General features: G+C 31.6%; 5 protein-coding genes across 7 annotated transcripts; 2 read left to right on the top strand and 3 right to left on the bottom strand.

Annotated features, from left to right (window-relative positions):
* The first annotated feature begins 29,164 nt into the window (after positions 1–29,164).
* Positions 29,165–34,531, top strand: LOC127256795 (uncharacterized). Of its 3 annotated transcripts, none has more exons than XM_051282996.1 (15): positions 29,165–29,351; positions 29,690–29,739; positions 29,896–30,153; positions 30,367–30,409; positions 30,742–30,768; positions 30,847–30,939; positions 31,678–31,823; positions 32,178–32,343; positions 32,440–32,565; positions 32,767–32,886; positions 33,147–33,167; positions 33,310–33,368; positions 33,500–33,590; positions 33,772–33,857; positions 34,256–34,531. In XM_051282996.1, exons 3-14 carry the CDS (start codon positions 29,942–29,944, stop codon positions 33,814–33,816), a joined length of 1,149 nt encoding a protein of 382 aa, XP_051138953.1. In that variant the 5' UTR covers positions 29,165–29,351; positions 29,690–29,739; positions 29,896–29,941; the 3' UTR covers positions 33,817–33,857; positions 34,256–34,531. The 3 variants fall into 3 exon arrangements, with proteins under 3 accessions (XP_051138953.1, XP_051138952.1, XP_051138954.1); XM_051282995.1 differs by having other exon boundaries at positions 29,690–29,795; XM_051282997.1 differs by lacking the exon at positions 29,690–29,739.
* Positions 34,532–34,648: 117 nt separating this feature from the next.
* Positions 34,649–36,511, bottom strand: LOC127256797 (uncharacterized). Its single transcript, XM_051282998.1, has 3 exons — positions 36,078–36,511; positions 35,833–35,980; positions 34,649–34,953 (listed from the first exon to the last, which is right to left on the bottom strand). The coding sequence occupies exons 1-3, from the start codon at positions 36,465–36,467 to the stop codon at positions 34,724–34,726; spliced, it is 768 nt and encodes a 255-aa protein (XP_051138955.1). The 5' UTR covers positions 36,468–36,511; the 3' UTR covers positions 34,649–34,723.
* A 1,134-nt stretch (positions 36,512–37,645) lies between these two features.
* Positions 37,646–41,382, bottom strand: LOC127256810 (protein NDH-DEPENDENT CYCLIC ELECTRON FLOW 5). The gene is made up of 4 exons (XM_051283017.1): positions 41,073–41,382; positions 38,896–39,325; positions 38,363–38,797; positions 37,646–38,056 (listed from the first exon to the last, which is right to left on the bottom strand). Exons 1-4 carry the CDS (start codon positions 41,150–41,152, stop codon positions 37,862–37,864), a joined length of 1,140 nt encoding a protein of 379 aa, XP_051138974.1. The 5' UTR covers positions 41,153–41,382; the 3' UTR covers positions 37,646–37,861.
* Positions 41,383–50,538: 9,156 nt separating this feature from the next.
* Positions 50,539–54,938, top strand: LOC127256741 (rac-like GTP-binding protein ARAC11). Its single transcript, XM_051282890.1, has 7 exons — positions 50,539–51,062; positions 52,157–52,244; positions 52,372–52,481; positions 53,193–53,256; positions 54,426–54,490; positions 54,580–54,645; positions 54,746–54,938. Exons 1-7 carry the CDS (start codon positions 50,964–50,966, stop codon positions 54,845–54,847), a joined length of 594 nt encoding a protein of 197 aa, XP_051138847.1. The 5' UTR covers positions 50,539–50,963; the 3' UTR covers positions 54,848–54,938.
* Positions 54,939–61,599: 6,661 nt separating this feature from the next.
* Positions 61,600–61,941, bottom strand: LOC127256620 (miraculin-like). Its single transcript, XM_051282731.1, has one exon. It carries the CDS (start codon positions 61,939–61,941, stop codon positions 61,600–61,602), a length of 342 nt encoding a protein of 113 aa, XP_051138688.1.
* Positions 61,942–72,089: the final 10,148 nt, after the last annotated feature.

Raw genomic sequence — 72,089 nt, 5'->3', positions numbered from 1 at the left:
CTCTTATATCTTTTCATTCATCAGTCTTTTGCACAATTTTTCAAAGATATCAAATGTATCTCCTTTCTCCTTCATAAAATCAACCCATGTATATCTCGAGAAATCATCAATGCAAATAAGTATGTACATTTTACCTCCAAGACTGGGTGTATCCACTGGACCCATCAAATCCATATGCAGCAAATCAAGACAAGTGTTGCTGCTTTGATGTTCCAACTGCGGATGAGAGACACGTTTCTGTTTTTCTCGAGCACAATCACCACAAATGAATTTAGGTAACTTAAAAAACTTTGGAAGTCCTCTGATAATTCCTTGGTTGCTCAACTTCATCAAGCTCTGTTGGTTGACATGGCCAAGTTTTGTATGCCATAGAAGGGCTTCATCATCCTTTAAGATCAATGCAACATCCACTGGTTTGTCAAGTAAGTAGCAGTTGTTCATTGACTTTTTTCCAGTCATTACGCACTCTTTCTTGTTGTTGTAAACCTCACAAGCATCCTTAGTGAACTTCACTAATAGCTCATCATCACATAACTGACTGATACTAATGAGATTAGTACTCAAGCCTTCAACAAAATATACCTTCGTCAACTTCGGTATACCTTTGGCTTGGAGAGAACCATAGCCCACAATTTTTCCTTTGGCTCCATCTCCAAATATCATTTCTCCACAAGTGTCAGCTATATATTTTTTCAATAGATGCTTCTGATTCGTCATATGGCGTGAACATCCACTATCGAAAAACCATTGGGATGAATTTGTTGCTTCTTGACTAGATAGGATGACATTGCACATCATCTTAGATTGATTCTTCTTAGGTCTCCATTCCATTATGAAATTTACCCTTTGTTTCAGCTTATCTGAGGGCCAATTAACCTTCTTCCCAAACATCAAATCCCTAGCCATCTTGAAACAATGAGATTCAGCATGACCAAATCGAAAACAGTACTTGCAGTTACTCTTCTGTTGTAATGACGCGTTGACACGTCTGTTTCTTCTGCGATTTTGATTTTGTCTCTCCTTTATGTTTTCTTTGGGACCTTCAGTGTTCTTTCCTTTTGCAAGTTTCTTTGGAATCTTCACATCAGTAAGAAAACCTCATTTCACAAAGGTAGTTGGATTCACCTTCATTGATTCTTGATAACCAATCCTACGATGATCTCCAAATGGCTTTCCAATCGATAAAACTTCATCGAGTTTGTCTTTTCCTTTTCTGAGTCTATTTTTTTCTTCTCTCAGATCATCACACATCATTTTCAACTGCTTGACGTCCTTCTGAAATCCTTCATTGATTTCGAACATTTCTTAATTCACTTCCTCAGCTTTTTCAACTCGAGCTTCCAAACGGTAAACTGTGTTGATCAAATCCTTGTTTCTCTTTAACACAAATTTTCTGTTCAACTACAACTTCCTCATAAGCTTTCATTAGCTCATAGATATCCATCTCGATTGTGTCGTTGTTGTTACATTCTTCTTCTGGAACACTTTCTTTTCATTTGCTAGATTCTCCTTCTTTGGCAACAAAAGCAACAACGCTTTCATTATCACTTTCATCTTCAGATTATTGACTGCCTTCTCCATCACTCCAGGTAGCTTGAAATGCATGCTTTCCTTTCTTCTTGAATGTTGCACATTCCACTTTCACATGACCAACTCCACCACATGCAAAGCATTTCGGATCACTTGAGTTTTCTGGCCTAGAAGCAGTGTTGAACTTCTTCTTGTATCATAAGCTCATTTTTCTTTGTTGTAACCAACACTTTTGCGTTCGCGATACTTTCGTTGTTCACTAGTTGTTTTACCACCATAGTGACTTCTATTTCCAGAATTGTGGTACTTTCGAGCACGCATTTCACTTATCATTCGAGACAACTTCTTGGACAGCAGGGACATTTCTTCATTAGATTCGACAAGCTCCAGATCTTCGGCAGTAAGAGCAATCCCTTTTGAACTTTCTTATTCAATATGATTCATCTCCCAATTCATGAAAATACCATTCAAGGTTTCAAGATTCATGTTCTTGGTTTTCTTCTTATCCTCAAGAGTAGAGACTTTGATTTTGAACTTTTTGTTCGCACTTCTCAACATCTTTCGAACCAGCCTTTGTTCATCATATACCAAGCCAAGAGCATATGCTTGGTTCACCATATCTTTGAATCGAGTGTAGAACTCAGACATTGTTTCATCGTCAGTCTTTTTCAAGGCTTTGAACATACTTTCTACCCTTTGGAGTTTTGTTTCTTTAACTTCAGCAGTCTCTTCAAATGCATTTTTCAAGGTTCTCCATGCATCTTTTGCTTTCTTGTAGTTTGAGATGACATGAAACTGAACTTCATCGACAAAAGTAAATATGGCATCTACAGCTTTGGCATTTCCACCAGCAGCAATTTTTTCTTCAGTTGTCCATTTATTTTTCGACTTTAGAACGATAGTTGGGGGGTCGTTCTGAGTTTCTCCAGGCACAACTTTGGTTGGAGGAGTCCAGCCAAGCTCTACAGCTTCCCAAGTTTCATCACCAAGAGTTAACAGATAGGCCTCTATCCTCTTTTTCCAGTAGGTGTAGTTGTTCCCATCAAACACAGGTGGACGAATAGACGAGATTACTTCATGACTCATCTTGAACCACAGACAGATCTACTCGGGGTATTGAGGACGCTGCTCTGATACCAGATGTTGGAAGTCGCGGAGAGGGGCGCGTAAGAAGTCCAACGCCTCTAAGTACCTTGCATAGCGGAACTGTGAAACGTTCGATGTAATCATAGCTTTACAACGTAGTTGTCTCGCGGTTATAACAGAGGTGTGTGTTCATGCACAAATCGATGGCTGAATAAGTGTAGAAAGAAAAACAACATACCAAGTTTGTTTACCCAGTTCGGTTTTCCAGCCTACGTCTGGGGGATTCCAATCCAGGAGTCTTAACTAAACCAAATACTTGGTTTACACCATATAAGACACCAAACCGAAGTACCCAACCTATCTTCTTCCCAAGCTCCATTTAGTTTTACAAATTCTCATGGACTGGCTGTTACTCCACCGCAACAACTCCAGCAGGCTAGCGACCAACCTAAGAATAAGGTTGTTTATCGGATGAATATCTTCTTCAGCTTCGACTCTAAGAATCCTTCTTCTCGTCTTCAATCCTCCATGGATGATCTCTCTCAACACTCTAACAGGGGGAGAGAATACTTACTCTCTAAGTTCTGGTTGCTCTCCCACGAAAACAAATAAAAATCCGTACCAAATACAAATTCTGCACACTAGAGGACAAAGTTGACTGTTTGTCAACTTTTAGGACAGTGTATCAGGGCAATTAATGTCATGCAATATGAGAGGACAATACATGCAACCTCTCCTGCACAACCTCTGTCCAATGCATATTCTTTTGTCCTATTCCATCGAGTGTAGGACACGCAAGATGCATCCAAAACCTGTAACTCGGTCAACTCTGCAGTTGGCAGGTTTTCCGAAATGGTGTCAAACAAAAGCTGCAACAGCATGCGCATACTTGTTCATATGCCAAAAGTAGAAACAAAAAGGGTTTGGCAATTTTAAATATGCCAACAGAGATTATTGTCATATATATTATATACTATTTTTTTAATAAAAAATTAATATTCAATATTTAATACAAAATATTATTTTTTATATTAGTGATATAATTCTTTGTATTTGCATAAAAAATTATTTCAAACTAAAACACTAAACAAACACACTTCAAATATAATCCGTGAGACTTAATAATCTAAGTAGTAGTATAATTTAATTCAAACATTGTAACTCAAAAAAGTATATAAGAAATCAGATATAAAGAAAGAGCATCGCTTGCCAAGTCGGAGCGCCGTCGCTTGACTTTCAACACTTAACTTTTTCGGGTCAAAAACATTATTTAACAAGGCAAAAAACGTTAGTAATTTCAACAAACAGGCTCTAGATCATACAAAGCGGTGGAATCAATAAAGTATACCAAATCAAATATTGTGATGGTTTTTATATAAAATTTCAAGTAATACACATTTTGTCAAACGAAAAATATATTGTCATTTGGAGTTATCACTCTTACACTAAAAATACTCCTTGTTCTAAAGCAAAATTCTGCATTTATTTTCATAAACTAGATATCTTTTTGAGTGGGTGGTTAATAAGCCATTGAAAGACTTTGTTAAGCCATTTATTTGTTAAAATATTGTTTCTTCAAAGTCCAGTTCATGATATCTTTGACATGATAATCGCTTTGCCGTCTTCAAGAGCTTAACCCACTGATGTTGGGTAAATTGATTTTTTAGTTCGGTAATAAGACTCTTTTATCATTTTAGTCATGTAAGGAAAATTTTCTCAATTAAGTCTTCAATGTCTATGTGGCATTTGTGTGGCAGGATGGTGGATACGTGTCGGCCAGATCAGCGCTACGTGGCTGACACGTGTCCACCACGTGGATAATCTTTATTTATTTTTTTAAAATAAATAATAAAATTAAATATATAAAAATAAAAATTAAAAAATATAAAAATATAAAAATTAAAATTAAAAATAAAATAAAATTAAAAATTAAAAAAATTGCAAAAATTACCCATTATATCTCTCAAATTATCCTTTTTAAACACCTTTTTTTCGATTTCGGAAAGTAGGACACTAAGTCTTTCAAAGGCCTTGTTTTTGTCCTCCGACGCTGGAAAATATCACGTACCGGCCACGTACGTATACGTGGACTCACCGTTGCGGACATGTACATAGCCGGCGCTGACCTGTCTGACGATATGGCAAATTGGTGGCAAATGACGTGGCAATTATTTGAAAATTATTTTTAAAAAATCAAAAATTTTAAAAATTAATTTTTTTTTAATTCCAATTTGGTCAAATTGAACCAAATTGCTAATAAATAATTTAACTAAATTGCAAATAACTTATTTACAATTTGGTCCAATTTAGTCCAATTGGACCAAATTGATGAAAAACACACGATTAAACACGATTAAAAATAAAATTATATGTAAGAAAATTGAATTATTTAATAACAAAATAATCATTCTAACATTAAGAAAATTGAAAAATTTAATAACAAAATAATAATTCTAACATTAATTTTATTTATCTACAATAAATTACAAGATAAATATCGTTTATAGTGTTAAATAAATATAATAGATATGAATTTATTTTATTAATTAAAACCGGACTTTAAGGGTTTAATTAAATGATTAAATTAAAATTAATTTAATTTAATTTATATAATTTTTTTTAAAAAAATTACATTATATTATAAAATTTAAAAAGATTATAACTAACTATTAATTATAAAATAGGTATAATATCATTTATGTATAATTAAATATAGATAAACTAATTACATAATATTAGGGAAGTAATCGTAATTTTACAAATTAAAAATATAAACATATTTCCCTCCACCTCCAAATGAAATAAGATAAGTTCATTTTATATTTACTCCCCTCTTCATATCCTTCCCCTTTAAAAAAATTGAACCAAACAAAATAATTGTAATTTTTCTCACTCCCTCTCCCATTCTCCTCCAAATTCCTCAAACCAAACAAACCCTTAGATTTTTTAGGATAAAACTAAAATTGATTAAATTTGTTTATATTAAGACTAAAATTGATTGAAATTTTTATAATATGATCATAATTGATTAATTTTAATTTCAATGGACTAATTTTTATTTTTTTTCTAAATATAATAATAATATTATTATTATTATAAAATACATCTAATCTACCCAACCGGCGGTTTACGGTTTCGGATGGTGTCCCATTTCGGTTTGAACTGCGGTTCGAAACGGAATAGGCAACTCTAAGTCTACTTAGGATACATGAGAACCGTTGTTCGTTCTTTCTTTGTACAGAACAGTTCATTCTTGGAAATGGTTTGCTTTTGTATTCTGAATTTAGAGAATACATTCCATATTTCTTCGTGATCTAAGAATCTGGACTCGATTCAGAGTTTATACATTCTGCAATCTACATTCTTGAAAGAAGGCTTTGGTTGTGTTCTGCTGCGCATATACTTTGAGTTTAATTTCTCAAGATATGCTTCATAATAGTGTTTTTTTTTTTTTGTTGAATCAGAAGTGTTATTTGATGGTATTTTATATTTTCACTGTTGTTTCGTTCTTGCTGTAATATTGCAACGTTTCTTTTCAATGGAGAGAATGATTCTCTCAATATTTTACAACAATATGTTAATGGATTAAATTGATCCATAATTTTTTTTATCTATTGCAACGATCGTGGAGTTTGTATGAATTATAATATGGTCCGAAAGTTTTGATGTATTTTTAGTGAAATACAATTTATGTATGTATACCAGACGAATTCATACTGAAAACTGTACGGATAGGAACAAATGGGTAGAGATGTTGCTACCTTATGATATTTTTGAATAAAAAAAATCAGTTCGGATTTGATTTTCTTTGATATTAAACGTGTTTATTGCTGATTTTTCGTCCCACTTTCCAAATTTCTTTTGACTTATTTGTTTATTGTAGGTATTAGTGCCACAATCACGACATGTTTTTTTCGGGTGCGTAAGTTGTTAAAATTTTTTCAGTTGCTATAGTTAGATGTCACTGGATGCAACTATTGATTAATTGACTATATTGAAGGTGGCGTTTTGTTCATTGCTTTATTTGGTTGCTTTAAGGTAGTCCAATTAGTCAACTCTATTTTTTTTGTTCACATGTTTCTACTTTTATAAATTGTGGTTTTCGTTGCTATGGAATTATTGAAAGATGACTCAATGAGATATCCATCTGAAACACGTTGTTCCGAGTGGGCAATAAAATACTTAGGATTATGCATTTGCAACACAAGAAACGAGTTAGTATATGCTCTAGGATTTCTTAGTGTAATTTGTTGGAGTGTGGCGGAAATTTCCCAAATTATTACAAATTACAAAAAGAAGTCTGCCGAAATTATTACAAATTACAAATTTCTTAGTGTAATTTGTTTCTTCTGACATGGATAGTAGAGTAATAAGCATATCCAATCATGTTTTGCGATACCTGTTGATTTATTTTCGACATAAATTTATTTAGCATTTAAATTTTACTTCTATTAGATTATTAGATAGAAATATCTAGAATGTAGGTATTACAGTGATTACTTTTATGTATAAACATTTTTCTCTTGTAATTAATTGCATTTTACTGAATTGTTTCTTACTTAACGGTGAAAAAAATCTTATATTTTACAATATTTTTTTATATGAATGGATTAATATAGAAACAATTCAAGACATATTTATAAGCACTCAACTTATTTAAAATGAACTATGGAATTAAATGGTTATGATCAATACACTAGAAAATTTTTAGAAATTTTTTTAGAACTATTTAAAATGTATAAATAATCTCAATGAATTCTTATACTTTTCTAGAGAAATATATTAATATTTGATTATTGACTGATGTATTTGGTTTTATATTTTAATTTTGAATTAATTAAATTTAATATTTTATTAGAAGAAATCATATTATTTTTATAAAAAAATTTAATTGTTACATTGTAAAATAGTTTTAATATATGAAAATTTTATTTGGAAAATGTATATAAAATTTATGGTAACTTTTAATATATGATCATTTTATTTTAATTTTATTATTTTTATTCTTAAAATTTCCACATTTAGTATAAGAATAGCTTGTATCTATTTATATATAATAATTGTTAGTGTTTAATATTTTATACTCTTAAATTAAAGTATTTTTTTAATATTTTTTTATTTATGAAGAATCTACATACTAAAAAAACAATATTAAATAAATTAAAATTTAATATGATAGATAATATCAAAAGAATTTTTTATTTTTAATATGTTTTCATGCATAGCATGTATTATGCTAGAAAACAAAAATAACTAAAAATATTGAAAATTAAAAATTTAAATATACTTATGATAATTTTTTCTTAATTTTGATATATGATTAATTTATTTTGTTTTGTATTTTGGTATATACCATAATACTTATCTATACTGAATATTGATATATAACGGTATCATAATATATAGTGAACTTAGGTATTGTAACATTACATTATGATATTCAAATTTTTATATTATTATCCCACCGAAATCAACGATATACTATCGTAGCGTATCAAAACTTACAATATACTGAAAATATGATATTTTTTATGTACGATATAAACCATCTACCATATTTTCGGTATTTTTTCATCATATAATTTAGTATATAAAAGACTTGTGCATAGTACAGATTATCCGCTATTACCAAATTTTCAAAATATTCCAATTTCCACCAAACACACAAAAATTCGAACAAGTATCACATAATAATAAAAATATTCTTGTGTCTTAAATAATTTTAGTTTGATGTGCTTTTTATGTCAAATATGAAAAAATATATATATATTGACAATATAAAAAATAATATTGTTAAAAATTGTTGATCTTTTGTCTATATATTATAAATATGTTGTATTCATCTAACAAAAATTATGGACACAAATTATAAAAAATATAATATATACACATTTATGCAATATGTACTCCAGGGATGGAACTACACTAGGGTTTGGGGGTCAATTGACCCCCCAAGCCAAATTTTATATAATTTTTTTAGTATTAAAAATATTAATTTTTATGTATTTATATACAATTTGCCCCCCAAAACTATCTAAATTCATATATAATTCTTTCATTATTATTTATTTAATTTTATTAGAAAAATATTAAATAAATTATAACATTTCCCTGGCGGACACGTAGCCTCGGGCGAGCCACGCGGGCGTCTTCGGCGCCGGAGGACTAAAATAGCGAAAAATTTCCACTTATGGTACTAGTTTGCGACAAACTCCACTTACGAGACTAAAATGATAAGGGTCCAGTTACGGGACTGAAAAAACGGTTTACCCTTTATTTTTATTAAAAAAAGAGAATCATAAAAACATTGTTTCTTCAAAGTCCAGTTCATGATCAATATTAAAGGCAAAGAATTTGATGTTTTTGACATGATAATCACTTTGCCGTCTTCAGGAGCTTAACCCACTGATGCTTGGGGTAAACTGTTTTTTTTAGTTATGTAACTGGACATTTTTATCATTTTAGTTATGTAACTGAAAATTGTGTTAAAATAGCCCCGTAAATGAAAAAATTTCTCAATTTAGTCTCCAATGCCTATGTGACATCTGCGTGGCAGGACGGATACGCGTCGGCCGGATCAGCGCCACGTGGTTGACCATGTCCACTACGTGAATAATTTTTATTTTTTTAATTTTAATTTTTTTAAAAATAAATAAATAAATAATAAAATTAAATATATAAATATATAAATTAAAATTAAAAAATAAAATAAAAAATTAAGGGAAAATTGCAAAAATTACCCATTTTATGTCTCAAATTATCATTTTTAAACAATTTTTTTTTTTCGATTTTGTCCTCCGACGCCTGAAAATATCACGTGCCGATCACGTGCGTAAACGTGGACTCACCGTTGCGGACGTGGACATAACAAGCGCTGACTTGTCTGACTACGATGGCAAATGACATGACAATTATTTAAAAAATATTATAAAAATAAAAATTTTAGAAATTAATATATATATTTTTATTCTAATTTGATCAAATTGAACTAAATTGCAAATAAATAATTTAACTAAATTTCAAATAACTTATTTACAATTTGGTCCAATTGGACTAAATTGATGACAAACACACTATTAAACAACAATCTCCCATCCAGACCAATCTATTCTTTCCCAACCCCAAAATTCACCCATCTTCTCTAAGGAACCTTAAAATCTCGAATAGGAGTGGTGAATTTTGAATACCGAATCTGTTTCCGAGTATCTTGATACTAACCTAAAATCCCCAAAATTAATTTTTGAATTTTTTTATTTTTTTCTTAATAATTTTCAAATAATTGCCGTGTCATCTGCCGCCGGTTTCCAACATCATCGAACAGGTCAGTGCCGACTATGTACACGTCCACAACAGTGAGTCCACGTATACGCACGTGATCGGTACGTGACATTTTTTGGCGTCGGAGGACAAAAACAAAGCCTTTAAAAAATGTTTTAAAATGATAATTTGAGAGACATAATGGGTAATTTTTTTGCAATTTTTCCAAAAATAAAAATTATCTACATGTCAGTTAGGTTAGCGCCACGTAAATAATTTATATTCTTTTATATTAAATATAAAAAATATAAAAATATAATTAAAAAATATACTAATATATAAATTATTAAATGTCACGTGATGCTGAATTGACAGACATATAGATATTTTTAGTTTTATTTATTTTTAATTTTTATTTAATTTAATATTTATATTTTATATTTGTAAAATTTGTATATTTAAAAAAAAAAAAAAAGTCCACGTGGCGGACACGTGTTAGCCACGTGGCACTGACCTGGCCGACACATGTCCGTCAACATAGCACATAGGTGCCACATAGACACTGAGGACTAAATTGCGAAAAAAATTCACTTACGAAACTATTTTAAAACAACCTCCATATACAAGAATAAAATAACAAAAAAATCTAGTTATGGAACTAAAAAATCAGTTTACCCACTGATATTTGTTTTTGCTATTCTTGAAAATCTCTGAGTTACATGACATTACAGTAGATATTATGTTTTTCTCATCCAGTACTTTTAGATTAGAAAAAGTATTTTTCAATTTCACTGAATATTATTTTTTTTGCAGCGTCCTGGTTCATAGCACAAATTTTTTAATCATAAGACCAAATCTTTCATGGCTGGTGGATTCATGGGGATGTATAGTTCTTGATATTTTTGTATCCATATACAATATACCTGAAATAAACGGTTCATGACGAAGAAAATAGTTCTTATTATTACTACTAGTTTCTTTTTAATATATATCTCAACTACAAAGTATTATTGTTTTACTTGCAAAATTGTTTATTCTTCTAGTCTAATATGTTTCATTAACTAGATTCTCAGATAATCTTTCAGTTTTTCTATAGAAATTAACTTGAAACAGATCTTTGACTTCATGGCTAAAAGGAAGCTAGGTAACCTTCATACCTCTTGATCTTGCCAAGTGGCGCATACAAGTTTTTTTTTTCTAAAATTTATCGGCTCTTATCATATCTTCTACGTGTATAGTTCTAGAAATAAATAAATAAATGAATTTTTCATTACCCTTCACCCCACTCCTTTTCTCTAATGTTTAATTTCATTATTATAACAATACATTTAATTTTAGCTATGGAAACCTGCCCACTCAATAAATTTTAACTTTTGTTTCATTTTTATATTCAAGTTTAACTTATATATATAATCTGAGGATTATGTTTGTTTTACTGGTGTTGATGTAATTTTTCAACAAAAATAAAGTAAAATTCAAAGATATAGAAAATATCCTTAAACTTGATTAATTAGTGCCTGAGATTATGAATCTCTAAACACTGTATGGTACAGAAAATAAACTGGAAAATAAAAGACTGAAATTTAAAGTGGTGATCCCCAAATCTGACTTTGCTTTGTTGAAGTTGATTGAAGATCCCTTGCCAAATGATTATCCAAACCCTTAAATATTCCCTGGGAAACTGTACTGAAAACCGTCGCCCGAACGGTTACAACGTCTCCTTTCCAACCGTCTTCCAACCCTTCTCCTGCTGACACGTGTCCTCAGCGGACCAAAATTATCACTATATTTCACTCTTTGAGCCGACCATAGACCTTCCGCCCTTTTAGCCCGACTGTCAATCTACAACCGTGTTGGTCCGTCTGCCAATCCTCCCGACTTGCAAATCATCTGACTTGTTTGGTTCAGCTACAAATCTCCCGACTAACAGACCAGCCGACTTATTGGTCCAGCCGCAGAGTCCCGACCTGAGGACTTCCCGATCTGTCCGACCTGAGGACTTTCCGTCCTGAGGACTTTTCGACCTGCGGACTTTCCGACCTGAGGACCTCCCGACCTGCGGACTTTCCGTCCTGTTGACTTTCCGTCTTGAGGACCTCCCGACCTGAGGACCTCCCGACCTGAGGACTTTCCGTCCTGAGGACTTTTCGACCTGAGGACCTCCCGACCTGAGGACTTTCCGTCCTGATGACTTTTCGACCTGAGGCCCTCCCGACCTGAGGACTTTCCGTCCTGATGACTCTCCGTCTTGAGGACCTCCCGACCTGAGGATCTCCCGACCTGAGGACTTTCCGTCCTGAGGACTTTTCGACCTGAGGACCTCCCGACCTGAGGACTTTCCGTCCTGATGACTTTTCGACCTGAGGCCCTCCCGACCTGAGGACTTTCCGTCCTGATGACTCTCCGTCTTGAGGACCTCCCGACCTGAGGACCTCTCGACCTGAATTTTCCTTAGAAATAAACCTATTTTCCTTGAGTTCCCCACGGTGTCCTTCAACCAGTTCAATCAACTCTATTGCCAGGCCCATTTTTCTTTTACCTTGGGCTTTTTAACCTAATTCTAAATTTCATACGTAACAACTTGCCCGCCGCCAAGGGACTTTCAAACGCCATTTATCAATCGTTGTTTGGAAGTTCATAAATCACAACCCTCCTGAAAAATTCCCTTAGCAACTGCACCAGTTACTGCAACACTCCTGATTAACTTCCCTTAAAAGAACAATGTTTCTCACATATTAAGAAACACACCAAATTCCAAGGCATATTTTGAAAACCAAAACACTTGAAGTGTTAACAAACATGGCGAACGACCGACCTCATGTTCCATCAAGCAACTGGGAAGGTGTTCTTCAACCTTTCTTTGTAGGTAATCACCCTGTTGGAGGCCATGCAGAAGACTTGTTACATATACTCAAGCAACTAGACTTCAAATTCCGATTCTCCCAACGAGGTAGAAGAACCATTCATCGCGTCATCCGCCTAATGGAAAAAATCATTGAGGGGTATGACACTCTTCGTGACATCCTTAGCCGCATTCCTGACCTCCATCATTACATGGAATTGATTGAACATCACGCAGCAACCATACTTCCAGACCTTGGTTGGGATAATATATTTTCCAATCAACGAAAAGTCTTTTCCAGATTGCGTACCATTGTTAACCGTGAATATCAAGCAATAACAGACATGCAAGGACGTACCAATCAAGATTTAGACGAAATGCAAAGCCAATGGGAGAGGTACCGACCAGATTTGGAAGATCTTATTGAAGAAGAACCAGAACTAATATCCACTCATTGGGATGAAAATTCTGATCCAGAGGCAGAACATTTCTCACAAATACATGATGACTAACAGAAAATGAACCTTTAAATAGGTTCGAACCCCATAAATGGGTTCTGAATAATATTTTGTTTCATGCAGTTTTGTTATCTGAAAAGGCAGGATAATACCTCTTCAGATATTTCGCATTAATACAATCATGTACTCTCTTACCTTCATGATTTACAATAATGAAAGCGCCATTTCCAATATCTTTTTGAATAATGTATGATCCTTCCCAATTCGGTGACCACTTTCCCAATTGGTCAGTTTTCTTATATGTAGGAAGAATGGTCTTCCAGACTAGGTCTCCCTTTTGAAATGTCCTGTAAAAAACTTTCTTTCCGTAATTCCTTGCTCTGATTTCACTCTGTTTCACACTTTGACCTATTGCATGAAGTCGGTTAACATCCAAATCCTCCAACTGTTGCAACATAAGCTGTTGGTATTCTTTTGTAAGATCACCATCAGTAAATTCTGTTCGGCCAGACGATACTCGGATCTCGGCTGGTAAAACAGCATCTTGGCCAAAAGTGAGTTGGTATGGTGAGAACCCTGTGGCCGTATTTCTGGTATTCCTGTGTGCCCATAAAGCCCGAGACAATAACAAATGCCACTTTCTTGGGTTCCCTTCAACCATCTTCTTTATAATCCCAATAATGATCTTGTTTGCTGCTTCCGCTTGTCCATTGGCTTGGGGATAATAAGGTGACGAATGGTGTAACCGAACACCAAATTCTGCCAAGAAACTAGAGAACTTTTCCCCTGTGAAAACCAGGCCCTGGTCGGTTGTTATAGACTGAGGAATACCATATCTGTAAATAATTTGGTTCAAAACGAAGTCTATCACTTCTTTCTGATCTACATTTTTCAAAGCAACTGCTTCGACCCATTTGGTAAAGTAGTCAGTCGCGACCAATATGAAACAATGGTGTTTCGATGAAGCAGGATGTATCTTACCAATGATATCCATAGCCCATGATTTAAAAGGCCATGGTTTTACCAAAGATTGCAATTCGGTTACTGGCAAATGGTTTAAATTTCCATGTCTCTGACATTCCTGGCAGCTTTTGGCAAATTGTATGCAATCTTCAAAAATCTTTGGCCAGAAAAAACCCAAACGATGAATGGCCCATCTCATATTCAGACCTGCCCGATGAGCTCCACATATCCCACTATGTACTTCTGTCATTACCTCTAGAGCTTCTTTAGACCCCAAACATTTTAAAAGTAAACCTTCAAATGATCTCTTATACAAAATTCCATCTATCAATTGAAAACGTAAAGCCTTCAATCGTATCGCAATTGAAACATTCGCACCTGGATTTTGTAAATACATGATAAGTTCTGTTCTCCAATCGGTCGCTGTTTCACTGGTATCTTTGTGTCCGACTGTAACTACGCCGTCGGGCTCCTGTCCGACAGTAACTGCGCCGTCGGACCCCTGTCCGACAGTAACTGCGCCGTCGGGCCCCTGTCCGACAGTCTCTTGTCCGACCATTCGATCACATATTTGGTCTGTCTTTCCTTCTATGTCCGACTTGACCTCCGAACACATATCCTCCAGAATTCCTCTACAGGCCCTTTGAGCCAACTCATCAGCACGTTGGTTTTCTTTCCTTGGAATGAACGCAATTATTACTTCTGAGATTTTCGTCAGTAACCGACCCACAATGTCCCTGTATCTGCGAAGATGAGGGTAATTGCAAACATATTGATTGTTTACCTGGTTGATTACTAGTTGAGAATCCCCTCTTATGATTACAGACTGGACCTTCTTGGCTATTAAAGCCTCCAAACCCAAAATTAAAGCTTCATATTCTGCCGAATTATGGGTCATGGCTTCCAATCGTAGTTGTAAGTTGATCTTTTGACCGTCAGGTCCTTGCAAAAAGACCCCTGCTCCTGATTTGTTTCCAGAGGTGGAACCATCAAAGAACATCAACCATGTTCTGGTACTTATATAAGGCACACATCCGACCTGTAGATTATCCAGATATGATGAACAACTGAGTGGTCGGACACTATCACAAAAGGAATATCCGACTTGTGAGAATTCTGCTAAGAAGTCGGCTACTGCTTGTCCCTTGATTGCCTTCAAAGGGGAATGTTGGAGATCAAAAGGAGCCAATTTGATGGCCCACTTCATGAGTCTGCCCTTCATAGTAGGTCTCTGTAAAATCAATTTGATGAGATCCACCTTTGATATGACCTCAATTCTTCTGGGCAGCAAATAATGTTCGAGTTTAGTGCAAGCGAAGACCAATGAATAACACATTTTTTCTGGCATAGTGTAATTCAGTTCTGGTCCTGTAAGGGTTTTACTGAGATAGTAAATTGCCCTTTCCTTCCCGTCATCACCGTCCTGTGCCAATAAACAGCTAACCACTTCATGTGTATTTGCCAAATAAAGTTTGAGCGGCCGACCTTGTTTAGGAGGCATTAAGACTGGAGGGTGAACCAATGCCTGCTTGATAGCATCTAAAGCCGTCTGTTGATCTGGACCCCATTCAAAAGCATTTTTTCCAGCTTTTAACAATTTAGTAATTGGTCTGACCTTGCCAGCAGCATTAGAGATGAAACGCCTCAAATAATTCACCTTACCCAAAAGACTTTGGATTTCTTTGACCGTCTTGGGTGGCCGACTGTCAAGAATGGCTTTAGCCTTATTAGCATCGATTTCAATTCCTCTCTCATGAACTAAAAATCCTAAAAAGCTCCCAGCTGATATTCCAAAAGCACACTTGGTTGGATTCATCTTCAACTTGTACTTCTTCATTCTTCCGAATGCTTCTTCAAGATTTCTCAAATGCTCGTTAAAACTGGAAGATTTAACAATAACATCATCAATATAAACTTCCATAGATTTGCCAATTAAATCATGAAAGATTGAATTCATGGCTCTTTGGTAAGTTGCCCCTGCATTCTTTAACCCGAATGGCATGACTGTCCATTCATAAATACCTAAAGCCCCTGGGCACCTGAATGCTGTCTTAGGAATGTCTTCTTCTGCCAGAAATATTTGGTTATAACCTGCATAACCATCCATCAAACTAAGGACTTTATGCCCTGCTGCTGCATCAATCAACATGTCGGCCATAGGCATCACATATTCGTCCTTAGGGGTAGCTAGATTCAAATCCCTGAAATCGATGCATATCCTTATCTTACCATTTTTCTTGACCACTGGTACAATGTTAGCCAGCCACTCTGCATAACGGCAAGGCTGAATGAAACCCACTTTGAGAAGTTTTTGGATTTCTTCCTTAATTTGAGGCATCAGATCCGGGCTCATTCGCCTTGGGGGTTGTTTGTAAGGTTTGCACCCTTCCTTGATAGGCAATCGATGCTCTATTAGACTTCTTTTCAAACCAGGCATTTCTGAATAATCCCATGCTAAACAATCAATGTTGTTTCTAATAACCTCGAGCATCATTGTCTGTTGCTCTTTAGACAAATAACCACTTAGCCTGATCACTTTTGGAACCAATTCGGTTCCTAAATTAAACTCCAATAATGGGTCTTGTGATGAAGTTGTTGGTTCTGTTTTTTCTAATAAATCAGGCCAACGAAATTGTTCATCTTCTTGGAGGTGAACATCAAGAATCTCTTTACTATTTTCTGCTTTATGTAATAACTGCTTTAAATAGAACTTATTAATAAGAGAACTACATACTTCTAAACTTGTATCATCCATAACAAACAAATTATACGGGAATAGGTGTGGCTTTATCATGAGCCATACAATAAAGTTGTTCTTTTAATAGAACATCGAGTTCTGGCCAGTGACTTTATAACCCTTGTTTGGGTATTCCCTGGCCATATATAACTGAGACATCGGAGCCAAATGACTGGAATAAAAAACTGACTCTTCAACTTGTTCTGATACATCGAATGGGTTGTCATTTGCTTCCATTTTGAAGACCTGATTTCCTTCCCAGAACATTAATTGTTGGTGCAGTGTTGATGGCACACATTGAGAGGCATGAATCCAGTCTCTTCCCAGCAAGAGAGAGTATGTAGTATCTGCATCCACAATAAAGAAAACAGTGGAGATCTTTTTTGGTCCGACTTCAATTGTGGCAACCATCATACCTTCAGGCTTGGTCGGCTGCCCTGTAAAGCTTGTCATTTCGAATTCCACAGGAGACAGATCATGAATTCCTTTCCCTAGCTTCTTGAGAGTCTTTAATGGCATAACATTAAAGACTGCTCCATTATCCACAAAAACCTTTGTGATTGGTTTCCCGCAAATGTGAGCATTAACATACAGAGGTTTCAAATGGGAGATCGCACCCTCTGGAATAGGAGGAAACACTATCGAAGGTGTCTCCGACTGAGACTCGGGATCTGAAGCCTTTGCCCACTCTGTTTCCTCCAATTCGTCACCTGCCAAGAATGCCCATAAAGGTTCGTCCGTAGGATCATCTACCAGACTTGCCCACATTGGTTTATCTCTTATCTGATTAATCTCTGTCATTCGACAAGGGATTCGTGGCCCTAGACGAGATTTAACAGATCTCGAATTTTCCTCTGTAGTTACAACTTCTTCGTTTGTCTTATTCCGAGATTGAACCGTCAAAGATTCTATACGGAATTCTTCAGGAGATGGATTGATGTTGATCCGTTCACAATGTTGGCATCTAAAACCTCTAATTATTTCATCTGATATCCCTTTACCTTTCCCTTGTCCCGACGAACTTCCCTTGGTATACTCCGAAACACCTAATCCGTCGTTCGGTTGCTTTTTTGAACAGACCCGAATGGACCGATTTTTTGGAGATTGAATGGCTGCTCCCTGCTCGTTAGTTGTTTGTTCTGTTGAAAAGACTCTAATGGACTGATCTCCTGCCGAGTGGTCGGGTGCTTTTTATTCGTCGGTTGGTTGTTTTGCTGAAGGAACTCGTTTCCCATACTTCGCAGCATACCTGCGTTTGGCATTACGAATCTGTGTACGATTCATACCTGGGAAACGAGGATCTATGTCAACTGGTAAAGGCTTTTTATTTCGAGCCCAATTGTTTCCGAGTGACCCTGTTTTTCTGGTCGGGTGGTCACGCACCAAAACCTTTTCTTTCACCTCCACATTAAAAGAACCGTCTGGATGATCCCATTTTTCAGCGACTGGCTTTTCACAAACTTTGAGTCTTTCTTCCGGTCGGCCACTGTTTGGCTGACTTCCTCTTTTTGTTCCGGGGCTTGCCTGAGTTCGTTCCCCTGTTTGTCCACTATTGGCCGAATTTTTTCCTGTTTCCGAACTTGGTTGAATGTCAACCATTGCCGTTGTTACTTTCGGAAACGGTTGCTGGTCTACTCCTAAAGTGATGTACTTGAGCCGACCTGTCTTGATGGCTTTTTGAATTTCCTTCCTGAAATGAGTACACTGACTTGTATTGTGTGTGAAAGAATTATGCCACTTACAGTATGGTCTCCCTTTGATTTCTTCTTTAGTGGCCAGTCTTTGCCCCTTTGGAATACGGATCTGGCCATCAGTCAGCAGAATATCAAAGATTTCGTCAGCTTTCGAACTATCAAATGTCGGTTGATCCTTTCCTTCAGATCCTGGTACTGGCTTCAATTTGGGGCATACATAAGGTTTTCCAGAAAGGATTTCGGCTGCCATCTCTTCTGACTGATTAAAATCAAAGTCACATGTTTCTGTTCCCATACTCGCCATATGTTGGCCTCTATTACGCCTGTTATTCTGATCTTCCTCTCTGAACAAAGACTCTAAACGTCCAGCCTTAGATGCAAGACTTGCCAAATCCTCAACGTCCAGGGCAGTGAGTGCCTTTCTTAAGCGAGTATGCATATTCCGGACCACTAAATTGGTCATCTCTTTCTCACTGATTACCGTAGGACAACGCCCTTTCATCAATCGCACCCTTTCTATAAACTGTGAAGCAGATTCTTCTGGATACTGTCTCAATTCTAGTAAATCAGTTAAAGAAACAATTGGTAAAGGATTGAAGAATCTGGCATGAAATGCCATCTCCAGTCCTTCCCACGTCTGAATTTGTCCAGGAGGCAGACTTGCAAACCACGAAAACGCTGTTCTAGTAAGAGATAATCCAAACAGTTGCAACTTATAAAAAGGGTTATTACCAACTTCTCCCAATTGTGCTGTGAAACGACCAACATGTTCTATGGTGGAAGATCCGTCCTTCCCTGAGAATGCATGAAAATCGGGTGGTCGATAATTCCTTGGGAGGGGGTGTTCATTAATGATCCTTTCTGGGAAAGGTCTCTGATATGCAGGACGGTTAGCCATCTGAGGAGTTAGCCCAAACTGATCCCTTAATATATGTGCAATCTCATCAGGATCTACATGAAAGCGTTGATGATTAGGAACATGGAAAGCATCCTGCACAGAAATATGAATAGGATCATGTATATATCCTCCAGGCCTGTCCTCCCTTGTATTGTTCGGCTGCGGACTGGAAACCCTTGGTCCCAGCGGAACAGTGTTTGGAAAAGTCAGAGGAGATTTTCCCCTATCCGTTCGGTTGGGATTTGTGGCACTTGGAAATGCACTATCCACGAATGATGGCCCTGCGAAATTTGCCTGTAGTCTGGATGGTGATACTCCTGGTGGAGTTTGAGTGGGTTGAAGACTAACCCTTGACAGTGCTTGATCTAACATGCTCTGCATCAGACTCTGTTGCTCACGCAACATGTTCGTTTGTTGCTCACGCAACATATTTTGCATAACCAAAGTTTGCTGGTTGTTCATTTGTTGAACATAAGACCTCCAATCAGTTGGTGTTTGTGGGATTTCCCCGGAATTTGGCACAATAGGTGGTGGAACGGATTCTCCCGCCGGTGCCGAAGATGATTGAGGTTGTGAACTTGCCATATGGACCCTTCCGATGATACGGCCGGATCTAAGACGTATGAAATTATCGCCGGAATTGGAATGAGCAATTTTGTCTTGCTCCCACTGTGGTCGCCAATTTGTTGATGTAATTTTTCAACAAAAATAAAGTAAAATTCAAAGATATAGAAAATATCCTTAAACTTGATTAATTAGTGCCTGAGATTAGGAATCTCTAAACACTGTATGGTACAGAAAATAAACTGGAAAATAAAAGACTGAAATTTAAAGTGGTGATCCCCAAATCTGACTTTGCTTTGTTGAAGTTGATTGAAGATCCCTTGCCAAATGATTATCCAAACCCTTAAATATTCCCTGGGAAACTGTACTGAAAACCGTCGCCCGAACGGTTACAACGTCTCCTTTCCAACCGTCTTCCAACCCTTCTCCTGCTGACACGTGTCCTCAGCGGACCAAAATTATCACTATATTTCACTCTTTGAGCCGACCATAGACCTTCCGCCCTTTTAGCCCGACTGTCAATCTACAACCGTGTTGGTCCGTCTGCCAATCCTCCCGACTTGCAAATCATCTGACTTGTTTGGTTCAGCTACAAATCTCCCGACTAACAGACCAGCCGACTTATTGGTCCAGCCGCAGAGTCCCGACCTGAGGACTTCCCGATCTGTCCGACCTGAGGACTTTCCGTCCTGAGGACTTTTCGACCTGCGGACTTTCCGACCTGAGGACCTCCCGACCTGCGGACTTTCCGTCCTGTTGACTTTCCGTCTTGAGGACCTCCCGACCTGAGGACCTCCCGACCTGAGGACTTTCCGTCCTGAGGACTTTTCGACCTGAGGACCTCCCGACCTGAGGACTTTCCGTCCTGATGACTTTTCGACCTAAGGCCCTCCCGACCTGAGGACTTTCCGTCCTGATGACTCTCCGTCTTGAGGACCTCCCGACCTGAGGATCTCCCGACCTGAGGACTTTCCGTCCTGAGGACTTTTCGACCTGAGGACCTCCCGACCTGAGGACTTTCCGTCCTGATGACTTTTCGACCTGAGGCCCTCCCGACCTGAGGACTTTCCGTCCTGATGACTTTTCGACCTGAGGCCCTCCCGACCTGAGGACTTTCCGTCCTGATGACTCTCCGTCTTGAGGACCTCCCGACCTGAGGACCTCCCGACCTGAATTTTCCTTAGAAATAAACCTATTTTCCTTGAGTTCCCCACGGTGTCCTTCAACCAGTTCAATCAACTCTATTGCCAGGCCCATTTTTCTTTTACCTTGGGCTTTTTAACCTAATTCTAAATTTCATACGTAACAACTGGGCATAGGATACACGAGATGAGAGTTGCAAAGGCAGAAACTATTACCATTACATAAGATCAATTTGCTGCCTTGCAAAAAGCAATAAGACTTCTTTCTTCAAATTTAAAAATGAAAAAAAAAAAAAATCAATATATTAGGCCTCTCTGGTTTTTATGCAAAACTTCTTAATTCCTCAACATGTTTATCTCCATTATATATTTAATTTTGGACTGAATTTGATTGGTCATATATCTTATTTTGATGATAAAAATTAATAATTATATTTACAAAAGTATATGTTGAGGAAGAATGAAACTTGTATCATATCTTAACTAAGGGTATTCCAAGTCCAATATATGTTTGTTTAGAGCTTCAAGGACCATTATCTTTATGCTCAGTGATTGGGTACCGGTGCCTGTCCCCTCGTACTTGTTGGGATATAACATAATAGTACTTGGAAATATTTGATTTAATTTATAAATGAAAATAAGGGTAAACTGATTTTTTAGTCCGTAACTGGACTCTTTTATCATTTTAGTCTCATATCTGGAGCATGTCGCAAACTAATCACGTAAGTGGAAATTTTTCACAATTTTAGTCCTCCGGCGTTGAAGATGCCTACTTGGCACCCGTGTGGCTTGCCCGAGGACATGTGCCCGCAAGGTCAGCGACACTTGACGGACTCGTGAATTTGTACTTTTTTTAAAAAATAATAATAATTTTGAACTTTCAATTTTTTTTGAAAATGTTTAATTTTTACAAAAAAAAAAAAACAAAATAAAAATTAATTAATTTTTTTTAAAAAAAAATCATAAAAGTCCACTGACCTGGCGGACATATTTCCTCTGGTGAGCCATGCGAGTGCCAGGTAAGCATCTCCGGCGTCGGATGATTAAAATTGCGAAAATTTTTCACTTACATAACTAATTTGCGACATCAATTACGGTATTAAAATGATAAAGTGGTTAAATTACGGGACAAAAAATTACTTTACCCTTAAAATAACGTTTGATGAGATATTTTGTAAAAAAATATATTTTTTTAAAAAAAAATGCAAAATCTAAATAGTAAATCTTAGGAAATTTGCTTCAAAATAACACACACCATGTTTTTGTTTGTGGATTTTTTTGAATTATTAAATAGTAAAAGTTTGAATTCGAATAATTATTTAATGCGATATAAATAGATATTAATGTGATATTTTAAATGTGAAATTAATTTTTAATCTAATATAAAAATAAAAAAACAATAATTTGATTTGATATTTTAAAAAATAAAAAAATAAATTAATAGTAAATATTTTGTGAGAAATAAAAAAATAAAAAAAGAAACACAACCAACTATTTTTTTTTTAAGATTGTTATATTCTCTCAAGCTTTTGAATTTTAAATAGCATGGAAATTAGTTTTGATCTAATTAGAGTCTTCCTGTCGTATTCTTTTGTATTTTTGTTTTCACCATTTATCATCGTTACTATTAACTTGTTTTATAAAATTTTACATTTAATATTTGTTGTTCAATTCTCATAAAAAATAGCATCGATTAATTCACTATTATTACCTCATTAAAAAAATAATAATAAATTGTTGGGTAAACTGTTTTTTTAGTCCAGTAACTGACCCCTTTATCATTTTAGTTCTGTAAGTGGAGCCTGTCGCAAGCTAGTAGTGAAAACTTTTCACTGTTTTAGTCCTCCAACGCCGGAGACGCCCGTATGGCTCGCCGGAGGTGACGTGTCCGCCAAGTGTCCCGCTAGGTCAGCGACACCTGACGGACACATGGATTTATTTATCTTTTTTCATTTTTTTTTAATTTTTTTAATTGGACCAAATAAAAAAATACAAATAAAATTTAAAAATAAATTAAAAATAATTTTTAAAAAAAAATTAGAAAAATGAAAAAAAAATAAAATCCACGTGTCCGCTAGGTCAGCGACACCTGGCGGACACGTCACCTCCGGCGAGCCACGCGGGCATCTCCGGCGCCGGAGGACTAAAACAACGAAAATTTTTCACTTATAGGACTAGTTTGCGACAGGCTCCACTTACAGGACTAAAATGATAAAGGGGTTCAGTTATAGGATTAAAAAAAACCGTTTACCCTAAATTGTTTTGTGGATGAAGTCTATGTAAATTAGTAGATAGGGTGAACTGGTTTTTAGTCTCGTAAGTGGAGTTTGTCGCAAACTAGTCCCATAAGTGGAAAATTTTCGTTATTTTAGTCCTCCGATGCTGGAGACGCCCGCGTGGCTCGCCGGAAGCCAGGTGTCCCGCTAGGTCAGCGACATCTGACAGGCACGTGGATTTTATTTTATTTTTTAATTTTTTAATTTTTTTTTTAAATTGGACCAAATAAAAAAAATTAAAAAAGGCAAATAAAATTACAAAAATTTAAAAAAATTAAAAATAAAATAAAATAAATGTAAAAAAATAAATAAAATCCACGTGTCCGCCAAGTGTCACTGACCTGGCGGACACGCGGCCTCCGGCGAGCCACGCGGGCGTCTCCGCCACCGGAAGACTAAAACAACAAAAATTTTTCATTTATAGAACTAGTTTATGACATACAACACTTACGGAACTAAAATAATAAATGGTCTAGTTACGAGACTAAAAAAATAGTTTAGCCTAGTAGATATTGTACTGAGTTCTCATACTTACGTCTATGTTGCCTCTTCCTTTGTACAATTATCCATCTTAAATGCTTTGTTTGAAACATACATTTGAAGAATATATATATATATATATATATATTTATAATACAAATACTTTCAAATGCTAATAATTTTATTAATTTTTTCGTTGTTAATTTGCTTGGTAATTAATAAATTAGACATTCATTTCAGTTTTGTTTGTGTATTTTTTTACAATTTCTTTATAAAATAATTCTCACAATTTTGTATAAAAATATATAATTTTTTTTTTTTTTTTACAAAATATCAAATTAAATCACTATTTAAACTCAAGTTAAAATCAGAAACAATGCAAAAAAACAAGTTCTTTCAGGTTTAATTTAATTTTTTGTCTTGATTTCTTATTTGAATAGTGATTTAGATGTGCTATTTATCGGGATGAAATAATTTATTTTATCTAAAGTTACGGATGATTGCATGCTAAATAAATTTAAAACCAAACTAAAATAACACATAAGCTTTGTTTCTAACTAAATTGGCTCTATATTTTTTATTTTATATGTTTAAATAAATATATATATATATATTGAAGTGATGGGTAGTATTATTTTTTAATATTTTTTTGGTAAAAAGATCTTATAAAAAATATTAAAATGAACAAAGTGTAATATTTTGAATATATTTAATTAATTTATATCAAACCGTGTTATATCTTTTTAAAGAAATTCAATTAGTTAGCGTATAATTCACAAATATGTGATAAGACACTTTATAAGAGCTATTTGTCACTGAAAATATTTTCATAATTTACATTTTACCACTATCAATTCGTGATGTTATTCTACCATAAAATAAATATCGTATAGTAGATATATATGTATATAATATATATGGTTACGTCCAACGTGAAAGTTTTTTTCATTTCTTTTTAAAAAAAAAAATTGTGCGGGTCACATCGGATGTGTTCTTTTTGTCAAAAACGAACTAATACTATCTATGTCCGGCGCTAAGGGTCTTATTTGTTTTTTACTTGTTGATATATGAATATTAATTATTATATAAAAACGTAATACAAATTAAGAAAAAATTGCAAAAATATTTTTACTTAGTGTCTTATAATGCTAATGGAAAGATATTTGTAAAAAAATTATACAAATATAAAAGATATTTTGTGTCACATAGATATTGAGGACTAAATTGCGAAAAATTTTCACTTACGAAACTATTTCAAGACAACCTTCAATTACTAGTTATGAACTAAAAAATCAGTTTACCCATTGCTCTTCTTGAAAATTTGAGTTTGTTATTGTTTGCTTCTTGAAAATCTCTGAGTTACATAATATTACAAATATATATTATGTTTTTCTCATTCAGGACTTCAAGATTGAAAAAAGTATTTTTCAATTTCATTGAATGTCATTTTTTTTTTTGCAGCGTCCTGGTTCATAGCACATATTTTTTAAGCATAAGACTAAATCTTTCATGGCTGGTGGATTCATAGGGATGTATAGTTGTTGATATTTTTGTATCCATATACAATATACCTCAAATAAACTGTACATGACGAAGAAAATGGTTCTTATTATTACTATTAGTTTCTTTTTAATATATATTTCAACTACAAAGTATTATTGTTTTACTTGCAAAATTGTTTATTCTTCTAGTTGTATATGTTTCATTAACTAGATTATCAGATAATCTTTAAGTTCTTCTATTTTTACTATCGATCGAGGAATTAACTTGAGACATCATGGCTAAAAGAAAGCTAGGTAACCTTCATACCTCTTGATCTTGCCAAGTGGCGCATACAAGTCCCCGTTTTCTAAAATTTCTTAGCTCATATCATCTATTCTACATGTATAGTTCTAGAAATAAATAAATAAATAAATGAATTTTTTATTTCCCTCCACCCCACTCCTTATTTCTAATGTTTAATTTCATGATTATAACAATATATTTAATTTTAGCTATAGAAATCTGCCAACTCAATAAATTTTATTTTTTTTTTTTTCATTTGCATATTCAAGTTTAACTTATATATATATTATATATATATATATAATCTGAGGCTTATATTTGTTTCATTGGGCATAAGATACTCGAGATGAGAGTTGCAAAGGCAGAGACTACTATGACTATGTAAAATCAATTTGTTGTCCTGCAAAATAGCAACAAGACTTCTTTCTTCAAATTATTATTTTTTTTTAAAAAAAAAAAAGCAATTTATTAGGTCTCTTTGGTTTTTATGTAAAACTTCTATATTCTCCTACATGTTTATCTCCACTATATATTCAATTTTGGGCTGAATTTGATTCGTCATATATCTTATTTTGATGATATAAATTAATAATTATATTTACAGAAGTATATGTTGAGGAACAATGAAACTTATATCATATCTTAACTAAGGGCATTCCAAGTCCAATATATGTTTGTTTAGAAGCTTCAAGGACCATTATTTATATGCTCGGCAGTTCGGTAACGGTGCCTGTCTCCTCATACTTGTCGGGATATAACACAATAGTTCTTGGAAAGATTTGATTAAATTTTTATATGAAAATAAGGGTAAACTGATGTTTCATTTTCGTAACTGGACTATTTTATCATTTTAGTTATTTGAAGCATGTCGCAAACTAGTCACGTAAGTGGAAAATTTTCGCAATTTTAGTTATCTGGTGCCGGAGATGCCTACTTGGCACCCGTATGGCTCGCCGGAGGACATGTGCTTGCAAGATCAGCGAGACTTGGCGGACACGAGTTTTTTTTTAAAAAAAAAATTAATTCTAACTTTCAATTTTTTTTTGAAAATGTTTATTTTTTAAAAAAAAAATTGAAAAAAAAAAAAAAAATTAATTTTTTTAAAGTCATCCACGTCAGTGAAATCTGGCATACATGCGTCATCTGGCAAGCCACGCGAGTGTCACGTAGGCATCTCCGACGTCAGAGGACTAAAATTGCGAAAAAATTTCACTTACAGAACTAATTTGCAATATCAATTATAAATAAGTTCAATTACAGGATAAAAAACATCAAATTTACGTTTAATGAGATATTTTGTCAAAAAAAAAATATTTTTTTCAAAAAATACAAAATCTAAATAGGCTCACCCTACCATTAAAATAATAATAAAATAAAAAATAAAATAAAATAAAATAGGAGGAGAGTAAAGATTTTAAGCTGTTATTGTTTATTATATAGTATATTTTTTAAGTTATTCATCTTTAATTTTACAAATATAATTTTTTATTATATAAAAAATTTATTTATATTTATTTTAAATTATAATATTATATTACTATAATAAATAATAAATATATTTTTTATTATTTTTATATAATATATGTACTAATGGGTAAACAGGTGACTGTTAAATAATATTCTATCCTTTTTATCAAATTTACGTTATTATTTTTTAAAATTTTTTTATTAAATTTATATATTTATAATAAATAATTTTATTTATTTATAATTTTATTATATTTACTTAGCGAATAATAATTAATTATTTTTTATTTTTTATATTTATTTCATTAGTTTTTTATCAATTATTTAATCGATTTGTCACTATTATTTTTTATTTATCTCATCGTCATTTTATCCATCACAATAAATGTTAATACAATATATAAAATAAATATTATATAATTGCACGTAGCACTACATATGCTGATTTCAATATGAAATATAATTCACATAATAAATATTTCTATATAACGCTAACATGTGATATTTACTTTGTAATAATTTGCTAAATGTTTCAAATTAATGTCTTTCCTTGTAATATGCTTTATGTATTTTGTAACAAAAACATGGTGTGTGTTTTTTTAGCACAAATTTCTTAAGATTTATTATTTAGAATTTGTATTTTTCAATTAGATGGTCATAATATAAAAATAATTAAATTAACATAATTAAATTTAATAAGTAATTAAATTAAATTTTAAATTAAATAAATAAAAATAAATTATCCTAAAAGTTATTGATTTATTAGATAATAAAATAGATCAAATTAAAATATAATTATATAATAAAAAAATAGAAAATTAAAATATCAATATGTAATATAAAAATTATATTATTATTATCTATATAATTATTTTTTATTTTTTATTTTTATAACCATTTATAATATATAGTAACTTTAATTTTTTATATATTATTATTATAAAATACAATACAAATCTATAATAGTAACGCATTACCGCACCAGATGGGCAAGCCTTAAGTCTACAGGCTACCTAAACTTGCATAAACGGTTCAAATCGCCGATTATGGTCTGTCAAAATATCAAATCGAAACGGGACATTTCGAATGACGATTTCAATTACGGTTTGACGATTTCAATTACGGTTTATAAATCGTCGGTTTCGGTTTGAACCGCCAATTTATATATGTTCATTTTTAATATTTTTATTATTTTCTATTTTTTTAAATTTATAGTTTATTAAAAATAACATATTACTTATATTCAGATATATTTATTATTTATTTATTATGTAAAAATCGTATACTCTATATAAATAATTAATTAAATTGTTACACTATAAAAATAATATAAACAATAATTTAGTAAATAATTAAATTTAATTTTAAACTTAAAAATAAATAAAAGTAAATTATAAAAATATTGACATAATAAAAATAATAAGATAATTTAAATTAAATATAATTATTATAAAAAAAATTATAAAATTTAAAATATCAATAAAAAATAAAATTATAATATTATTAATTTTCAATTTCATTAATAATTATTTATATGTATTAACATTAATATTATTTTTATTTTTATAAAAATTTAATAATATATATAAAAAAAATTAATCATAAATATATTATTATTATTATAAAATATACATACATTTACACATATAGATCCACAGCCGCCGCAGCCGTGCACCAGGTTTTCCTTTTTCGTTTATTCGATCCTCTTTCTTTTCTCATTTCCTCCTTCTGCGCCTGCCTGCGAGTGAGGGATTTAAAAACAAAATACAAAAAATTCCAAACCGCCGGTTCTAACAGCCAACCGGCGGTTTACGGTTTGGGGTTGTACCCTATTTCGGTTTGAACCGCGGTTCGAAACGGAATAGGCAACTCTAAGTCTACCTAGGATATATAATATTTTTAATTAAATTTTAATAATGTAGAAATCTTTTCTACTCCTCCACGTGGAATGGAAAGAGATACATAAAGAACCGTTCTTCCTTCTTTGTACCGGAACAGTTCTTCAAATAGAAGTAGAGATTTTTGGAAATGGTTTGTTTTTGTATTCTGAATTTGGAGAATACATTCCATATTTCTCCTTGATCTAAGAATCTGGACTCGATTCAGGGTTTATACATTTTGCAATCTACTTAAAGAAGGTTGTTGGTTGTGTTCTGCTGCTCATTTCGCCAGGTTGTTTTTGTTTCCTTTATTATTTTGATTCTTGAAATCTTAAGTGATCTTAGAATATATTTTGAGCTTAATTTCTCAAGATATGCTTCAGAATAGTGTTTTTTTTATTGAAACAGAAGTATTATTTGATGGTATTTATATTTTCACTGTTGTCTCTCTTTCTTGCTGTAATATTACAGCGTTATTACAAATGGGTAGAGAGGTTATAGATGTTGCTGCCTGCCTTCTGATATTTTTAATAAAAATCAGTTCGGATTTGATTTTCTTTGATATTAATGTGTCTGTGCTGATTCTTGTCCCACTTTCCAAATTTCTCATGATTTATTTGTTTGTTGTAGGTATTAGCGCCGCAACCATTTTAGGTTTTCTTCAGGTCTCTGCATTGCTTGTACGTTGTTAAAATTTCCGCCGTTTTGTCCATTGATTTGATTGGTTGTTCTTAAGGTAGTATGGTTGGTCTACTCTAATTTTTTTTTTTGTTTCTTGCAAGAGATTTATGGTGATTGATGATATACATTTTCTTCACATGGTTCTACTTTTATAGGTTGTGGTTTTCATTGTCTGCGACGGAATTATTGAAAGACGACTCAATGAGATGTCCATCTGAAACACGTTGTTCCGAGTGGGCAATAAAATACTTAGGATTATGCATTTGCAACACAAGAGATGTGTTAGTATATGCTCTAGGATTTATTAGTGTAATTTGTTGGAGTGTAGCGGAAATTCCCCAAGTTGTTACAAATTACAAGAAGAAATCTGCCGAGAGCCTCTCTTTTTGGTTTCTTCTGACATGGATAGTAGGGTAATGAGCATATCCAATCATGCTTTTGTGATACATGTTGGTTTATTTTCAATATAACTTTATTTAGTATTTAAATTTTACTTTTATCAGATTACTAGATAGAAATATCTAGAATGTAGATATTATAGTGATTACTTCTATGTATAAGCCTTTTTCTCTGGTAGTTAATTGCATTTTACTGAATTGTTTCTTTCTCTTTGATTTCTTATGCAGAGATCTTTTCAATCTTTTTGGCTGCTTGTTAGAACCCGCAACTGTAAGTGTTCTATGTTGAGATAATAGTATGCTTTTCCAAATGATATCAATTTTAATTTAATGCACTAGGGGTACCTTTATCCAATCTATAAGTCCTTTGTTTAGTCAGATGCCAACAGAAGACTCGGTTTTCTTTTTCTTTTTCTTTTTCATTGGATGTTGTCATTAATTTAATTCCGAGTTACCAATGAGTAAGAAATTGAATATATTTGTCTTGTGGGGTTTCAGTTTACAGAATTACATTATTTCGGGATACAGAAAACTCAAATACCTTTGAACGGTTTGCTTTTGTAGTAAACATTTTGATGTGCTAACTCATGTTTCATTTTGCAGCTTTCAACACAATACTATATGGCATTGGTATGAATGTCCTATCAACTTTGGTTTATTGATTTTTGTTATTCACTTTATGAACATTTAATTTGTCATTGCTTGCAGTTATATACAATTACTACCGTGACTCTTGCTGCACAAGTTGTATACTATGAACACATTTATCCACGATTCAAGTCCAAGAAAAAGCATCAAGAGGTTTAAACTATAATATTTTAATTATATGCTCATTTTTTTTTTTGTTAATTAGATAGATTTTTACATTTCTGCATTCTCTAATGAATTTGGAATCCGTATGATTAAAACATGTTCTATGTGACAGTTAGATTCTACATACATTGAAGTTTGAACTAGAGGAATCATATACTGATTCTTTAAATTAAAAACTTAACTTAATAACTTTTCTTCTCATGATAGAATAATTGTAGATTGTGCATGCACTCTAGTAAACTCTCTTTTAAATAGAGTTGTTAAAGAATAAAATCGAATAGAATTTTAAGTGTTTGTGTTTTTCGTTAATGTTTGCGAACAAAATTCGTGTTCGTTCTTAAGCATTCGAGCTTGTTTGGATATGTATAATATTTATTTTATTTTTTAATTCATATATATATAATATTATATTATATTTATTTATTTTTATTACTGATTTCATATACATATAGATATATATATATTTTAGCGAACATTTGGGAATCAGGTTGGTGCTCGTACCTTAACAAAACGATTCTATTTATATTATTCAGCTCAACTCGTTTATGTTTGCAATCAAGCTCAAACCGAGCCAAATTCATAAACGGCTTGGTTCGTTCAACAGCTTACTTTTAAAATATAATTGTATCCATTTTAGTTTCATCTCTTGTACCGGAACAATTTCACATCATAAACGATCATTTCAAATGTTAATTTATGATATTTTGTCTTGTCATGAATTAAAAGCCAAAGGAAGTTGTGGAAAAGACAATAGAGACCAGTCATGGAGTTGATGTGCAAGATGACAATAATATAACGAGGAAGGCTGTTGTCCGAAGCTCACCTATTCCTTTCCCAGCATGTTCTTCCGACCATAATGATCTATATTTCATGTCAGCAATCCTCACTTTTACTCCTAAATTGCATATTATGTTGTTTGATGTATGTTAATCCAAAATGGCTATTGTACTCTAGTGGAACTCTACTTTATTATAAATTATGTAATTCAATTTGATTTTAACATGTATAGGTGTCACTTGTTACCACTCCATCACATAGAATTATACACCAGGACCATCTTTTCTTTCCATGCAACTAGATCTTTTTGTTACGAAGGAGCCATGATTGATATGTGAATTGTTGATGTTTTTATGACACAATGATATAAATCTATAGGTCTCATGGAATCTATTTCTTTTTTCTTTCTCAAAAGTCATTGTTTTATGACATTGTCGTGTGTTTTTCAGGTCTGCAAGATCTCTTTCAGTAAGTCGTACGCCTACCCTCGGGTCTTTCCCAGCTTCAAAAACTCCTACTGGCGATGGTGAGAATAATTTGTGTAAAGAACCATTGCTTGAAAATACTCGGCCAACACAATCTGCTCCTTCAAATATAAAGACTACTCTCTGCGTGGTGAGTACCTTATAATATCTATTAAGCCTAGTTCAAATTGGAATTTAGAAAGAGCTTTTAATGTTTTCACCTCTCCTTAACATTCTTGTACTCCAGGTTTCTTTGATGACATTTTTCCTTGGCGGTTGTGACTACAAAGTAGCAACAAGTAACAAAAATTACATGATCTCTAATGTTTCAACAAAAGGGGTTGTGTTGCAAGTGAGAAGAAAACTTCTAGAGGTGAAGTTTATTTAAGGCTTATGACAATTTTTTATTGTTACAATTTTAAACTCTACTATCTGATGCATTATATGTGTTTTCATTGTTAGCCTTCAAATTTGTTTAACTATACAATTGAAGCATGTTTGAATGTTTTCGTGACAAATACATTTTTCATTGCATTCATTCGTAAAATCACCTTGACGATCTTTTATATTGCAGAGGACTAGAACTTCAGCACATAAAGTTGTTACTGCAGAAAGCAGGGGGTTTGGATCAATCCTAGGTTGGGGAATGACAGTCATTTACTTGGGTGGACGTTTTCCTCAAATTCGCTTAAATGTAACTACCAAATTGAGGTTTTATACATTTTCCAATTAAAATTCAAAATAATCTACTTAAAAATAACTACTCTTACAGTAAAATTGTCCCTAGTTCCAAAGCAAAAACTATGCATTTGTTTTCATACACAAGATCTTTTTTTTTTTCTCTAGGTGGTTAATAAGACATTGAAAGATTTTGTTAAATCATATCGTACCATCAAGTATTTTTTACTTTGAACTTCTGAAAGCCTGATGTGTTTTGGTTTTGGTTTTCTACAGATTAAAAGAGGAAGTGCAGAAGTAAGCGTTGTTTACCTTTTTTTTTTTTATGTTAAGAAAAGATAATCATAGAAACATTGTTTCTTCAAAGTCTACTTCATGATCAATATTAAATGCAAAGAATTTGATATCTTTGACATGATAATCACTTTGCCATCTACAGGGGCTTAACCCACTAATGTTTGTTTTTGCTCTTTTGGGAAATCTTACTTATATGGGAAGGTGAGCAAACTTTCATTTGTCTCTGAGTTACATGACATTGTAGTGTATATTACGTTTGTTTTTCTCATCCAGGACTTCTAGATTGAAAAGAAGTAATTTTTAATTTCATTGAATGTCATTTTTTTGTACAGCATCTTGGTTCACAGTACAGATTTTTTAAACATAAGACCAAACCTTCCATGGCTTGTGGATGCATTGGGATGTATAGTTCTTGATACTTTTGTATCCTTTGAAGACTCTATACAGTCTACCTGAAATAAATTACCCATGACAAAGAAAATAGTTATTATTATTACGACTACATTCTTTTTAATATCTATCTCAACTTCAAAGCATTAATGTTTTACCTGCAAAATTATCTATTCTTTTATAGTCTTGTATTTTTCCTTAACTAGATTATCAGATACTTCTTCAGTTCTTCTATTTTTACTATCGATCGAGAAACTAACTTGAGACAGATCTTTGACTTCATGGCCAAAAGAAAGCTAGGTAACGTTCATACCTCTTGATCTTGCCAAGTGGTGCATACAAGTCTTTGTTTTCTAAACTCCCTCGACTTTTGTCATCTCTTCTACATGTATAGTTCTAGAAATAAATAAATAAAAAATAATTTTGTTATTACCCTGGACTCCACTCCTATGTTCTCATACACTTATAAAGATCTATAATTTTAGTTTTCTCTTACTTATATTCTCGACTAAAAGTAATTTATTTATTGCTTATTATGTTTGGTTCCATGTTTCTAATTTTTAATTTCATGATTATAACAGTACATTCAATTTTAGATATGGAAGCCTGTCAATTCAATAAACTTTAGCTTGTTTTTCATTTTCTTATCCAAGTTTAACTTATATATATATATATTATGAGGATTGTGTTTCTTTCAGTGGGCATAGGATACACAAGATTAGAGCTGCAATGGAAGAGACTACTACAACTACATAAGATCAACTTGCTGCCCTGCAGACAGCAACCAAGACTTCTTTCTTCAGATTTTAAAATTTCAATTTATTAGGCCTCTCTGGTTTTCATGCATAGGATACACAAGATGAGAGCTGCTATGGAAGAGACTACTATGAATACATAAGATCAATTTGCTGGCCTGTAGATAGCAACACCACTTCTTTCTTCTGATTTAAAAATTTTCAATTTATTAGGCCTCTCTAGTTTTCACATGCAAAACTCCTTAATTCTCATACATGTTCATCTCCACGACATGTTCAATTTTGGACTAAATTTTACCATTTATATCTGCATATATATTGATTGGTCATATATCATTTAATAATGAAGATTTTTAATTTTATTTTGATAAATATATGTTGAGGAAGAATAAAAATTATCCCATATCTTAACTAATGGTATTCTAAGTTTAATATATGTTGTTCAGAAGCTTCAAGGACTGGTATCTTTATGCTCGGCGGTTCGGTGCCTGTGCCCTCGTACTTGTCGGGACAGAATACAATATGTGCATTCCATCTGTTATCAAGTTCTAAATGATAGATCCGCTCTCCGGCCGCATAACCTCCAAGTAGTTGGTACGATCTCTCTGATCCATCCATTGCTATGCAGTGTTCTTCCGTGCCTGCGAAATTAGAGTGTTGGGTTTAGATAGAGGTTTCGAAAGTTTTGAAGTTTTAAAATTTTTTGACAATAGTAAAAAGTCGATGAATAGTGCCAATGTTTTTGAAAGTATACATATTAATAGTCATTGATTTTTTACATATCCTTCTTCACATTGGTCATACATGTCTCATAAAACTTTGGATTAACATTGGTCATACATGTCTCAAAAAAGTAACATTAGAGTTAATTGTATTCATTCAACTCCATGAATTTGATTCAGAGGAGTCTATGAATATGTGTAATACTTATATAGAACTAGAAGTCATTGGACTAAATTATAATCTTTAGACTGTAACCAGCCATGTAGGGATGAACCGAGCCGTGTGAGTTTAGGACAGCAATGATCATAGACCTCGTTTGGTTTGAGGGGTTTAGGTTAGATGTCTTTTAAACGATTTCATCATATTAATTCATTAGTTCCGTTTGACAATGATACTCATGTAACCAAATGACGGATTTTAAAATCAAATCCATCTAACAAGACGGAACCTTAAAGAAGATGATAGTATATAAAATAGAGGGAATGATTAAGTGTTTATGTTGATTAGCCCTAATCAACCCATTGTAATGGCCTCAAAAACACGTGTTATGTATATCGTTATTATGCGCTATTAGTTAATATTATGTATTATTGTGTTATGTTAATATACGATATGTTGAGGTCATGTTCTCTATAAACTATTTTCATATATTGTTATCATTTGTATGATGACATGCGTTATGTGTACTATTACCATATCTTGTTTTTCCGAATATTTTCGGTACATTAGCACCCTAAGCAGTTGAGTCATTGTGCTGAAAGTTTGAAAAAGGAAAGAAAAAGAGGTAACTAACTCACAGGCAGCTTGCTCTAATTGTGTATGGTAAATGAATTCCAAGATTGATGAAATCTCTTTCTCGAACCGATGAAATGGCCCTCCCTCGAAATTCATTTTTCTCAACTTACAAAGCCCTTCTCCCAGCTGCATCATTGCCCCCTTGTGATTCTGTCCATTCAATTCGACATTTTTAATTTTTTTTTCAATGTTCTTACAGCTGATATCGATCACTTGGGAGTTTCCATGATGTACTAAACTAGCTTACCTGATTAAAGAGGTGGTGCAAGCCAACTGCAACTTGCAGGATGGCGTGAACAAGGGTGCGCGTTGGCTCCGGGGACTTGTTCCATAGAGCTTCAAGAACATCATGGCATTTGTAGTATTCCCTCATGTTGAAAAGCATAACAGCTTCATCGAAGCTGCAACTTTCGTCATCTTCTTCTTCTTCTTCTTCTTCCTCGGACATGAACTGGCTGCTACCTCGTGTGGTTATTCGATATGAATTTGTTGAGAATTTGATGTGGTGATTGTCTGGATTGTGATTGTAGTTTTGGGATTGAATTCTTGAAATGGAAAATGGTAGAGCAGGAGTAGAGATTGTAATGGAGAAGAAAGGTGTTGGAGATGGAGAAAGAAGTGAAAGAACAGTAGCCATTGAGGAGAAATGTCAATGGTGAAATGGGTTTTTTTGTTTTGCATTGTACATATATGTGAAGGAGATTAAGGAGGTTTCTTCATTCACTCAATTAGGAAAATATCATCCTGTGGTTTTTGTCCCTCAAGTCTCCGTCAATACAAATTGCTTGTGTGTATAGTTGTGCTTGTGTTTTATTTATTTATTGTCTTGATGTATATATATATATATAAATATATATTTAATGAAGAAGATATTTTAAATAGAAAATAAATATTGTAAGTATATATGTATTATTTGTTCATAGTTATTATCATAAAACTAATTATGTATACATATATACTTGCAAACTAGAAGGTAGATCAATTGTAGCAAGTTTATTAAAAAATATAAATTTTGGTTTTGTATGTTAATGTGGTATAATTTATTTATATTTAATATATTACACAAAAATTAGTATTTTATTCAAAATATCATATTAAAAAAAATTATATCACATCAAATACTATTTAAAATCCAAATTTTTTTATTGTCTTCAAACTCTCGAACCAAATCCATATGCATCCAAAAATTCAAAACAAATCCTTTAAGTAGCACAGGTGAGTTTTACTCCATTGATATTGGAGAACCCTCTCTTCTCGTGTCCAAAATCCAAAAATTAAAACAAAACAAAACGAAAAAAAAAATCTAGAAATTTTCTTGGGCAAAGAAATACAAGACTTTTTATTTTTTAATTTTTTTTGTATATTTTTTATTTTTTTATTATGTGTCTTTTTATTTTTTGCACAATATATATTGATATATTTTTATTTAAATTAATTTTATAAAATAAATCATTTTTATGCGTATATATATGTGTATATATATATATATATATATTTTATTATTATTAGGGTGGATGAAAGAGATCACATGAATGTTCTTAGTAGCTGTGATGTTCTTATATATAAGCTCACAACTTTGGAATTTTGGAGAGCATTTACTATGGTTTATACAGCTCTCATGTTTATAATACAGAACAATGCATCCAACCAATTACAATTAAACTTGTTTGGTTGTATTTTTTTTATGTGATATAATTTTATGAGAAAAAATAATATATTTTTATTAAGAATCATACGAGATAAATAATACTGATTTCAATCTTTATTAGGAATAATATATTTTTATTGGGAATCCTGCGCAATGAATAATATAGCTCTCCGAAATGAAAAGTTCTCGTTGATTTTAAATCAACTCATCGCACATTAAAAGTCCAAACATCCTCAAAATAGCGCGCGGACACACATATATATATATATATATTTTTTGGTGTTTACAAAAAATAAACTCCGCATAATTTTGACATTTCGAGTACCCTTGTAGTATATCTTAAATTAAAAAAATTTGATGAATAGTGCAAAAATCAATTGGAACTACGAATTCGGATTCCATAGCTGTGTAGTTCCTCTCCATTCACTTTGAGCATTCAATAGTATTGGTTCAAGATGAGCTGAATGTCCAATGCAAACATACGAATACTTTCCGTACCATTCGTGCTCCGATCCCGGGCTGAATACATACACTTCTTTGAACCCATCTCGTCTCATCGTCACCGAATTCCTCCTACCCTACACTCACGTAAAAAGATCATTAATTCCTCGATCACAAAACATTTTTTTTATATATAAACAATATCGAGAAAATTGCAAGTTTAATCATATATTTATGATTAATTATCACTCTTGTTTTGTCTGTTTTTTTTTAATTGAGTTTTAATCCTCCACTTTACAAAAAATCTAACAAAAAAAGCAATTTTTTGCAAGTTATAGGACCAAAACACAACTTATGAAACATACACTGATCATAAGTACAAGACTAAATTTGCAATTTTTCCCGAAACAATATAGACAAGAAGTCGATTCATTTTCGCTTACCCGATCAATTACGGTGAAAGCTCGGGGAGCGCTCTTGTAGATCATGCTTAGCTTTTGCGTCAAATGTTTGTGGGCGTCTTCTTCTTCACCCCACAAGTTTTCCATAGGATCTTCAGCAGTCGAGTTTCCGGGATTCTTTTGGAAAAATAGTTGGCTAAATGGCCACCCTTTTGTCTTTCCGGGGTCTTTGTCGGGGATGAGGCTAAAACGAGATACGAGGGGTGGGTGGACGAGGAAATCCGAGCCGTCTAATCCCAATGCATAGGTTGCATCGGGGGTGCTCACCCCAAGATGGCATAACGAAGAACCCCTAACGGTGAGTGGCGACGTGGTTGATTGATTAATCACTACAACCTCCGAGTTCAAAAGATCGCTTCCGAGCGACACAATGTGCTTCACTTCGACATTTTCTTCGTTTCTTTCGATCAATTCGACCTGCACGCAATACGATTATTACATAATCCGACATAGTAAGCATGTCCGTATTATACAGGTATTAATGATTCTTGATAACTCGACAGATCAAAACGTGCCTGTATGGAATTTCGAGGAGATCCGCTAACTTGACAAAGGGTCCAAGAATCGGGAGACCACGCGATCCCGGCTTCGTCAAGACATTCTAAAGCTAAAGACAATCCGCCGTGAATGAGGGCTCTGGCGCTATCGTTGTGGTCCGGTTCAGACACCAAGGTATGCAACACCTCCATTGTCCCGCCGTGCCACATTCGAGGCTTGAATGATGTAATAAGACCACTCGGTAACATTAACTTTGCCGATGTTCCATCCTTGAGCTCCATTCTTACAACAAAGCTGTCTCCGATGCCTTCGAGGGAGATTCCTCTCGCGCGTAACTCACTTTCCGAGCAGTCTATATCTACCCTCGATTGAGACATCGCCGACAATCGGAAGTCCTCGCGTTCCCTTCTTCTAAACCGAGTCGCATAACGAATGCTTTCCGGGAAACTTTTAGACATGGAAGTGTCACATATGTTAGAATAGGCGGACTTTCTATTGAGGTTAGTATATCTTGAATTTTCTAGCGCGGTTTTTTTTTTTTTTTTTTATCGAGTTTTTGTTAGATTATGAAGTGTTGTGTTCAATAGTTTAGTATATTTGTAGCGAAGTTGTGAAAACACGGTTTGGTTGATGCACACTTTTTCTCAATGTGATATTTTGAATAAAAAAATAGATATATATGGTAATAATATTATAGATAAAAAAAAAATACTTTTAAAAATATTATATATCTTTTCTAGAGAAATTAAACGAACAATGCCAAAATGAATTTGAATACATAAGTAAAAAGTGCATGTAATCTTAAGCTTCTCTCAAATGTATAAATATATATATATATATGTATGGTTGTAATTTTTGCATATATATTTTTGAAGTTTTTATGTATATTGTTTATCAAAAGTATTTTTTTTTAATATTACATTATATTAATAACTTTTTTAGTATTTATAGAATATTTTAAAATTTCAAAACTTAAAAAATCACTATTTAAACCAGACCCTAAAAAGTTATTTAGGATGCACATTAGATTTATCGAGTGAAAGTGCTCAAAAGTTATTTTATATGAGAAATAATCTTTAAAACTTTATATAATTTTGGTTTTTTGGTTCAAGTCTGAAAAATATTACACTTAAAATTTATAGTTTGTTTGATTTACATTTCAAACTAATTATTTATATATTATTCAATATGTAGTTGTTAATAAAAAAATATTATTTTTCTACCTAACAAAAAGATAGAGAGAGATAATATCAAAATTAGAATACTATTTAAATACAATATTAAACAAACTAATTGAAACCAAAATCAAATAAACTCTAAAAAATCTTAAAGAAAGAATATGAAAATGAAACAATATTAATGAATTTGTTCGCATGGAATTTTTTGGTAGAACAATTTTTAATAAATATTATTGAAAAATAAAATACATATACATTAGCACAATATATATTTTATACATTTTTTCTTGAAAACAAAATAATAACAATTCAACCCAAAATATTAATTTTTACACTAAAACATAGTACAAATTAAGAAAAAATTGCAAAAATACTTCTATTAGTATCTTACAATACTAATAGAAAAATATTTGTTAAAAATATATATATACATATATAAGAATATTTTTAATGTCAAATACGCAAAAGGTAAATGTAACTTTTAGAGACGGAAGGACGGATGAGGGAGTATATTATTAACACATATTCAAAAGCACAAATGAAGAAGGGTTTGTCCTTTAGCCACCAAATTCAGGTTTCTACTATTTGAACTATACGTTTCCCGAAAAAAAAATATTTCTTCCGTCCCATAACAAATTTTTCATTTTTTCATTTTAGTTCGTCCTACAACAAAGTATCTATTTTCTTTTTTAATAACAGTACTATCTACGTAACATTACAAATACCCTTACAACTTACAATATATTACACAAATATCATTACTTTTATATCACACAATACTAATAATATTATTTTAGTCAATTCTACTTTATTCCTACTACATTACTAATATTTCTAAAACTATGTGCAAAAAGCAAACGGATACCGGGACAGAGGGAGTATATTTTTTCATCTCACAAAACATTTCATCCTACATTATTTTAATACCAAACTCAAACCAAAATTTGGCCAAACCTATCAAAAGAAATATACCCTAAATAAATAAGAAAGGAAGTAATCAAGCAATTTGAAGAAACCTGTGGATGGAAGTGGAAGTGGAAGTGGAAGGCAAGGGTGGGGTTATGCAGGTAAGCTTCTGGAAAATGCTCCACAGCATCGTCTATCGTCTCCTCTGCACCATTAATTAATTAATCAATTAACTATCACACAGACTTCTTCTTCTTCGATCTTCTTCTTCAATTAATTTCTTCTTCTGCTGCTGCTGATTGTTGTCTGAGAATGAAATTGAGATATGGAGTTGGTGTTCTCTCTCTCTCTCTCTCTCTCTCTCTCTCTCTAAATATATATATATCAACGATGATGATGATGAGGCTGCAATGTCGGTTTGTGTGGCGAGCTTTCATTCATTCATTCATTCCCATGAATATCTCTATCTATCTATCTATCTATTTATCTATCTGATTTTATTTGAGTAAAAATATTATTTATAATTTGAGTAATATTTTTTATTAGGTAAATTGTTTTTAGATTTTGTACTTTAACCTCATTTATTATTTTAACGCACTAACCGGAGTCCGTTTTACCCCTCGTAAAAATTTGTTAGAAATAATCTTCTATCACCAAAATTATTATGTTGTTGTTGAGTAGGCTCGTCAATAGTGTGTTTGTTTGGGGTTTGAATTCTGAGTTGTGATTTAAATAGTAAATATTTTGAATTTGAATAGTTGTATGATGCGATATAAATAGGTGTTGATCTGATATTTTGAATTTGAAATTAATTTTTGATATAATATAAAAAATAAAAAATAAGTGTTTGATTTGATATTTTTAGAGAATAAAAATAAAATGAATAATGAATTTAAAATCTACTCACCAAATAAACACACCTTTGTTACCAAAAAAAGTGTCTATAGTATTTAATTGAAAGTGGGTATAAAGTAGAATGTAAATTACTAAAATGTCTTTACTTTTTGAAAAATTTTAAAAAGTACGTTAGAGTAATAATTAGGGGTGGTATGAAAAAGTAGGAATAATTTTGTTATAAAGTGGGAACCATAACTACTAAATAAGAAAACAAGACAATTGTTTTGAAACGAACGAAAATGAAAAAACAAGACAAATCTTTTGCGACGGAGAGAGTATATATTTTTAAAATTTTATATTTTGCTTGCATTGCGTTGACCGATCAAGCATATCAATGCCAAATCAAGCAAGTCTACTCAACTATAACGTGGAAAATAGTTTCTGTGCTAAAATGATATAGTCAATTACTCTCTCCGTCCCAGAATTATAGTCTGAGTTGTATTTAATACGGGATTTAAAAAATATTGATATTATATTGGTAGTTGGTAAAAAGTACGAGTAAAATATTTTTTTGTCCTTGTGAATGTATTAGTGTAAATAATAGTGACAATTGTATAATAATAATGAAAAAGTAAAAATAATTTTATAGCAATCATCTATAGAAATGAGACTATTATTTTAAAAACGGACAAAAATATAACATGACTGGTGTATTAAAAAGGAGAAAGTATAAAACTAAAAAATAATTTATTTTTCCATAAGTGTTGCTAATATAAAAAAATTAATATTTTATATTTGATAGTATTTTTTGAGAGAGTTGAATATATTAACTATATATATTGAAAATATTATTAGTAAAAATTTTGGATATCTTTTTCAAGGTGCTTTTGAGAATTTTTTACTGCATTTACCATGCCAAATCAAACCACCCATGTCCCCTCTCTCGTTGACCGGTGCTGCAGCATGCAGCTTTTTACTTTTTTTTTTTATTTAAAAAAATACCTCGACGTCCGTGCACATACTCTTGTAGGGTGTGGTTGTTTGGACGATTGGATTAGATTTTTACTATTTATTTTATTTTATTTTTAGAAAACATTAAATCAAATATCTATTTTTTATTTTTTATATTATACTAAAAATAAATTTTACATTCAAAACATCACATCAACACCTATTTATATCACATCATACAACTATTCAAATTCAAAATTTTTACTATTCAAGTCCCAATTTAAAATCCAAATCCCCAAACAAACACACCCGTAAAGTAATGATTTGATCGTTATAATAATTATTGTTTAATATAATATACTCCCTCCATTCCGAAACTAAGCATTCATTTGCTTTTTATACGTAGTTTTACAAATATTAGTATTATATTGGGATATAGTAGGAATAAAGTAGAAATGACTAAAATAACCTTATTAGTATGTGTGATATAAAGGTAATGGTATTTGTGTAATATATTGTAAGTTGTAAGGATATTTGTAATGTTAGGTAGATAGTACAGTTACTAAAAAATGAAATTGATACTTTGTTATGAGACGGACTAAAATGGAAAAATGGATACTTTGTTATGGGACGGATATCGTAATATGTATTTCATTTTGTAGAAAATAAATTTTTTATAATATAAAAAAATAAAATTTTAAAATTATATATATAAATATAATATAAATTTATATTATATTATTAATTTTTAAAATTTGAATTTAATACCCATTTATATTTTTATATTTATTATCAATCAAATTAATACTATCAAAATTCAGCAAACTCAAACCAAAATCGCACATAAAAGAAATATAACAACTCAAACATATTTTAAAATTCAAATAAAAATCAAATTCAAACTCATTTTTTCTCGAAACCCCGTGAACAAACACACCCTTGGTTGAACAAACAATTTTGTGTTTTGGTTGAACAAACAAATTTATGTAATAAGAGCAACAGGCTTTCTTCACTTCTTCTATAATTATTATCTTTCTCTTTGTAAGTTATATAGGTCTTATTTATATAGACTTTTTAGAAGTTTTGTGAGTTTAAAAATTTTCCAAAAATTAAATATTTAATGTAATATTTTTTGAGAATTTTTAGAAGTTTTGTAAGTTTAAAAAAAAAATTCTAAAAATTAAATATTTAATATAATATTTTTTGAGAAAAGCGTATACATTTATATATGTATATATATATTCAATGTCATCTTTTAAAAGATATTCCTTTCGTTTTACATATGGTGCAATATTTAGTTTTCAGTATATAAATTTAAGTGGATAATATTAAGTGAAACAAATTGAGAGTCAGATAATGTCATGAGAAAAATGTATATATATATATTTTTTATTTGAGTAATATAATTAAATAAAATATAGATAATTATTTTGTATTTTAAAAATACTGTAGAGTATGTATGACATACCAAAATAAAAAATATTGTACAGGCATGGCCCGGTTTAAAACCGGGCCTAAACAGCTAGGCCAAAGCACAACCCGATTTGATCAAATATAAACCAACTTAAATATTTTACCATCAAGCTATATTTATATTTTTGTTACAATTTTATTAGTTATTATATACATAAATAAATTAAATATTAAATATTAATTTAAAAAAATTGGGTCGGGCCAAGCATTGCCCGACCTTCATGGGTCTGGGATGGCCCGAAAAAATTCGTGCCTATTTTTGGAGGCCCAAGCACAATTTTTTGTATCGAATTTGAATCGAATTTTCAGATCAATACCTATTTTTGTCACCTCTAAGTATGTAGGACATAGGAAATAGTATATATTATAAATAGATAATGTCAAAATTTATTTTTGTCACCTCTAAATATGTGGGACATAGGAAATAGTATATATTATAAATAGATAATGCCAAAAATTTTAAAATGCGCGTAAAAGAGTTCTACAATTAGGGGTAGGTCAGTACGATATATTATCATAGTGATACCATACTGAAAAATCGGTATGACCGATATATATATATACTCCATCTGTCTCAATTTAAGGTAACATTTTTATTATTTTTGTATGTTCCACTCAAAAGTACCATTTGTCTATTTTATAAAAAATAATCATATACTAATATCAAAATACTCTTAACTTTTACTTAAATTACAAATATACCATTAGACATACAATTACTTTATACATAAAGTCATGGCCAACATATCAAATTACTCTTAGACACTTTCACCAATCAATAAAATACTACTCCCTCCGTCTCCAATCTATCTATCCATTTTGTTTATGCACGGGATTTTAGGAATACTAGTATTATATTGGGGTAAAGTAAAAATAAGGTAAAAAGACTAAATTAATCCTATTAGTATTGTATGACATAAATGTAATGGCATTTGTGTAATATATTATAAATTAGAAGGGTATTTGTAATGTTAGGTAGATAGTACAATTACTAAAAAAGAAAACGGATACTTTGTTATGGGACGGACCAAAATGGAAAAATTGATAGATTGTTAAGGGACGGAAGGAGTATTATTTTTTAATTTATTATAAAATTCCAAATGGTTCATTTCAATTCAGACGGAGGGAGTATAACACTATATTGATATACCAAATACCAAAATAGCAAATAATATACGGTGTTTTCGGATATACTGAAATAACAAAATTATAGATTTATATATTGTTACTATACCGAACTTTCAGTATTTTTTATATTTTTTTATATGATATATACAATATTTCAAAATTTTTGTATTTTTTCCACCTCTAATTAATGACAATTACTTAATTTTCTATTCCAATGAAAATATTGAAGTTTTTGTGAAGACGATTGTCCAAAAAATCTCAAGAATATATTTTTAATTAATTAGTTAGATTTTTTAACGGAAGGAGTTTCTTTCATGTAAAGAACCCCACGCAGCATTAAAAAAGAAAATTAGTCAAATGACAAGGGAATCCGCGTTCTGCATAGCAACGGTGTTGGACTGTATTTGAAATTGAGACACAAGACAAAAGAAAAAATTATATGTTTTTTATTATTTTTATATATTTTATTTTAATTATATATATTAATGATTTTATATTTTATAAAATTTGATTTTTTATAAAAATAATATATTTTTTCAATAAAATTTTAATTAAATATAATTAATAATAATAAATATTTGTTATAATTTATAAATTAAATTATTGGATAAATAAATATTAATAAATATGTATATTAGATAAAATTATTATTATTTAGATTATTTTTAAAAAAAAAGGCAATTTAATAATACGAAAGAAAAGAAAAATTAAAATTTGTATACATAAGTTCTTTTGGTGTGGATATAAAATGAAATGGGTTTCTCCGATGACGTGACAGAGAAAAAATATGACGTGAAAAATAAGAAATGGATGGGAGAAACCCATATTGGATTTCATTGATGCGGATGCTCTTATATTTGCACAACATCCCATGTTGTTCAGTATGTTTATGTGTTGTTTGTATTTTTGTATCTTACCTCTTATGTGTTTACGTTTGAGCCTGAAATTCGATTATGTATTATATGATTGTGTGTTTACTTATTATTTCTTTGATTTCATGTGAATACGTACAGTTTTGTACGTGTTGTGTGGAGAATTTCTATTTCAATTATGTTATTGGTGTTAAAGCTCGATGTGTTTTGATTTGAAGTGAGGTGTGATATCTATTGCTTGATATGAGGAGTGACTTCGTTTTGTTTGGTTTTGGTTAGAACTATGATTTTTGAGGAATTTTTTTTACGGACATAGGATATAATACTTACTTCGTAGTTGAGTCAGCACATTAACTGTGTTGGGATTGGACCAACTAAACATTACATTACAAAAAAATATCAATTTTGTAACAAGATTTTTTCGTTGTTAAATCCACTTTTTCCGTTACTAATGATATTAGAGACGGAATTAGAGATGAAATTACGTTAGCTACGTGAACTTTAGGAACGGAATTCCGTTACAGATATACTATATTTTTGTAGTGTTAGTATGATATTGTCCGCTTTAGGTTGAGCCTGCACGGATTTGTTTTTGAACTTTTTTCAAAAGACTTCATACTAGTGGAGTTCATGTATGACTTATAAGGTGTGAAATTTTTTTCACATCTTTCAATGTGACTTAAGTTTGCATCTCAACAATTGTCTCCTCAAACTAAGAATCAACAAATGGTCTTCCTTGTCCACCTTGTACCGTCTATCACAAATGAACCCGTTGCCTGACCAACCAAATGTCAGAAGACTTTCGACACAAGGTACATCCGCAGGTCACGAGGGCAAATCCACCACCACAACTAATGTCCAATGCCACTTAGTTCACTTCACCATCAAACCAAGTTCTGATACAATTGTTGGGACTGGGCCAACTAAAATTAGTATGATATTTTCCGCTTTGGGCTAAGCCCGCACGTATTTGTTTTTTGACTTTTTCCAAAAGACCTCATACTTAGTGGAGTTCATGTGAGATTTATAAAGTGTGAAATTTTCTTTATATCTTTTAATGTGGGACTTGGGTTTGCACCCCAACAAAATATTTTTTTTCTATCCGAATTTTTTTAAAGTTGTTTTATTGATTCAATTTCGAGCGCAAATAATTTTTATTTTTTAAAATTCATTGTTCACTTTGAATGATCTTTAGGTTATTGGATGGATTTTTGAGTGAGTTTTCCAATACCATAGATGTTGAGTCAATCCAAGATCTGATGATCAACTTACAAGTGAATAATTTATCAAAGTTCTTTAAAAAAATTGATGCTATTTCATTACTTGTTTTTACAACTTTAGCCCATTTTTTTCTTATTCTTCTTTTTCAACCTTAATTATATCGCTTCCACAATTTCCTATGAACCCTAGCAGCCTTATTATTTTGTCAATTCGATTTTGATGAATTTCTAAAACACTCTACTTTTTTGTCATTTTTTGTCGCTCCCACAATCTCCTATGAACCCTAGCAGCCTTATTATTTTGTCAATTCGATTTTGATGAATTTCTAAAACACTCTACTTTTTTGTCATTTTTTACTACCAAATTAGTTTTTTGTGTTTTGTTGGAAATTTTTGGTGTTCTTTCATGTCTTTTACTTGCCATGAAATTGTTGATGAATAAGATAAAATTTTGGGTATTTTGGTATAAAAACCTTGTGCCAAAAATTTCAATTTGATGAGTTAAAGTAAATTTTAAAAAATGTTTTGAACAATAATTTATTAGGTAATTTAATTAGTTGATTCGACTAGTTGATTTAATTACATGTTTGTAATGTTAAGTAAAAATTGGTTTGATATTTGGTGTTTATTTATAAAATGACAATTAAGGACATTTACATGTTATTTTTTAAAATATTTAATTTTGTTCATTTTGATTTAAAATTTTTATAATTTATGTTATTAATTATTGAAAATATAAAAATATTATAAAATATTTATTTTTATGTTCTAGATTTGGGAAAAATAATTTTATTAAAAAATAATTTTTTTTATTGAAATTGTAAAATGTAAAATAATAAATAATAAATATTTTTTATATATATTTTTATTTATGTTAATTATTTTTTATTGATTTATTCTATTTTATTTATTTCGAATGTAAAATGTATATAATAAAAATATTTATAAATAAATTAATAATATTAGTTTAATTTTAATAGATTTATATATTTACAAATAAAATAATTTACATGTAATACTTAATAATTATTATTATTTTAAATTTGAAAAAATTATAATTTAATAAATAAAACATATTAAAATTAATTAATAAATACTGCAATAATAATATATTTATATATAATGAATAATTAAGGTTTAAGGGTAAAAAAAATAAACAAAATTAAAGTAAAAAGATCTTCTAAAGACGGCTGAGTAGATTTGTTTTTTAGAAATTAGTTTTTTTGGGTGTAAAAAACTATTTCAAAAAACTAATTTACCAAACAAGTAAAAATTACTTTTTTGAATGTTGAGACAGCTAAAAACTGTTTAATAAGTTAAAAGATATTCAAAAAGTTCTTTCCCAAATAACCCATCTATTAAATTTTTACTATTTTATCATTTTTTCTAAAATATAAATTCAAAATTTTATTTTTTATTTTATAATAATAATAATAATTATAATTAATTTTTACATTCAAATATCAAATTAATACCTATTATTATATTATACAAATATTAAAATTCAAATTTTTTACTATACAAATCTCAAACTAAAAATTCAAATCCCCGAACATACACAAAGAGAAGACAATACATGCTCAAAAGATATGGGGTTTGTTTGCTCCGTGAGAATGCTGAAAAATAATTTTTTTCCAAATGAAGTATAAAAAATCGTATAAATAATATAAAAATAATAAATATATTTAATTTATTAATATTTTTTAGAAAATATGTAAGAAAAAACACAGATGGAAGATCAAAGCCATGACGTTCTCCGAAGAGTACACATAAGTAAGAATAAAGCGTGATGAAAATACTTATGGACTCATGGGCTAATCTATGATTATGAGAACATGCCGGACTTGAAATTTTTTAATATACCTTAAATAGTGTAATAAATACAAATTTTATAATCGAAATTCATATTTATTAAAAATAAAATCTAATATATATATATATATATTTACTGTTGATTCTATGTCACAACGTGGCCGACACAGAATATTTTTTTATTTTCTTAAAAATTATTTTTCTTGTGGGTCCCACTTAATCAAATAATAATAAAATAAACTATGGAGAAATACATAATTTTTTCTATTTGTTTTAATTTTTTTTTGTTTTTTGGATCCTACTTAATTAAATAATAATAAAATAAAAGAAAAGAGAACGACAGGTGAACTTTATAATTATATACGGTTGTGTTGTTACACGACCTTATATAATTATACATAACTATTTTATTACATGATCATGTATATTTCAATGTATAATTATATATGACCATGTCACACAACCCTGTATAATTTTATACAACCGTATACCTTTTTGTTTTGATCTAAAATTTTATTTTTTTGTTATATTTTTTTTTGAATTTAAAATAGTTGATATAGTTAAAATGGAAAAAAAATCAATAATAATCATAATATAATTAAAATATATCAATTTTAGTTCAAATATAAATATTTATCGAGTATGGTCTTTTGGGAGATTTTGTCTGAAATTCTACTATTTAAAAAAAAAAAATTCTCTTACAAATATCCAATTACTGTATTGAAATAATAAATTAATTTTTAATACATCTATAATACACAAAATTAAAAAAAATTTATGAATGTAGGTCTCACGAATTATAATGACTTTCATCATTCAAATCGAGATGTTGCATTTTTTTTTTATTTTTTTTTTAAAATTTTGAGTGTGAGACTCACGAATTAAATTTATAATTTTTTTTATTGTACAATAATAATATTTTTACAAATTCCTGTCCATAACACAGAGTGACCATTAGTATACTTATATTATTTTTTACTAGAAAAAACAACATATAATAAAATACATTTTATTAAAAATAATATGAATTATATATAAAAAAATATGTTTATTTGTATTTGATTTGAAATATTTTGACTTAAATTTAATACTAAAATACTCTTTAAAATATTTTATGAGAAAAAAAAATATATATAATCGAAACACCTACCTAATTTAAAATACAAATCAATTATGATAATATTAAAAACAATTAAATATATAACCTTGAAACAGTAGGAAAGAATGAGGACCCGACCCGTTTAAGGAGCCGTTGGTAGGAAAGACATAAATGCATTCCTTACTTGAGAAAGCATTTCAATGGAGGAGCGCTTCAACTGCAGCAATTCCCTCCGCGGGCATGGTAGGTATTTTTGGATCCATGGATGGATGGCCACCCAAATTTCTCTCACACCCAAACACCTCCTTTTTGTTTCTCTCTCGGGATTTCGACATTCCATTTTCGATCCATCTTCTTGTTATTGCAATGTTTGGCTATTAGTGAAAAATTAGGGTTTGATTGAATCTGGTCGGTCAGGATCGATTGCGGGCGTTGATCTATCTAGCCGTGTGCGTTGATGTATGATTACTCAATTGCATCGACTCTTTTAGGGAAGATCGGTTCGAAGAGTGGAGAAGAAGATTGGGGGCATTCCCCTTCGATCTCGAAATGGTTTGAATAAAGAGGGTGATTCTTTCGATCTCGAATTAGTAATTTTCATTTGGAAGAATGAGCGCTTCAAGATTCATCAAGTGTGTGACGGTGGGGGATGGTGCGGTTGGGAAGACTTGTCTCTTGATTTCCTACACCAGCAACACTTTTCCGACGGTCCGCCATTCTTCTTCTCATTTAATTTCTTTCAGATTCCAATTCCTTTTTTTTTTTTCATCATCGTTTTTGGGAATAGGATAAGATGATTTGATTGATGATTTTGAACCTACGTCTGGATAATGCTTTATTGTGGCAGATCTTCTGTAATTTCTTGAAAAGGATACCGTTTTGAGAAATTGGGTACAAATGAAAGTATTTATAGAATGATACTTTTGGATTAGTGGAAAGTTCATAGGAATTTGACAGTGTTGAGTTTTTGCTAGTAGGCCTAATGTTACAGTGACTGCTTGCTTCGATAATGATAAGATATTAATGAAGTTGCGGGTTATATGAGGTTTCTATGAATTGTTTGTGTGCCATCAGGTTTTTATGTATTCCACACCAAGGGATTTCACGAGTCCTTTTTTGTTTTGTTTTTGTTTAGCTGTGGCTTGGTGATGGGCATGATTAACATTTTTTGGTGATATATATTGATATTTATATATATATATATATATAGTTTGGTTTGAATAGTAGTTTGAACGTTATGTTTTTTTTTGGAGAAAATAGTGTCATTTTACAAGGAATCTTGAAGGTTGAATAGTAAAAATTTTGGAACAAATCATCAAAAGGGATTTGTCTGCTGAAAAGGACAAATTTCTTGAAACAAATCACTAAACATCGTTTTTGAGGAATTTCTTGAAAAAGGAGAAATCTTTGAGAAAATTTGATAGTTAGATATTAGATTTATCTGATCATGAAATTATTTATACAAAGGCCGTGTTTAGATAGAGGTTTTGAAATATTGAAAAAATTTGGGAATCAGTGACAACTCTAGTGTCTTACGTATTGACCTTCTAAGTATCGACAGTGTTTGCCTTCTACTTATATTCTTCATTGTTAAACATGCATACTCCCAAGAACTCGCCTCTCGGCTATAACAACTCTCTTATTGATCATATCTTGGTGGAAAAAATTAGTAATTATAATAAGTTGGTGACTTGAAGGTCTTTTTTTTTTTTTTTTTTTAAATCTTATTAGAGATGTTAAGCTATCGTTTATGATACTGCATATTATTCGACAATATTAATATGCTTTTGTGAATGAAACAGGATTATGTTCCTACTGTATTCGATAATTTCAGTGCAAATGTGGTTGTCAATGGAAGCACTGTTAACCTTGGCCTGTGGGATACTGCAGGTAATTAATACGCACATACGTGAAGATATTTGTCCATTTTGATACTTAAACATGCTGCTGCTTTATATTACTGGAATTTGTCTTTATATATGTCTATTAACATTTTATGCATTCACTTGTCGAACAGGACAGGAAGACTATAACAGATTAAGACCCTTGAGTTATCGAGGAGCTGATGTTTTCATCCTTGCATTCTCTCTCATTAGCAAGGCTAGCTATGAAAATGTTTCCAAGAAGGTAAGGATTCCGTGAGCTGTGTGAGATTGTTTTTTTTATGTTGCTGTTCCCCTTATCCTTTTTTTTCAACATTTTTGGCACCTATGTATATATATTTTGTATATTTGTATTTTTAATTTATTGTTTATATTTTATATTATTTTTTAAATTATAAATTAAAGATAAATATTCATATTATAAAATATAATACTCTCCGTCATGTAAAAATAAATTCATTTGGTTTGTGCACGAGTTTTAATGTGGCGTATACTTTTTGTCTTTGTATAATAAAAAGTAGTATGTTTTTTTGATAAGAAAACAAAACATGCCAATTTTTTTTGACAAACAAATAAGTAAAATGATTTTTTTTTGTTTAAAAAAAAAATTATGACAAGGTGTATTACAATAACAAAATAAATGATTTGATTTATTATTGTTTTAAAAAAATATTAATATTGCATAATTTGGATTTATAAAAGTATATATATTTTGTGTTAATATATAAATAAATAAAAGTTGAATGGAGTTTGCGTAATTGTTTAAAATAAATTAAAAGAAATAATATATACATAAAATATTCTTTCTAGAAGAAAAGATAGAGTGGGTTGGAGTGAGTTTAAAATTTGATGTAAAATGTAGAGAAAATAGAGGAATCGAGTAGAGATGATGTGGTCTAACCAACAATCTTTTTTGTCCTGATATGTCTTTTGTGCTTGGACTTCACTTTTGCAGTGGATTCCTGAATTGAATCATTACGCCCCGGGTGTACCCATAGTCCTTGTTGGCACAAAAATTGGTATGATAGTTGTTCCAATTTTTCTTTTGTTCCCTGATAAATTCCTTTGCATATTAAATGTGTTGGTGGTACGTGGAAACTGCTGTTGATAACCTGTGGAGTTTAATTTTGAATGGTTATGATATAAATATAAATAACATTGTATTTGAAATTAGCTCTTAAGTTGCACTTGGTATTAGTCAATCAGTATGTAGATTTGTTGCATTAGCTTTGTCCACCTATCTCTCCATTAAGAGTTACTAGTAATGTTCCGATAAAAAAAAAAAAAAAATCAAAAAAGAGAAAGAGCGAGTTACTTGTAATGTAAGAGAGTTAGTGCAACGATTAAGAGTTACTTGTAATGTTCCGATCAAAAAAAAAAAAAAAGAGAAAGAGCGAGTTACTTGTAATGTAAGAGAGTTAGTGCAACGAGTAGGAGGACTACGGCTGTTATAATTAGTTTGAGTTCATTATTCTTGCTAGGTGGTAATTGCATATTTCAGCTTGCCGTATCTATTATAGGTTATGACGATCCAAGTGAGCTTACTTATTATAATTTTCATGTAGAAATGGTATTTGAATAAACTTTATGTATGATTTTCCGGAATGGTCATGGGGCAAATCAGCGCCCTAGTCAGGACATAAAAACCAACACAATAGGCAGACAACACATGTTTTTATTTAATACGGTACATGCTGTGGAATTTGAAAACATGCGATCATATTTATTGTATTGAAATCAATTGTTGCATGTATTAGCATAAATTATGTCATGTGTTGTCAGCATTTGTATTAAATTGACGTAAATCATGTGTTGTCCGTCTATTATGTTGCTGAATTATAATTTTCAGCAACGTTACCACCGCCGTAATTTCCTGTAAGTTTTGTTATGTCCCATGCTGTGTTGTGTCTGTTCACAATGACTCCAAAATGATCTTTAACTGCCATTGTTACATTACTAATTCTCGGCTACTAAGTTTAAAGGCAATATTATTAAAACATATGTTATCGATACCTTTTTCAACTACTGCGGTGACTTAACCTAGACAAGTTATTTTCCATAGAAACTTTTGTTTAGCATTGTTGATAAATTTCACGGTATTTTCATTTTCCTAAATTTTTGTTTCCACATATTTACACTTCTTAAGCCGAAAGTTACGGTGTTTCTTACAATGGTTTTATGAGTTCAGATCTTCGGGATGACAAGCAGTTCTTTGAAGATCATCCAGGGTCTGTGCCGATCACTACAGCACAGGTCAGAAGACATTCCACAATCTACGTCCGAGTTTTTCTTTTTTCTTCGTCTCTCAACCATCTCTTATTAATACGATAACTGAACTACAGGGCGAGGAACTGCGAAAACAGATCGACGCCCCTTCTTACATTGAATGCAGTGCAAAAACACAAGAGGTACACAATGCAATGCAACTCACCTCCCCTTTACTATTTTTAAATTCAATCCTATGCTATGCGATTAGAATTTTTCGATTCATCGAATCTTTTATTCCAGAATGTGAAAGGAGTTTTTGATGCTGCCATTAAAGTTGTTCTTCAACCACCAAAGCAAAAGAAGAAGAAAGGAGGAAAGGCCAAGACCTGCTCTATATTGTAATTTCCTGCAATGTGTAATTCCTTCCAACTCTTTTTACCAATTGTTTTGTTTTCTTGGACTCAAAGTAGAATGGCCAGTTTCCCTTTGCTTAGAGCAACTAGTATATAGATCTATATATATATATATATATATATTAATGTATCATTTTTTTTCTTTCTGAACTTTATAAAATATTAGAAAATTAAAAGATTTGACATGTATATATATCATCACAATAATATAAATGTAATTTATTAAAATAATACGAAATATTATAATCTTAATACTTTTAGATAAATTTTTTATGTTAAGTGGATTGGCCAATTTAAAAACATTTTGTAAGTGCAATGTCTGATGAGAAAATGGGGTTAAGTTCTGTAAGGATGCAATATCAAATTTATTAGTATCTCTTCACAATTAGAGTGTTCTTTATAGATGAAAATTTTTATTTTTATTTTTATTTGAAGAAATGTTGGTTTTTTTCTTTATTTGAAGAACATTTTTCTGACAATAGATAAATTATTACACTATGTGATTTAAAGAAGAGAACTTTAAAGAATGTGATTTAAATAATTGAGATATTTTATTGGAAAATATTTATCATATTCTTGGGCTGAAAAAAAATATTGCTTCAGTTTATTAGATAATTGACTTTGGAATGTATGTTTTTTATGTCCATATGTTGTCTAGATTTTTTTAATATTAGAAACACTAATGCCGAGATTCAATTTATTGGAAAAATAAAAAAAAAGAAAAAAGAAAAATTATTTTATGTACTATCAGGTAGTTATGCATATGTTTAGAGGACTAGTAAAGCTGCTAGTCTGCAGTTTGACATGCTCGTTTAGGCCATGTAGGTTTTTAGGAAAAATTGAAAAAAATATTCCACACGTATACCTCGTTATCATTTTTGTTCTGTATTTATCTTGCGTGATGTGAATGTCACGCGCGGACAAAAGATATAAATAGCGAATTCTGTAAACATGTGGTATATATTTTGCCAGGGAGATAAATATAGGACAAAAGTGATAATAAAATATAAATGTAGATATTTTTTGCAATTTTCTCTAGGTTTTTAGTTATTGCAACAAATTTCCTCAAGGCAACTTCTTGTAGGGATGTCAATTCTTAAGAGAATCCGCAATGAGATGTCTGAGTTCTCAATATGGAAAATCTCTTTGCTTGCTTTTTTCAATTCATTGAATAGGGCATCTGATTCACTAAAATTGGTGTATGCAAATATTATTGGAGCAACAAGAACCACTGGTTACTTTGGTTTTGATATATAATAATGGTGCTCATTGATGAATGTTCTTGATATAGATGGATTTAACTTTTAAAATTCACATTTAAAGTTTTCTCTAACTTTGTACAGCTCAATAATGCAATAAGAAATGAGTTTGCCAAGTCCATTATGTGTTTGTGATGAATTGATAATGGAAAATAATTTTTAGTAGCCGATTTCATGAATTATTGCAAGGAACATATGATTCAATAACAAATGACTTGTCGAGACACCCTACAATCGAACGGTATGGTAAAGTACAAGATAGCTTACTCGACATCTATTTATATGTCATGGATATATGCAAAGTATCTTCCAAGAAAGTTATGGGTTGTCTGTCTTTCTTTCTAGTTGTTGTACCGTCTCGGATGTGAATTATTTTTGAGTTTTTGGATCTGATTGCAATGTTCATGTGGTTAATTAGAAGAAGCAAACAAAATTTAATCCAAAAGCCAGATGTAACTTTGTGGGCTATGATACATATCGGCAAGGGTAGAGATGCATGGATTCTAAAACCCCACCAAGTTATTGTCTCGCATGATGTAGTATTTGATGAGATTTCACTCTATGACAACATTGTTAGTAGAAACAATATAAATCTTACGCTTACTTAAAGGATACTTTGATGAAGATAATGAGTCTTCTGAACATATCTGATGAAAATATTGATGAGGGGATAAATGATGCCTTATGTAGAAAATAACCAGCACTCTTGGAGTATGAAGTTCAATTAAATAAATTTTATGTAATATCTTGTTTCTTTAGGGTATGTTTCTTTATCCAAATCTTTTTAAATTTTACTATTTGGATTCTACGTTTTCCGAAAAAAATACATTTTTTTTCTCTCACAACACCTGAGAGCTTATTCGTAAGAGAAAAGATGTTTTAATTGCTTGCAAGTATGTTTACAAATCTAAAAAGTTGCCTAATTTTACAAGTGATAGGCTTAAAGCCCTCCTTGCAGCTCGTGGTTTTTCTAAAGATTACAATGAAGATTATCAAGGGATATTTAGTTTTGTTGTTTAAATGGTTACTGTTCGGCTATATTTTCCTTGTCTGCTCACGGATGCTGGAAATTGGGCAATAGATGCGAAAAATGTATTTTCTTATGGAGGTCTTGACCAAAGACATCTATATCTAACAACACCTGGGCTTTGTTTCCAAAGAAATTTCGAACTATATGTGTCGCCTCAAGAAGGCGTTGTATTGTCTCAAGCAAGCACCTCATGCTTGGTTCAGTAAGATTGCTCAATATCTTGTATTTTGTCATTGTACATATTTAGATGTTCATCAAAGTTTATTCATCAAGAAAACACCTACTATGTGCACTATGTTTCTTTTATACGTGGATGCCATATAATTATTACTAGATATAATGAGACTGAACTTATTCTTGTGTATTTTTTTTCTAAATTGTATATGTCAAGGTCGATGCTAAGGCAAAAATAGATGCAAAATTGGTGAATTGCACCGTTATTGGTTATGGTGGTGATGAGTTCAATATCGATTTTGGGATGAAACTAATCGTAAGACCATATATCTTTAATGAGCAGGTCTTGTATAAGGACAAGCTCAGAACGATCAGAGTGTGGATGATATTTAGGTCGAGCTGCCTACCCCTGTTGCTAAGAATATTGAGATCCTGACGGAAACTAATCTGAACAACACCGTTAGCACTAAAAAGATCCGTAAACCAACATTGTGCACCAAAGAGATACGCACCTACTCTTTATTATTTACTTCTTAACTGACAATGGCAAACCGAAATATTATGCAAAGACCAAAGTTAGTTAGGAAGATGAGAAGTGGAAGCTTGATATGGAAAATGAGATGAACTCTATCATAACCAACCAGACATGAGAGTTAAGTGAACTTCCAAAAGGTGAAAAAGCACTGCATAACAAGTAGGTCTAAAGGACAAAATAAAAAGTATATAAAAGTAAACGATACAAGGCCAAATAGGTAATGAAGGGATATGAACAAAGATATGACATCAACTACACTAGCGTGCTTATTTTTGTTGTGAAGCTGACAATAATCAAATTGGTATTGGGCATGGTAGCATCCAAGAACTTGGTGCTCAGACAGTTAGATGTCAAGACAAATTTCCTTCATTGCGAATTGGATGAGGAGATGTACATGATACAATAAGAAAGATACGCAACTGAGAGATAAGGAAACCTGTTATGCAGGATAAAGGAAAAGCTTATATGATCTTAAGCAAGCACGGAGATAGTGGTATCGGAAGTTTGATGAATTCATGTACAAGATTGGCTTCAGAAAATCCAATGCCGACCATTGCTGCTACTTTAAGAGGTTTAATGGCTCATATATAATACTTCTATTATATGTGGACGATATGTTATTGTCAGGGTCTGGTGCACAAGAGGTTACGAAGTTAAAGCAGTAATTGACAGAAAAATTCTCGATAAATGATCTTGGAAAAGGGAAACAAATATTGGGCATAAGAATAACTCAAGACCGAGATAGTGGGAGGTTGAGCCTCTCAAGGAGAATATATGAAAAAAGTTCTAAGGAGGTTCAACATGCAGGATGTGAAACTTATCAAAGAATGAGTTGGAAGGTGCTCAAATGAGAGTCTTCCGTATGCATTTTCCATAAGAAGTCTGACATACGCCATGATTGGTATAAGATCGGATATAATACATGCAGTGAGAATACTGAACCGATTTATAAGCAATCTTGGAAGACAATATTGAATTGGAGTGAAGTGGATACTGAGTTATTACGAGGCATTGCAAATAAGACACTGATCTTCAAGAAATGGAGCCTTGATTAACTGGATTTGTGGATTCCGATTTTTCAGGGAATGACTAAAATAAGAGGAAAAACACATATTGGATATGTGTTCACTTATGGAGGGACAACAACATCTTAGACTTCAAAGCTACAAAAGGTAGTTGCTTTGTTGATGATGGAAGTTGAGTACATTGCGTAACAGAGGTTAGCATGAAGATGGTTTTGCTGCATAATTTCATTCTTGAGTTGAGAAATAATCCAAAAAATAATAGTTTTTACTGCCACAGTCAGTGCAATCTACTTAACAAATAATCCTACATTCCATGCAAGAACGAAACATATTGAGTTGGAGTTTCATTATATTTGTGAGCTATTGGATAGAAAGATTCTAAAATTGGAGAAGATTCAATGATTGAAAAATGCTAGGGATATGTTCACTAAGGTGGTTATCTTAGTTATACTGAGGTTATGTTCAACTTCAATTGACTTCGATTAGTGAAGAACGAGTTGTGGCGGCCTTATAGTGACTAGTTGAAGATGAAATACAAGATAGGTAGTACTTGGACTTCAGGTGGGAAATTGATGTGTTGTGAAACACAAGTTGGAGCTAAGGAAGTACTGTACATCCAGTCCTTTTTGTCACCATTTGCGTGCTAATGTTTGACTTACACTTTTATATATACATCATGCATTCTCTCTGTAGTATATACTTAAAAATTCTAAAAACCTAACTTAAACACCCCAAAACATTCTCTTTGTAGTATATACTTAAAAATTCTAGTTAAAAAACCTAACTTGAACACCCCAAAACATTCTCTCTGTAGTATATACTTAAAAATTCTAGTTAAAAAACCTAATTTGAACACCCCAAAACATTCTCTCTGTAGTATATACTTAAAAATTCTAATTAAGAAACCTAACTTGAACACCCCAAAACATAAATATCTTAATCGGACTGAGTTAACAAATCTTTATTTTCTAATAATAATTATTATTATTTTATATATTTCTAATGTACTGTCATAGTCCAAACTAAATTATAAATAAGAAAGAAATACAAATGACTGACAATATATTAATATAAACTAGAGCTGACATTATTATTCATTAAGTAGCTAGTTTTGAAAATATAAGAAGCTAAGAAAACATGTAAATTGTTAAATAATTATCCCTTAAAAATATTAATCATAACTCGAAGATGATATTATGTTGAATGATCATCTCAATTGAATATTCAGACTTAATAAATATATTCATCATTATATTACATATGAACCAACGCAAATTAAGAAATTAGAAAGCAATTCAAAAGATAATTTAATCTTCGATACATATATAAATTGTTAATTAAATGATCATCTCACATAAAAATTTAGTATGTTTTTATTATGGATGAAATTAATTTATTTTGTTATAAAATTTATCACCGCTCTCTTATATATATACACTACAAGAAAATATTATTTTTGTAACGAAATATTTTTGTCTCTAAATCTACTTTTCTCGTTACTAATGACATTAGAGACAAAATTATGAATAAAATTACATTAGCTACATGAACTTTAGGAACGAAATTCCGTTACAAATATACTATTATTTTTGTAGTGATATATATATGCATATAATTTTGTACAATATCTTTTTATTTTGAACAAATTTTGCATTAATTATTTATATTTATTGTATAAAAATTAATATATATATACATATTTAAATATCACATATTTATTTTATTGAAATTAACATTAAAATTTCTCTCAAAATATATGATATTTAAATACTTATAGTCATTTATTTTTTAATGTCTACAATTATTATTATTATTATTATTATTTGCCTTCATTTTGTACATTCTAACACAGTGTTAAAGAGTCCAAACTAGTTACAGCAGGGCACTATTATTTATTGAATAGTTTCCAAAATATAAGAAGGTAAATTGTTAAACGATTATCCCATTTAAAAAATTAATCTTAACCAGAAGATGCATAATAAAATATGATGTTAAATGATCGTCTCAATTAACCGGTTAAACGTAATAGGTATACGTATTGTGATATTACATATCAACCAACACAAATTAAAAAGTTTCAAAGCAATTACAAAAAAAATCCTTAATTTAATCTTCAATATATATATATATATATTGTTATTTAAATGACCATCTCACATAATCATTTAACATACATTCAGAGCCGGAATGTTCACTATCAAGTTCCAGCGCCATTTATTTTGTTATTGTCCACATGCAAGATTCGTATACGACATATATAAACATAAGCTAAATTTTTAAGTGAAATAGTGATTAATCGAAATGCAAGATTCATATATAACATATATAAACATAATCTAAATTTTTAAGTGAAATGATCATTAATCAAAATGTAAAATTCGTATATGGTATATATAAACATAAGCTAAAATTTTAAGTGAGATGATCATTAATCAAAATGCAAGATTTGTATATGGCATATATAAATATAAGCAAAGTTTTTAAATAAGATAGATCATTAATCAAAATGTAAGATTCGTATATGACATATATAAACATAAGCTAAGTTTATTCGTATATGGCATATATAAATATAAGCTAAGTTTATTCGTATATAACATATATAAATATAAGCTAAGTTTTTAAGCGAGATGATCATTAATCAAAATGCAGGATTCGTATATGGTATTTATAATCGTAAGCTAAGTTTTTAAGTGAGATGATTATTAATCAAAACTCCTACGGGCCTTCCCGAAATACTCTTGCAAAACTCACAAGATATTGGTGCTTGCCGTTCGACCGAACCATGCGTTTTGTTCTTCTAAACGGCGAATCAATTACGATCAGCTCATGAACCCTAGTAGTCGAGTTGCACACATCGTTTGGATGCCACACCAACCTGTGGTTTGTGTCACTAAAACCCCTCTCAATCTTGAACCAGTTCCCAACAGTGTCACAACTTGGATTACCTAGAGCACCTCCAATAGTTATTAATGGTAAACCTGTAGCCGGATCGGCATCGCCTACTTGCCACACTGTGGAGTTAGCGCACGATGAATTGTAGTTGGAGGTTTCAAACATAATGTTGAGTGATTGGGAGAAATGGATGTTGGATTCTCCCACGGTCCGGGGATGGAAGATGACCGGGATGCCTTCTGGGCCATGGATGAATTGCGACACGACAGTAGCGCATCCTTCATTCAAGTAGTCGGAGAGTGTAATCGGGTTGAAGTCGAACCAGGAAAATATGCTTCGCTCTTTAAAGATAAGGTATTTTTTTCCGAACTGTTGTCAATCATACGTACATAACAATATATATATATATATCAGAATCCATCAGAGACATCTTTATATCATACAAAGATCTTGAGCTATATATATGCATATAACTAAACTAAGTTTGTGTGTTTTTATAGATCCACGGACAGTGACAGCGCCAAACTTGTTATGTCGAGGGGGCTAAAGGTTTCGTTGAGGTAAAAAAATAATTAATTTTTATTATTTTGAGCTGACATTGAGAATAAAACTATATATTTTAATGTATGTAATCAATATAAAAATATTAATTTGTAAAGAATTGATTGAATTTAAACGCACAAACGATCTATATAACCAACAATATAATCGACATAACGATGGAGATGACGGCTTAGGAGAATCGAGACCCCGAAGCCCCTATGTGGCTCCGTCACTGCCCACACGGATAATATATGTCAAATACCATCATACCTAAATGCAAGCAAATGAATCATTAACCATGTATGTGGACAATTTTTTATGAAAGATGATACCATATGAATTTTTTGAGCAAAAAATGTGTTGTATTTCTAAAATGAATGTACACTACTAATATAAGTACAAGATAAGCTTAGGCCGGGGAAAGATACCAAATTCCCAAAATATGACACATACCATATCGAAAAAGATACCAAAACTTTGGTTAGGAATGATACTATACCGACCCTTTTGGTAACGGCATATATTTTGATATTTACAATATACGTTGAAATACAAAAAAAAAAAATTTAATATATCAAAATATGTTCACAAGTTTGATATTTTGGTATTCGATGTATCGATATATTGATACCAAACTTATTATTTTTAGTTTCAATAGTTCAGTATGAAACGGTATATATATACCAATACCGTATAAAAATTTCAGTGTATCAAATCATTGATACGATACCATATATATCAGTTATATCAATTTTTTTGTACGGTATCAATAGGGTAAATATCATACCGAAAGTTCTGTACCGTATACGAAATGCAGCATGATCGAAATTCAATATACCGTACCGAATCACCCTCCTAGATAAGTCGGATAAACACTACTTGGGACCAGCTAATAACAATACAAAATAATACAATTATAAATAAATACAGCTAACAATATATACATATATATATATATATATATCTTAGGTACCTTTAGTGGCTCCAATTCTTTGTCGAGAACTTCAGTATGTTCTTGAGCAGTGGCTGAGTAGGTGCAAAAGAAGAAAAAGAAGAAGAAAAAGAGGGACTTCATTACAACTTAATTAGGGATATGTATATATATGATTATCCATTCGCATCATGGGGGCCTTTTATAGATTGATGTGAGTTTGTAAAGACATCAAGGGTGTGCTTGTTCAAGGGATTTTGTTCAAAATTCATTATTCATTCAAAATTTTCCCTCAAAAAATATCATATCAAACACTTATTTTTCTTTTTTTATATTATTTTAAAAATCAATTTTACATTCAAAACATAGCATCAACGCTATTTATATCCTATCACAATTTAAAAATTTTTACTATTCAAATCTCAACTCAAAATCGAACCTCCAAACAAACACACACTAAATCAAACACCCGAAACCCTAAACCCGTAAGGGATGGCCTGATGGTGTAGGGGTTGGACTTGACTACAAAAAAATAGTATATTTGTAACGGAATTCTGTTACTAAAGTTCACGTAGCTAACGTAATTCCATCTCAAATTCCGTCTCTAATATCATTAGTAACGGAAAAAGTGGATTTAACAACGAAAAAATCTTGTTACAAAATTGATATTTTTTTTTTGTAGTATTTGTGACTGTGAGGTCATGAGTTCAAATTCCCGACGCATCAGGTCTCACATGATTCGTGACTTTTCCGTCAGCCTGATTTGTAAGGTATTACGTTCCAAAAAAAAAAAGGCATTAAAATTGAATTAAATTAAATAGGTGTGTTGTGCACGTTTGGGATTTTCTACTGTTCCCCTGCTCTAGGGAGGGAGGTTGGCGCGAAGCAATCCCTACAAGGACAAAGTCTGGCAGGCTAAAGCTAAGTTTATTTATTATATATATATATATATATGTATTTATTTATTTATTTATATTTTGTGATGTTTAACCTTCCTTCTCGGCAATGAGGCGATCGTAGCGGACGAAGATCTCACCATTAGGGTTTCTGGAGGCAAAGGTGACTTAGAGATTGGCGGTGACAGAATCGCCGGCGGTGAGATTGAGGTAAAAAAACGGCAACGATTTAGAGGCGGAAATATGGATTGGATCACTATCACAAAAATGACTCCAAAGATTGTGTCGGAAAAAAAGGAAAAACTTCGAGACAATCCTGTGTCACAGAATTTTTCTTTAAAATAAATTAGTATCTCAATCATGATCAGAGGCTTCACTTAGATAGTTTGTCTCGAAATCTAAAAAATTATTTCATGACAATGTATTATTGCATATTTTTTTTAAAAGTACAAAAAATTGTCATGAAATAAGTTACAAATATATTCCAAGAGTTAAACTTTCTCGAAATAAATTGCAAAAAAGTATTCCGTGAATATGGACTATTAGAAATTATCTAAGAATGGTCTCAAAATAAGTCAGAAAAAATACTCCAACAAGAGTATGAATTGTCTCGAAGTGTGTTACACATTATGTTTTGAAAATTGAATATCTCAAAACAAGTCACAAAAATATTCCGAAAGTATGGATTATCTCGAAATGAGTTATAAAAATAATCCGAAAATATGTTATCTCAAACCGAGTCACAGATATATTCCGATGGTAGAAATTGTCTCAAAATAAGCTATGAAAAATATTCTGATAGTTTGAATTGTCTCGAAAGAAGTCATAAAAAATACTCGACAGTATAAATTGTCTCGAACCAAGTCATGAAAAATACTCGAAAAGTATAAATTGTCTCGAACCAAGTCACACACTATGTTTTGATAATTGAATTAGTCTTAAAATAAGTTGCAAAAAAAATTCTAATAGTATGGATGGTCTCGAAAAGTCACAAAATATATTTCGAAGAAATAAATTGTTTTGAAATAAGTTACATAAAATATTCCGAGAATTTGAATTATCTCAAAATAAATCACCAAAAATAGAAATTGTCTCGTAACAGTAAGTTATCTCGAAATAAAGTCTTAGAAAATATTCTGAGAGTTTGAATTGTCTCGAAATAAGTCGCATGAAAAATACTCCAAGAGTATAAATTGTCTCGAACCAAATCACACACTATGTTTTGATAATTGAGTTTGCCTCAAAATAAGAGTATGAATTGTCTAAAAATCAGTCACGAAATATATTCCGAAAATATAAATTATTTCGAAATAAGTTACATAAAATATTCCGAAAATTTAAATTATATAAAAAAAACACCAAAAATATTATTTGTCTCAAAACGAGTCATTAAATATATTTTAAAAATAAAAATGATCTTGAAATAAAGTTTAGAAAATATTCTGATAGTTTGAATTATATCGAAACAAATTGCAAAAAATATTCAGAAGATATGATTTGTCTTGAAACGAATCACAAAAATAATCCGCATGCGGGTATACGATGTCTCAAAGTGAGTCACAAGAAGTATGTTGCGAGGGTAACTATTTTGAGAATTTGTATTTTCTCAAATAAATTATAGAAAACATGTCAAAAAGTATAAATTGTCTGAGTCACCAAAAAAATAGCATTTAGGGCGGAATATCCATATTTGAATTTGTTGTTAAAATTCATATTAATATTAATAAAATATTATTTTGACATGGAATAGAGCAACTTACTATTTATTTATATATATTATATTTATATATAATTTAAAACTAAAAATTAATTACAATCTATTTTATTAACCAAAATAATAATGCTTATAAAATTTATATTATTTATATATAAACTTAATTTAATAAATAAAATCGAATTAAAGAATGAATATCAAAATTTATATTATGTATATATCAAAGTTAAATTAAAATATAGTCAATTAGTTTTATTAACGATATATTATAAGAAATAATAAATATAATTAATTATTTTTTAATTGAATCTATACATCTATAATAAAAAATTAAATCAAAATATAATAAAAACACAAATAAATATGTATAAAAGTATATGGCTTTGTTCTTTTTATCTTTTTTTTTTCCACACATTTTTTTAAAAAAATTAATACACTACACATATTCATTATTTTTATATTCTTTACACATTTGTCTATACCTCACATAAAAAATATATATATATATATTTCCAATAATCTCACAGAATAAACACACTCAAAATATAATAATAAAAACTTGTAAGATTTTGGTTTTGTCTTTTGATTTTCAATAGTAAAATTTTGAATTGAAATAGTTGCTTGACGTGATATAAATATATATTGATGTGATGTTTTAAATGTAAAATTTAATTTTAGTGTAATATAATAAATAATATAAAAATGATTGAATTGATATTTTTTAAGAAAAAAAATTTGAATAGTAAAATCGAAAATCAAATCTCACAAATAAACACTAATTTTGAACCAAAAATTTCCACTAATTTATTTTAATTTTATAGTCACCCTCTAGTTCCTATCCACATTCATATTTACTTACCTACTTATTTCTTTTATCTGCAATAGCTATAGGTTTTTCTTTTATTATTATTATTATTATATGGCCGCAAATCTTCTAAGAATAAGATATGCGCTTCCAAATTGAATTTTATAATTTGTTTAGGTGGGTGCTATTATTATCAATATCTATTTAACTTGTTCAATTAGCTTGGTTAATTAGTTAGATATTTATATTTCTCTTATTTGGATATGAATGTGTACAATCTTACCCGTAATTTTTCTAATTACTACTCTAACGAATTGGAAATATACGTGAAAAAAATTACCGTGTGATTTTTCTGAACTTCAATGTGTTTCTTGATTAACTATAAATTTTTAAGTGTAACGTATGTTGAGCATGTGATCATAATGCCGAAAGACATCCGAATGGCTCGTCGAATCAGCTGAAAGACATGTTTTTTTTTTTTTTTGTGTGTTTTTTGTGTTTTTTCTTAAAACATGCAATTTGATAATAAGCTCAAATGTGTTTGTGTACTTTTAAGGTTTAGAGTACATGAATGTTTTTTATCCCCAAATATATTTCCCACGTCTGTGTTGTAGTATGTAAATCAAATTAAAAAATCCATTTGAAAGTGTAATGTGAGATAGGATCTTTCATATTATCAACTAGGTGTCTATACAAACTGATGAACTTTAAGAATTCTATCATAATATATATATTTTTATCATGCCCAATTTGTTATAAATATGATTGAAATCACACATATTTAGGGGCTTGGTGAAAACATATCAAAGTTGATCTTTGGATTCGACATGGTCAATAGAGATAAGTCTATCTTTGGTCTCGTAAAGAATGACATGATGGTAAGGGGTAAACTTATGACCGTGAGATCATGAGTTCAAACATCCGACACCTCCAATTCCACCAGCCATACATGGTACGTCTATTGTTAAAATATGTTTATTTTATTTAGAAGTGATGTTGGAGGATTTTTATATTGTTTGCTTGATTGATCATTATGTATGTTGATTAAGAAATTAATCTACAAAAATTTAATGTGTCTTATTTAATAGTCCTACTTAGTTAAGTTTCTTTATCTTCTTTGTACTATTAAATAATTACCTAATCTTTTTTTTTTATGTGATTTATCTCTTAATTGTTTGTTCGACATAAATAACTGTCCGTCTTTATTTCCAAATAACAACTCAAGTGATGCTCCAATTGATGCCAATAAAAATGACCCACATAAAAATTCCCATCCCGAGAATAATGTTGATGAACCCTTCAATGATGAGTGCACCTTCATTAGTTCATTAATGTTTGAATAAGAAAATGTTGAGAATGATTCAAAGAATCAAGAAGGTAACCACTAAAATAGGAAATAGTTAAGGAGTCAATAACAAAGTCAGAAGCTGCTAGCTTTATCCTTATTTATCTGTATCAAATTTAATCTATTTGTTGAAATGCCTATATAAGGTTGTTCTAAATTATCAATAAAACAGAGACGTTTGTTTAATATATTCTGAGTGTGTTCTTGTGATCTGTTACCACCAATATTTCTAGTATCAGAGCCAGGTTTTGCAAACTTAGGCTCCTCAATTAGCCTACTGAAAATGGCGTCAAGCACTATGAATGCTTCCCAACCACAAATCCCCATCTTCAAATGTGATGCATATGAGTTTTGGAGTATCAAAACGAAAACCTTGTTCAGGTCACAAGATCTGTGGGAATTTGTTGAAAATGGAATCTCTGCAACAAATAAAGATGATAAGTAAGCAGTCAAGAGAGATGCAAAAGCCTTATTTGTCATTCAACAAGCCGTCGATGAAACAATTTTCTCATGGATCGCAACTGCAACTTCAGCAAAGAACGCATCGGATATCCTCAAAATTGAATATCAAGGATCTGCAAAGGTATTTACAATAAAACTGCAATACCTCAAAAGAGATTTTGAAATAGCAATCATGAAACCTAATGAGGCGATACAAGACTATCTTGCTAGGATTTCGGCTATTGTCAGTCAAATGAGAGCATATGGTGAGAATGTGGAAAATATTACTATTGTGTCCAAGATCTTAAGGAGCTTACCCCCTAAGTTTGATCATATAGTTACAGCAATAGAGGAGTCTAAAGATTTATCCACTTACACAGTGGATGAACTCATGGGCTCTTTACAAACACATGAAGTCAGAATTAACAGAACTGCACAAAAAAAAGAAGAACATGCGTTCCAAATGCAGGGGGAGCAAGCATGTGTTGCATCAAACCGGGGCAGAGGTAGTGCTACATCTCGAGGAAGGGGACATGGACGGATGCGTATGATTCAATGCACTCATTGCAAACGTATGGGCATAAAACGAATGATTGTTGAAGTAAAGAACCATGCACCTACTACAACAAGTATGAACACTAAGAAAAAGATTATTGGAGTAAAGATACGCAAGTGCAATACACAGGAGAAGAAGACTACTTATTCATGGCTAAGATAGGCCATCAAACCTTCTCTAATGAAGTCTGGTTTCTTGACAATGCATGCTCAAACCGCTTGACATGTGATAAAGGAAAATTCAAAGAACTCGACGAGACACACAAATCACATGTCAAACTTGGGGATGATAAACAAGTTCAAATTGAAGGAAAAAGAACTATTGCTACCAAAGCTAATTAAGAATGTTAACTTCGCTCCAGGTTTAGCTCATAATTTGATAAGCGTAGGACAGTTGGTTGACTCTGGATATTCTGTGACATTTGAACAAAATGTCTGCATGGTCATGAAAAAAACTAATGAAGTGCTGTTGGAAGCCAACATGAGTGGAAATAAGATGTTTCCTATAACCTCTCTATATACAGGAGTGTATCGAATGATGAGCAACAATTTCAGTGAATTTGAACTATGGCATGAAAGGTATGGTCATCTCAATCTCAAGGGACAACAGTTACTTGCAAACACGGGAGTAAAAGGCTTACAAACTGTCAAGGAACTAACATATGTATGTCATGGATGTGCCTTAGGGAAGCAAGCAAGGAGATCTTTCCCTGTAGGACAATAAAAAAAAAAGCTGGAGAAAAACTAGCATTAATCCATGCTGATATTTGTGGTCCAATGAAGACAAAATCACATGCTGGTAGCAAGTATTTTCTACTTTTTATTGATGACCTATCAAGAATGTGTTGGGTATACTTTCTCACTTGCAAGTCTGAAGCCTTTGAATGCTTTAAGAAGTTCAAAGCATTAACAAAGAACCGGAGCATTAACAAAGAACCAGAGCAGCCAAAAGATTAAGGTTTTGAGGACTGACAGAGGAGAGGAGAATTTTGTTCAATGGAATTCAACAAATTCTGTGAAGCATATGGAATTAAAAGGGACCTCACAGCTCCTTATACTCCATAGCAAAATGGCATAGCAGAGCGCAAAAATAGAACCATAATGGAAATGGCTCGTTCTATGATTACTGTGAAAAACCTGGCAAATGACTTCTGGGTTGAAGCTGCCGCTACTGCTGTTTACTTAATCAACATATCTCCTACGAAAGCAGTATGGAACAAGACACCTTTCGAAGCCTGGTATGAGTCTAAATCATCAGTTAATCATCTTCGCATTTTTGGCTCTTTATGTTATGCTATGGTGACCACTATTCGTCACAAACTTGAGCTGAAACAAAGAAATATATCTTTGTTGGTTACAGCTGAAATTCGAAGGCATACAGACTGTTTGATCCAAAAAATAAAATAGATAGTAATTAGTCGAGATGTTCAATTTGATGAGAACTTGTCATTTGAAGGAGATGGTGCAGCACAAACTTCCATGCAGAAAATGATTCCCTCTGAGGAGCAGGAAAAAGATCATGACCTAAGCAAAAACCCTCCAGCATAAGGTAGCAGCAGCACCACACCAACATCCCAAAAAGAAGGTCAAATGGTTGAAAAGACTCCTCAACAGCAGCTACGCAGAAGTGCTCGTGGTTTAATTCCTAAATGTAGGTTTTAGATTAAAGGTGGTGATGATGATAAAAGTGGTGATGAGGCATCCGATCAATGTGATAAGGTTGATAATGTTGAGACCTGTACATTCGCACTGGTTACCGAAGAACCAAAATGCATTGAATCTGCAATGCAAAGTGATGTATGGAAACAAGCAATGAATGAAGAATTGCTAGCCATAGAGAAACATGGTACATGGGAATTATCGAATCTACCAGAAGAAAAGAAAACCATCAGTCTGAAATGGATATTCAAGATTAAATACCATTCACATGGAAGTATCAAGCGGCATAAAGCAAGTTTAGTGGCGCGTGGTTATGTGCAGGAATACGAAGTCGACTCCAGTGGCCCGTATTGAAACTGTAAGGCTAATTATTGTTGTTGCGGCTATATGTATGTGGATAATTTTCCAATTTGATGTCAAATCCGCATTCCTAAATGGGGACTTGCAAGAAAATTTTACGTGCAACAACCAGAAGGGTTCGTGATTCTTGAACATGAAGACAAAGTGTACAAGTTGAGAAAAGCTTTATACGGCTTAAAAAAAAGCTCCACGAGCTTGTTATAGTCAAATTGATGGATTCTTTCAAAAAAATGGATTTAAAAGAAGCCCAAATGAACCAACTCTATATATCAAGCAGGAAGGTATGTTTGATGTGGTACTGGTTAGCCTATATGTTGATGACATTATCTATACCGGTTCATCTATGCAGCTTATTAATGACTTCAAGAATGATATGATGCATATGTTTGAGATGACAGACTTGGGGAGGCTCAGTTACTTTCTTGGTTTAGAAATTACTCAAACCAATAATGACATATTTCTTTCCCAACAAAAATATGCCAATGATCTTTTGCAGTAATTTGGTATGAAGAGGTGTAATGTTGTAGAGACTCCAATGAATGTAAATAAGAAACTGACACCCATCGATGGAATTGGATTGGCGGAAGCAAGAACATTCAAGAGCTTAGCGGGAAAAGATTCATGCATAAACCTACAAAACAACATCTTAGTGCGGCGAAAAGAGTTCTCCGATATGTCGCTGGAACAAGAAATCTAGGAGTATGGTATGTGGCGAAGGAAGGAAAAATGGAGCTAACAGGTTACACAGACAGTGATTGGGTGGGAGCTCAAGATGATAGAAAAAGTACGACAGGCAATTGTTTCACTCTTGGTTCATGTCCAATTTCATAGACGTCTAAGAAACAACCCACAATGGCACTATCATCTACCGAAGCAGAGTATGTAGCGATCACAGCAGCGGGGTGTCAAGCAGTGTGGCTGAGAAAATTACTCAGCGATTTATATCATGAACAAAAAGAAGCTACAGTCATATATTTGTGACAGTGTATCTGCTTTAGCCATAGCTAAGAACCCAGTCATGCATCGAAGGACAAAACACATAGAGATTAAGCATCACTACATTT

The sequence above is a fragment of the Andrographis paniculata genome, unplaced genomic scaffold (genome assembly GCF_009805555.1).
Source record: "Andrographis paniculata isolate CXL003 unplaced genomic scaffold, ASM980555v1 Contig56END, whole genome shotgun sequence".
Classification (NCBI taxonomy): Eukaryota; Viridiplantae; Streptophyta; class Magnoliopsida; order Lamiales; family Acanthaceae; genus Andrographis; species Andrographis paniculata.
The sequence above is the reverse complement of the archived record's forward strand: the minus strand, read 5'-3'. Positions and strand labels throughout refer to the sequence as shown.

Excerpts from the sequence above, each read along its gene's own strand:
- LOC127256620 (XM_051282731.1), bottom strand. The coding sequence starts at position 61,941 with ATGTTTGAAACCTCCAACTACAATTCATCGTGCGCTAACTCCACAGTG.
- LOC127256797 (XM_051282998.1), bottom strand. The coding sequence starts at position 36,467 with ATGGCTACTGTTCTTTCACTTCTTTCTCCATCTCCAACACCTTTCTTC. Across the intron at positions 35,981-36,077 it reads TGCACCACCTCTTTAATCAG|AATCACAAGGGGGCAATGAT; the intron begins GTAAGCTAGTTT and ends TTGAATGGACAG. Across the intron at positions 34,954-35,832 it reads ACAATTAGAGCAAGCTGCCT|GCACGGAAGAACACTGCATA; the intron begins GTGAGTTAGTTA and ends CTAATTTCGCAG.
- LOC127256810 (XM_051283017.1), bottom strand. The coding sequence starts at position 41,152 with ATGCTGTGGAGCATTTTCCAGAAGCTTACCTGCATAACCCCACCCTTG. Across the intron at positions 39,326-41,072 it reads ACTTCCACTTCCATCCACAG|TTTCCCGGAAAGCATTCGTT; the intron begins GTTTCTTCAAAT and ends CATGTCTAAAAG. Across the intron at positions 38,057-38,362 it reads CTTTCACCGTAATTGATCGG|GGTAGGAGGAATTCGGTGAC; the intron begins GTAAGCGAAAAT and ends ACGTGAGTGTAG.
- LOC127256741 (XM_051282890.1), top strand. The coding sequence starts at position 50,964 with ATGAGCGCTTCAAGATTCATCAAGTGTGTGACGGTGGGGGATGGTGCG. Across the intron at positions 52,482-53,192 it reads ATGAAAATGTTTCCAAGAAG|TGGATTCCTGAATTGAATCA; the intron begins GTAAGGATTCCG and ends TCACTTTTGCAG. Across the intron at positions 53,257-54,425 it reads CCTTGTTGGCACAAAAATTG|ATCTTCGGGATGACAAGCAG; the intron begins GTATGATAGTTG and ends TTATGAGTTCAG.
- LOC127256795 (XM_051282997.1), top strand. The coding sequence starts at position 29,942 with ATGAGATGTCCATCTGAAACACGTTGTTCCGAGTGGGCAATAAAATAC. Across the intron at positions 30,154-30,366 it reads CTTCTGACATGGATAGTAGG|AGATCTTTTCAATCTTTTTG; the intron begins GTAATGAGCATA and ends TTTCTTATGCAG. Across the intron at positions 32,887-33,146 it reads TTCCTCAAATTCGCTTAAAT|ATTAAAAGAGGAAGTGCAGA; the intron begins GTAACTACCAAA and ends GGTTTTCTACAG.